The sequence below is a fragment of the Medicago sativa genome, chromosome 2 (assembly GCF_051527215.1).
Source record: "Medicago sativa cultivar Bolivia chromosome 2, Bolivia_mono, whole genome shotgun sequence".
NCBI lineage: Eukaryota > Viridiplantae > Streptophyta > Magnoliopsida > Fabales > Fabaceae > Medicago > Medicago sativa.
The window spans coordinates 46,947,805-47,019,893 of record NC_140750.1 but is presented as its reverse complement, the minus strand read 5'-3'; the positions used below and the strand labels follow the sequence as shown (position 1 = coordinate 47,019,893).

The 72,089-nt window shown below is 35.4% G+C and overlaps 6 protein-coding genes, 2 long non-coding RNA genes and 1 other non-coding gene across 9 annotated transcripts; 4 read left to right on the top strand and 5 right to left on the bottom strand.

Annotated features, from left to right (window-relative positions):
* Positions 1–1,128: 1,128 nt before the first annotated feature.
* Positions 1,129–2,033, top strand: LOC146946955 (uncharacterized). The gene is made up of 4 exons (XM_085748342.1): positions 1,129–1,296; positions 1,407–1,674; positions 1,765–1,861; positions 1,949–2,033. The coding sequence occupies exons 1-4, from the start codon at positions 1,129–1,131 to the stop codon at positions 2,031–2,033; spliced, it is 618 nt and encodes a 205-aa protein (XP_085604468.1).
* Positions 2,034–21,070: 19,037 nt separating this feature from the next.
* Positions 21,071–21,177, top strand: LOC146946954 (small nucleolar RNA R71). Its single transcript, XR_015029416.1, has one exon. It is a non-coding gene; the product is annotated as a small nucleolar RNA R71 (small nucleolar RNA).
* A 9,468-nt stretch (positions 21,178–30,645) lies between these two features.
* LOC146946953 (uncharacterized) lies at positions 30,646–31,494 on the bottom strand. Its single transcript, XM_085748939.1, has one exon. The coding sequence runs from the start codon at positions 31,492–31,494 to the stop codon at positions 30,688–30,690; it is 807 nt and encodes a 268-aa protein (XP_085605065.1). The 3' UTR covers positions 30,646–30,687.
* A 4,055-nt stretch (positions 31,495–35,549) lies between these two features.
* Positions 35,550–36,400, bottom strand: LOC146946952 (uncharacterized). The gene has a single exon (XM_085748938.1). It carries the CDS (start codon positions 36,398–36,400, stop codon positions 35,594–35,596), a length of 807 nt encoding a protein of 268 aa, XP_085605064.1. The 3' UTR covers positions 35,550–35,593.
* A 2,881-nt stretch (positions 36,401–39,281) lies between these two features.
* LOC146946951 (uncharacterized) lies at positions 39,282–40,292 on the bottom strand. The gene has a single exon (XM_085748341.1). The coding sequence runs from the start codon at positions 40,290–40,292 to the stop codon at positions 39,282–39,284; it is 1,011 nt and encodes a 336-aa protein (XP_085604467.1).
* A 7,254-nt stretch (positions 40,293–47,546) lies between these two features.
* LOC146946950 (uncharacterized) lies at positions 47,547–47,954 on the top strand. The gene has a single exon (XM_085748340.1). The coding sequence runs from the start codon at positions 47,547–47,549 to the stop codon at positions 47,952–47,954; it is 408 nt and encodes a 135-aa protein (XP_085604466.1).
* A 5,293-nt stretch (positions 47,955–53,247) lies between these two features.
* HBP5 (SOUL heme-binding family protein) lies at positions 53,248–57,829 on the top strand. Its single transcript, XM_085744736.1, has 8 exons — positions 53,248–53,669; positions 54,546–54,683; positions 54,912–54,980; positions 55,092–55,163; positions 55,478–55,560; positions 55,655–55,786; positions 56,075–56,288; positions 57,419–57,829. Exons 1-8 carry the CDS (start codon positions 53,274–53,276, stop codon positions 57,461–57,463), a joined length of 1,149 nt encoding a protein of 382 aa, XP_085600862.1. The 5' UTR covers positions 53,248–53,273; the 3' UTR covers positions 57,464–57,829.
* Positions 57,830–62,345: 4,516 nt separating this feature from the next.
* Positions 62,346–62,829, bottom strand: LOC146946948 (uncharacterized). The gene is made up of 2 exons (XR_015026869.1): positions 62,692–62,829; positions 62,346–62,586 (listed from the first exon to the last, which is right to left on the bottom strand). It is a non-coding gene; the product is annotated as an uncharacterized LOC146946948 (long non-coding RNA).
* Positions 62,830–68,600: 5,771 nt separating this feature from the next.
* LOC146946947 (uncharacterized) lies at positions 68,601–69,083 on the bottom strand. The gene is made up of 2 exons (XR_015026868.1): positions 68,948–69,083; positions 68,601–68,822 (listed from the first exon to the last, which is right to left on the bottom strand). It is a non-coding gene; the product is annotated as an uncharacterized LOC146946947 (long non-coding RNA).
* Positions 69,084–72,089: the final 3,006 nt, after the last annotated feature.

The window sequence follows — 72,089 nt, the reverse complement described above, 5'->3', positions numbered from 1 at the left end:
TTTTTTATATGATTTACTATGTTATCCTTTGAAATTGTAATTAGTAGAGTGGTTAAATTTAAAAGTTTCTAATATATAAGGGGGTAGTTGTGTTGACATGTGGCAAATGTTTAATTGATATTGTAGAGTTACGTTGTTTTGATAAAAAAGAAAAAATTAAAGAGACATTTTGTATAATGTTTAGATTTGATTTTTGTCGATGCATTGAACGCATCAAAGTCATTGCAATTCAACCTTAAAGAAGTATTTCTATTTTTTTCTACTCCCTCTGTTCCAAGATGATTGAGCTAATTGCAAAAATATCTGATACCAAAAAATTCGATGTGTTTCACTTTATAATGCATTGATAATTTAAATTTTTCCAATTACAACTCTAATTAATACAACTTTTCCTCTGCCATAAAAATACACCTTTTCCTGATTTGAGTTCAATTTGTTCTACTTTGCAGATATAATAAGAAATAATGTACCAATATTCAATAAGAGACCCAAAACTATTTTTTCCACCTCCTCACTTTCACATTTTTTTTATATGTTAAATAAAAAATAAAATCAGTTAAAGTGGGATCCAGGGAATGTTGTTTTTTCCTTGGGGAATTAGTCACTTTAGTCCCTGAATAGGAAAGGAGTCGTCAATTTAGTCCTTGAATGTAGATAAATTGCAAAATAGTCCCTGAATGTAGACTCTTTTAGTCAATTTAGTCCCTGAATGCAGACTCGTTAGTCAATTTAGTCCCTGAATGTAGACTCCGTTAGTCACTTTAGTCCATGAAATTGACCAACAAAGTCTATATTTAGGGACTATTTTGCAATTTCTCTGCATTCAGGGACTAAAGTGACTACTCATTTCCTATTCAGGGACTACAGTTACTAATTTCCCTTTTTTCTTTTTTATAGAAATTAAAGGTCTCTTTTGTTTGGACGTGGTGGTGTTATATTATATGTCTTGGATATAATAAAGTACCATGAGTTTGGTTAACATAATCTATAATAAAATAGTCTATAATGATGTATTAAAGTATTTATATATATATATATATATGCTCTAAGACCATATCTAAGTTATCTCTGAGTTTTTTTTGTGTGTGTTGGTCGTTGGGTTTCTTATACCCTCTTCATTCTTCAGCGATGTCTTTGTCTTTGAATGGGACGTCGTCGCTTGACTGTGTTTCTGCCATTAGGTCTGGGAGGTTTGATTGGAAGCTCCGGGTAAGGGTTGTCAGGATCTGGGAGGTGACTGGTCATGGTGTTTCTGATGACGTTTCTTCCCTTGAAATTACTTTGGTTGATGAATTTGTAAGTTCTCCTGACTGTACTTTTTTGAATCATCATTTGTTCTTGGATATTTGTTTGTTTTTGTGTTTGGTTATAGATTTTATTTGATCGAATGTGATTTCCATAGTTAGAGGGATCGGATTCAGGCAACGGTTTTGAGGAGGTTGGTGTCTTTGTTTAGGGATAGATTGGTTGAAGGCAAGGTGTATCAGATGTCTTTTTTCTCTGTGTTGCCTAACGTTGGATCACTGTTGTGCACTTCCCATCGTTATAAATTGCTCTTCGATTTAAGAACCGTTGTCTGTCCTGCTATTGAGTTTTCCATACCCACCTATGATTTATCTATTGCTTCTGGTCATGATATTTCCAGCATTAGTGGTCAATACCCTTATTTGATTGGTAAGTGTCGCTTGTATGTCATGTTTTTGTTAGACATTTTTTTTTGTGCTTTGTTTGGGCTTTGATTAATTAAAACTGTTAAAATTATAGATGTTTACGGTCTCGTGGTTGGCGTATCCGCGGGGGAAAATATAGATCTGGATGGAGTCATGACTAAAATGGTTCTTGTTGATTTGGTTGATGAAAGGTCCTTGTTTTTTGTTTTTTGTTCTTTGACTTGGTCTTGTGTGGTTCTATTTTGCTTATTTTTTGTGTCTTGTTTCATTTAAAATAGCTACAAGTTTCGGTGTGTTCTTTTTGGGCTGCACGCTGATGAATTTCAAGGGTTGCTTCGTTCTGCTGGGAGGGACTGCCCATAGTTATCTTGCAGTTCGTTCGTGTCTCAAATAGTGTTGGTAATTGCCTTTGTTCATTTGTTTAATGGTTTTGTTTTGTTTTATAGTTGATTCTTGATTGTTTCATGCTTGATTTATTTACCTTAGGGATTCGTACTTTGCGGCTTGTTGATGGTGTGAGCCGGATTTTTTTAAATCCTGCAGTAGCGGAGTTTGTTCAGATGAAAGTCAGGTATTTTCTTTTCGTTTTCATCCCTGATTGTTTTCTCCCTAAAATTCTTTATGGGTCTTTTGTTGTGCCTTGGTCTGTTTTTTTGTCTTATTGTGATCGTTGTTTGTTTAGGTTATCTTGTGATGGTGGCAATATCAAGGATTTTAGCTGGGGAAAAAATTACATGGGAGGATATTCGAGTTGTGCTGATGTGGTTAGGAAATATCCAAGGAAGACTTTGTTTCAGTTGAGTACATGTGTGGAGACTGGTGTTTTCCTTGTGGTTGGAAAGATTGTTCAGGTTCTTGAAAGTGAGGCATGGTGGTTTCCTGTTTGTAAGTGTGGACGGGTTATGCATCTCTTCGATGGATCATACTACTGTTATCAATGTTGTCTCAGGATATTTGATGTTGTCCCAAAGTATGTTTTGTTGTCTTTTATGTGTTGTTCCGTTGTGTGGCTCAATTTTTTTATCGTGTTGTTTATCTTTTTTGTTGTTTATTTGGGTTAGGGTGAAGGGAAGGGTTGTTGTTGACGATGGAACTAGGGTTGCTAATTTTTTGTTGTTCGAGGATGCTATGTCTAACATGGTTGTGAGGTTGCCCGGTCATGTTGTTGATGGTTCGAAGATTGGGATTCCTCTCCTTTGTTGCTGTTTCGTTCTGTCTGGATTTTTCCTATTGTTATGACGTTTTTTGTTCTTTTGCTTTGAAGAGGATCAAGGTTCACATAAATCCTTACCTTTTGCTGCCTTCTAAGGATGATGTTGCTTTTAAGGTGCGAGTCCCTTCCCATCAACAGGGGTCTAGCTGCCGGGTTTATGATGGAGAACGTATATTTTTATCTAGTGTTTCAATGGATGACATAATTTCTCTTGGTTTCAATTACACTCCATCTAAGGTATTGTTCTGTTGATTTTTGATTGTTGTTGTATACCGTTGTGTATCGTGTTTTTCTCGTGGGTGTGTTTAGTGTTGCCATGTTTTTTGTTTCCTTGCAAGCAGTGCCTTTTCCGACCCATGTTTTCCCCCTGGTCTCCGCTTGAAATTGGTGAAGTTTCTACTTTGGATGGTGTTGATGATTGCTTGTACATTGATGACGAGGTGTTGAACCACTGCGCTGCAGCTTTGCCCCTCTTCTGAACTCTGGTATTTTGGCTGGCAGGAGAAGGCTGTATTTCGGTTGAAGTGCCTCAGAGTCCTGTTCGTTGTGCCTTTTTTTGTTGGTTGATGGAGGCTTTGTTTGGATATTGGTGTTTTGAGGAAGTTTTTTTTTCTCGTGTGTTATAACATTTTATATACTCTTCGTCCTGTTCTTCTAGATACAATCTACGTTGGATGTGTTCGATTGTCCTTGGTCATCTGTAATCTTCAGTTTTTTCTATTGGGCATGTTTTTGTGTAATATCCATCCATGAGATTTTTTTAAGCAAGGGGTAGAATTGTAATCTTGCTATTCAAGATTTTTCTTTTTTAAAAAAAAAGTGACAAATATTCATTCCTTCTCCATTCTTCTACACTTTTCTGACTACAAAAAATTTTCTCCTTCTCCCTCCACTCTCTAGCTACACGCCCTCACCCCCACTTCTTCCAATCCTCACAAATTAATCCAAACAAGAGTAAGCAATCCAACATGCCATGGTTCTAAGTTGATCCTTACCATGATTAAAATCTAATTCAAGCTTGATTTCTCCTACCTTTCTCCCTATAGTCAACCAAACCTCATTCTTCTTGTAAGGAAATTGGGAGTCTTGCAAGGATAGGATGATTTAAGCTTTGTATGCAAGGGTAAGTGAAGTTGATGATAGTTTTCTATTTTGGTTGATATGATCAAAGTTTGAACTAAAAGCTCAAGTTGGGAAAGCTTATACTAGTAAGAGTTATTTTAAAGAAGGTGAGAATCCTAAATTTAAGCTTGAATTGAATTATTATAGTATGAATTGTTGATTAAGCTTTATGGGTATGTGAATTGTGTGTGAAAGATATGATTTCTATGATAATTTCATTTTAGAGTAGCTTGGTTCATGAAAGGAGTTAATTAGAGAATTTTGTTTGATGATCATTGTTGATGGTTTATTGCTAATGTGAGTGAGATGAGTTGGTGATCAAAATTGGAGTATTATTGTTAAAAGTGGTTGTACTTGAACCTTATGAAAATTGGGTAGATTTAGAAATTAGTAGTATAGTTATTATTATGTTTTTCATGATAGACTATTTATATCTGTTATGTAAGAAGAGAATTAGTTGTTATTAGATAAACTATGTGTTTGATTTAGGATCAATGGAGGGGATAAATTAATTTAAATTAGAAAGATGGAGAAAAAGAACTTGAATATGCAGAGCGGTACCTTAATATTGTGATTATGGTAGTATTGTTAAATGTTAAGAATCACTTTATTATAGTTGTATATGTTTTTCTTTGGTTGTTCCAATTCCCTGTTTAAATTTTCGGAAAAGTCCTTTTGTTTTGTGACATTCATTGAGTATGGTTGAATCCTTGTTTAACCTTCCATGTAATTAACTCTTTTGGGTCACTTTTGTACTCAAAGTGCTTGTGTTCAATGAGAAGTAGCCCATTCAGAAGAAAATTGTGATATAAAAGCAATAGAAATAGAATTCTTTAGAAATAATATTTTAATGTACTTGTAGCTTGAAAGTAACCATTTGATCATTGATTGCATATTTTTCTTTTACTGCTGTGAAGTGTTTTTGAGTAAGTGTTTGTGTGGTTGACTAACAGAGGTTAGTTTTAGTTTAACCTAACTACAAGTTACTAGCATGTCATCACTCCATTAACACATGAATCTTCCTATATTTGTGGGCGAGTTTAATTTACAAAAGGGGTATGTTAATTTTTAATCTTTTGTGCAAGCATGACTACCATGCCATATGAATGGTATATTTGAAATAGAATAAATATAAGATAGTAGAATGATTATTTTTGAATTCGGTATCCTTATTAGTTTATTCTAAAATCTCTCTTATGTTAATAAGTATGTTTATGCTAGTATAAATGTTGGAGGGAAATTCTATCAACGCGATTGAGGTATATAATTATAGTAAAGAATTGAAAGAAAATTTGAAATGAATCCTATGAGTAATATGCTCACAGCGAATTATAGAAAATCACAGAAAAATGGAAATGAGGAGAAAAATTGAAATGAGAAACATGCTCATAGAAAAAGAAAGAAAGAAATAAGAAAATTGAGAAAAAACTCTGTTTGCTACAACGAGAGATAATGTAGCCTATGACATACGGGTCATAGTAATGAATTTTTATCCGTTTGCTACAACGAGAGATAATGTAGCCTATGACGTACAGGTCATAGTAATGAACTTTTTATCCGTTTGCTACAACGAGAGATAATGTAGCCTATGACGTACGGGTCATAGTAACGAATATGAAAACTATGTTTGCTACAACGAGAGATAATGTAGCCTATGAGGTACGGCTCATAGTAACGAATGAAATGTATAATTAATGATATGAAATTTTAAGTCAAGAATTATTCGAATAATATTTGAAAGAGAACAAAAAATAAAATTATGGAACCAAGGAAAAATTCTAAGGACCCTCCAACATGAATACTAACATAGCATACGCATATTCACATGAAAGTTATGTTTAGAATGAATTAGCTATGAAACAATAGTTCATTCCTTCTCCATTCTTCTACACTTTTCTGACTACAAAAATTTTTCTCCTTCTCCCTCCACTCTCTAGCTACACGCCCTCACCCCCACTTCTTCCAATCCTCACAAATTAATCCAAACAAGAGTAAGCAATCCAACATGCCATGGTTCTAAGTTGATCCTTACCATGATTAAAATCTAATTCAAGCTTGATTTCTCCTACCTTTCTCCCTATAGTCAACCAAACCTCATTCTTCTTGTAAGGAAATTGGGAGTCTTGCAAGGATAGGATGATTTAAGCTTTGTATGCAAGGGTAAGTGAAGTTGATGATAGTTTTCTATTTTGGTTGCTAAGATCAAAGTTTGAACTAAAAGCTAAAGTTGGGAAAGCTTATACTAGTAAGAGTTATTTTAAAGGTGAGAATCCTAAATTTAAGCTTGAATTGAATTGTTATAGTATGAATTGTTGATTAAGCTTTATGGGTATGTGAATTGTGTGTTAAAGATATGATTTCTATGATAATTTCATTTTAGAGTAGCTTGGTTCATGAAAGGAGTTAATTAGAGAATTTTGTTTGATGATCATTGTTGATGGTTTATTGCTAATGTGAGTGAGATGAGTTGGTGATCAAAATTGGAGTATTATTGTTAAAAGTGGTTGTACTTGAACCTTATGAAAATTGAGTAGATTTAGAAATTAGTATGTTTTTCATGATAGACTATTTATATCTATTATGTAAGAAGAGAATTAGTTGTTATTAGATAAACTATGTGTTTGATTTAGGATCAATGGAGGGGATAAATTAATTTAAATAAGAAAGATGGAGAAAAAGAACTTGAATATGCAGAGCGGTACCTTAATATTGTGATTATGGTAGTATTGTTAAAAGAAGAATAACTTGATTATAGTAGTATATGTTTTTCTTTGGTTGTTCCAATTCCCTGTTTAAATTTTCGGAAAAGTCCTTTTGTTTTGTGACATTCATTGAGTATGGTTGAATCCTTGTTTAACCTTCCATGTAATTAACTCTTTTGGGTCACTTTTGTACTCAAAGTGCTTGTGTTCAATGAGAAGTAGCCCATTCAGAAGAAAATTGTGATATAAAAGCAATAGAAATAGAATTCTTTAGAAATAATATTTTAATGTACTTGTAGCTTGAAAGTAACCATTTGATCATTGATTGCATATTTTTCTTTTACTGCTGTGAAGTGTTTTTGAGTAAGTGTCTGTGTGGTTGACTAACAGAGGTTAGTTTTAGTTTAACCTAACTACAAGTTACTAGCATGTCATCACTCCATTAACAGATGAATCTTCCTATATTTGTGGGCGAGTTTAATTTACAAAAGGGGTATGTTAATTTTTAATCTTTTGTGCAAGCATGACTACTATGCCATATGAATGGTATATTTGAAATAGAATAAATATAAGATAGTAGAATGATTATTTTTGAATTCGGTATCCTTATTAGTTTATTCTAAATCTCTCTTATGTTAATAAGTATGTTTATGCTAGTATAAATGTTGGAGGGAAATTCTATCAACGCGATTGAGGTATATAATTATAGTAAAGAATTGAAAGAAAATTTGAAATGAATCCTATGAGTAATATGCTCACAGCGAATTATAGAAAATCACAGAAAAATGGAAATGAGGAGAAAAATTGAAATGAGAAACATGCTCATAGAAAAAGAAAGAAATAAGAAAATTGAGAAAAAACTCTGTTTGCTACAACGAGAGATAATGTAGCCTATGACATACGGGTCATAGTAATGAATTTTTATCCGTTTGCTACAACGAGAGATAATGTAGCCTATGACGTACGGGTCATAGTAATGAACTTTTTATCCGTTTGCTACAACGAGAGATAATGTAGCCTATGACGTACGGGTCATAGTAACGAATATGAAAACTCTGTTTGCTACAACGAGAGATAATGTAGCCTATGAGGTACGGCTCATAGTAACGAATGAAATGTATAATTAATGATATGAAATTTTAAGTCAAGAATTATTCGAATAATATTTGAAAGAGAACAAAAAATAAAATTATGGAACCAAGGAAAAATTCTAAGGACCCTCCAACATGAATACTAACATAGCATACGCATATTCACATGAAAGTTATGTTTAGAATGAATTAGCTATGAAACAATAGTTCATTCCTTCTCCATTCTTCTACACTTTTCTGACTACAAAATTTTTTCTCCTTCTCCCTCCACTCTCTAGCTACACGCCCTCACCCCCACATCTTCCAATCCTCACAAATTAATCCAAACAAGAGTAAGCAATCCAACATGCCATGGTTCTAAGTTGATCCTTACCATGATTAAAATCTAATTCAAGCTTCATTTCTCCTACCTTTCTCCCTATAGTCAACCAAACCTCATTCTTCTTGTAAGGAAATTGGGAGTCTTGCAAGGATAGGATGATTTAAGCTTTGTATGCAAGGGTAAGTGAAGTTGATGATAGTTTTCTATTTTGGTTGCTAAGATCAAAGTTTGAACTAAAAGCTAAAGCTGGGAAAGCTTATACTAGTAAGAGTTATTTTAAAGAAGGTGAGAATCCTAAATTTAAGCTTGAATTGAATTGTTATAGTATGAATTGTTGATTAAGCTTTATGGGTATGTGAATTGTGTGTTAAAGATATGATTTCTATGATAATTTCATTTTAGAGTAGCTTGGTTCATGAAAGGAGTTAATTAGAGAATTTTGTTTGATGATCATTGTTGATGGTTTATTGCTAATGTGAGTGAGATGAGTTGGTGATCAAAATTGGAGTATTATTGTTAAAAGTGGTTGTACTTGAACCTTATGAAAATTGGGTAGATTTAGAAATTAGTATGTTTTTCATGATAGACTATTTATATCTATTATGTAAGAAGAGAATTAGTTGTTATTAGATAAACTATGTGTTTGATTTAGGATCAATGGAGGGGATAAATTAATTTAAATAAGAAAGATGGAGAAAAAGAACTTGAATATGCAGAGCGGTACCTTAATATTGTGATTATGGTAGTATTGTTAAAAGAAGAATAACTTGATTATAGTAGTATATGTTTTTCTTTGGTTGTTCCAATTCCCTGTTTAAATTTTCGGAAAAGTCCTTTTGTTTTGTGACATTCATTGAGTATGGTTGAATCCTTGTTTAACCTTCCATGTAATTAACTCTTTTGGGTCACTTTTGTACTCAAAGTGCTTGTGTTCAATGAGAAGTAGCCCATTCAGAAGAAAATTGTGATATAAAAGCAATAGAAATAGAATTCTTTAGAAATAATATTTTAATGTACTTGTAGCTTGAAAGTAACCATTTGATCATTGATTGCATATTTTTCTTTTACTGCTGTGAAGTGTTTTTGAGTAAGTGTTTGTGTGGTTGACTAACAGAGGTTAGTTTTAGTTTAACCTAACTACAAGTTACTAGCATGTCATCACTCCATTAACAGATGAATCTTCCTATATTTGTGGGCTAGTTTAATTTACAAAAGGGGTATGTTAATTTTTAATCTTTTGTGCAAGCATGACTACTATGCCATATGAATGGTATATTTGAAATAGAATAAATATAAGATAGTAGAATGATTATTTCTGAATTCGGTATCCTTATTAGTTTATTCTAAAATCTCTTTTATGTTAATAAGTATGTTTATGCTAGTATAAATGTTCGAGGGAAATTCTATTGACGCGATTGAGGTATATAATTATAGTAAAGAATTGAAAGAAAATTTGAAATGAATCCTATGAGTAATATGCTCACAGCGAATTATAGAAAATCACAGAAAAATGGAAATGAGGAGAAAAATTGAAATGAGAAACATGCTCATAGAAAAAGAAAGAAAGAAATAAGAAAATTGAGAAAAAAACTCCGTTTGCTACAACGAGAGATAATGTAGCCAATGACGTACGGGTCATAGTAATGAATTTTTATCTGTTTGCTACAATGAGAGATAATGTAGCCTATGACGTACGGGTCATAGTAATGAACTTTTTATCCGTTTGCTACAACGAGAGATAATGTAGCCTATGACGTATGGGTCATAGTAACGAATATGAAAACTCCGTTTGCTACAACAAGAGATAATGTAGCCTATGAGGCACGGCTCATAGTAACGAATGAAATGTATAATTAATGATATGAAATTTTAAGTCAAGAATTATTCAAATAATATTTGAAAGAGAACAAAAAATAAAATTATGGAACCAAGGAAAAATTCTAAGGACCCTCCAACATGAATACTAACATAGCATACACATATTAACATGAAAGTTATGTTTAGAATGAATTAGCTACAAAACAATAGTTCATGGGCATTTTTACCAATAGTTGGAAATGTGAAATTTTAGTTATGGAACTTCGGCTTAGTTAGCCGAAACTAGTTGTTATCGGAAAAGAATCAGAGACATACTCAAATAAGTATGTTAAAGTATAAGCTATACCAGAATACGATAGATTGGATATATGTTTATGATTAGTATTATGTTTATGATTAAAGTTATGAGTATGACTATATTTATTATATGATTTGTTCATAGAATATTTATTTATTTTATAATTTCAATATATCCGACGCCAAGTTTACCACACATGCTAGATATCGTAGGTGATTTCTAGTAGGGGTGTTTCGTCTTTGATGGCCGACTTTTTATTTAGGTATATTCTAGTATCAATTGATGTATCTGCAGCTATTTGGATGTCTAGGATGTTTTATTTTGAGTTGTACAAGTAGTATGGAAATAAAGATGTTATTTGGAGATTTTGGCTGATAGAACAGGTTTTTAAAACAGGATTTACATCTTGGAAATGTTGAAAATACAGAGGAAACTCTGTCAAAAATTCAGTGAATATTTTTTTAAATGAAATTCAAATTGAAATTTTTATTTACTTATTATAGTTGTCAAGTTTGATTAATAGGCTTGCCGGGCTAGAATGATCTAGTTCGTGCGCCGGTCACGATGATTGTTTTTGGGTCGTGACATTTTGGTTATCTTGTTATATGTACCACCGCTATAATAGATCGAAGAAGATATTGATGTATATATTGGTTGTTGCTCTGTAGTCATTTGATTTCGGTCTTGTGAAATTGGTTTTTTGGTTGGAATGAGTTTGTCTATTGCTCCACTGTGCGTGTGCTGAGTTAGAGGATGTGTGGCTTTAGTCTTTTATGACTGAAATTCGTTTTCCCTTCTGATCCCTTTTCTTTTAGATTTTTGGTTTGATTTTTGAAAACTGGTTTATTTTAGATTTATCGTGGATGAATTGTGCGATGATTTTGGTTTTTTTTATTAAATAGGAAAATATTTAATTTATTGACAAAGAAGCTAAGGCAATCTACCAACTTAAATTGAGTGCTTTGATGGGTGCAAATTAATGAAGTTTCATTGAGTTGCGTAACGAGTTATGTCAGTACTTGTCGAACTAAGTAGTAAAAATTAGTTTAAAATCCAAGAAACAGTTGTATCATAATTGTTAAACCTACCTTATAAGGAAAAAAAAATATTGCGACAGCGTACTAAGGGCATCTCCAATGGGAGAACTAATTTTGGTTCCTTAAGCTATTTTTTGTGGCTCCAAATTGCCACATTACACCCAAGCAACCACTAAGCAATTTTAACCAATTTTACTCCAATACTGAATAAAATAGGCAACCTGTAATTGATTCCAGTAATTATATTTTTTTATTCTCACTTAAGTTTGATACACCTAAACATACCTTAATTTTTTTTATTTTCTCCAATACTGAATAAAATAAGCAACCTGTAATTGATTCCACCAATTGTATTTTTTTATTCTCACTTAAGTTTGATACACCCAAACATTCCTTAATTTTTTTTATTTTCGTTGGACATCCTCCGCTTTCTATCCACCCAACCTTTATTTCTCTCTAGAACTATCCCCCCTTCATTTTTCTTTCCCCATCACCATGGAACACCATGTTTCAAACCCACCCATGTTTTCCTTTTCGTTCTGTTAAACAATCCCCGCCCACTCTCAATCAAAACCAAAATAATTTATCCCAAAATCAATTTATTTCCCCACTTCAATGCAAAAACCCTCGCACAAAGCTTGTTCTCATTGTCCTTCAATGCTAAATTTGTTTGTGTGGTTGGTTGTTTATTGAAATTTTATATGTTTTTATATCCCTGAACTATGGTTTTGAAAGGAATTATGTTTTCATGTAGCTGGGCCAGTCTAATGTGATTTTTAATCATGAAAGGGTGAGTTCATTCGTGCGTTGGCTGATAGGATAGTTTGCTGTCTTATTTCATAGTAGGTTCTATTCTATATTTGCAGAGCTAGGTGGCTATATGTTGAGATATGTGCCAAACGATATGCTCTATCTAACATCCCATGTAAAAAATATGTATAAGTATAAGTGGTTCACTTCTATCAGTGTAGTGTGTTGTGTTGCATTCTTTGCTGGGTTATACATGTTTGGGTTTCTATCGTATTCATGGACCATGTTCAAGTTGAAGTACGTAGGGCTTACTCTAAAATTAGAAGTACCGAACGTATCGAGAAATTGCGTTTGAAGAGGAAGCATGCTTTGGATGGATACAACGGTTTGATATATCATATCTTCCACTGTTTTTTTTATGTTCATTTGAAATGGGTTTTTCAACACGTCTGCCTTTCATGTTGAAGAATTATCATTTTATTGTGTGATTTTAAATTTTAATTGAACAAGTGATTGTTTTTTATTTTATAGAGGTTGCTGGGCTGGTTCCTCCCCAGACTGATGCTCGGAGAGTCAGGCGTGGGTGTAAGTTTTGTATATTTTATGTTCAATTGTCAATCTTTCGGTTTTTTTTTGGCTTATTTTGAATGCTCTATAGTATTTTCTGAATTTGATTTTTTGTGATTTATTTAATGGCGTTTGTCAGTGAGGACTGTTGGGGGAGACGCTGTTAGTGGTGGTGAGTTTGTCGGTTCTTGTTATGCATACACTCGCCTTCAAACAGGTTTCAATTTTTTTTTGTCTTTTTATTTACTCTTTGATCACTGAACCTTCGTGTTTTGTAATTTTATTGTTGTGGTTTATGCTTATTATTCAGTTGTTTTAATATAAATTGTTTTTTTTCCTTAGTTGTTACTGCTCATAATGATCCGTACATCTTATCGCATGTTCGATTTGATCCTCAGCTATTTGGAATATTTTACAATGCTGAAAACCACGATGAATATATCCTGTTTCAAATTTTTTGTTGTTGCTGTTGCGTTTAGTTTTCTTGAATGCGGTTTTTAACCGTTGTTATGTTTTGTTTAGAAGTTTTGGATGTTGGGGATATGACAACTGTTTGCAAGTCTTGTGGTGCTTTGGTGTGGTTTGGAGAACGATCTTCAAAGGGGGATACCGATGTTTCTCCCGATGTATCTATTTGTTGTATGAAAGGCAATGTTTCTCTTTCTTTGATGGAAACACCTCCACAATTACTTTTGGATTTGTTCGCGGGTGTTGATCCTAGAAGCAGGAATTTTTTATCTCATATGAGGCTTTACAACAATATGTTTTCGTTCACGTCTCTTGGGGGTGATGTGCGGTCTAATATGCAAATTGGACGTGGTCCACCGCATTTTGTGATGGCTGGACAAAATTATCATCGTAATGGAAGTTTGTTGTCTAAAGTTTGCTCAGCTTTATATTTATGACACTGAGAATGAGGTTTCTAATCGTTTGTCACACTTAAGGTTTGTTGTTTCTGATTTTATAGTTTTTTATATTTTAATTGTTTGTTCGTGTTTGACTTGTATTTATTATTATCTTGCATGTTAATGATGGCTTTGCCTTTTCCAGTTTTTCTGTTTTTATTGTCTTTTAGGAAGTTTTTCTGCTCATTTTATATCTAATTTTGAATTATTTTATTGATTCTTTGGTGTTTTTACTATATTATTATTTCATTTTTTTTCGTACATTATGGTGTGCCCTGTGGTTTCTTCCTGCTTTTTGTGTTTACCATATCACTAATGTTATTTATTAAACCTGGTGTTTTTATTTTCCCAGTGGTACCTCTTCCGGTGATTCTTTGGATCCATCGTTGGTTTTGGATTTGGGTAGGATGCTTGATCAATGTAATGAGTTAGTGAAGACATTTCGCATGGCCAGGGATTTTATATAGACCAATCAGGGTGTTCCTGTTAGGTTGCGTTTGTTTCGTAATAAGAATTACGATGCTAGAACTTATAACATGCCAGTGTTGACGAGGTTGCTGCTTTGATTGTTGCTGATTTTGATAGTTCAGAGGAGGGTAGGAATATTGTTGTTCACGATAGGGGTGAAGGTTTGAGGAGAATCCATGAAACTCACAAGAAATATATTCCTCTTCAGTATCCATTATTATTTCCTTATGGTGAGGATTAGTATGATGAAAATATTCCTTTGCAAAGACATACCTCTTCTAGAAGTGTAAAGAAACGTGTGCGCGTGTCATTGAGGGAATTCATTGCCTATAGGTTACAGGAGAGGGTGGAAGAGACTTCTATTCTATTTGATGGGAAGAAGCTTTTTCAACAATTTGCTGTTGACTTGTATTCAACGATTGAGAATCAGAGGCTTTCATTTGTTAGGCAGAATCAAGGTACTATACGATCTGATTTCTTAAGAGGTATTGAAGAAGCTATTGATCGTGGGGATGTCGAAGGGTCTTCTATTGGTTCTCGTATAGTCTTGCCTTCTTCTTTCATTGGCGGTAGGAGGTACATGTTTGATAATTGTCAGGATGCCATGGCGATTTGCAAAAGGTGTGGATATCCAGATTTATTTTTGACGGTTACCTGTAATCCAAAGTGGTTGGAGATTGAGTGCCACTTGGCAAAGTCTGGAAATTCTGCGCATTATAGACCGGATATCAGCTGTAGAGTGTTTAGGTTGAAGTTGGATGAAATGATGAATGATTTTAAAGCTGGTGTTTTCTTTGGGAAGGTTATTGCAGGTTGGTTCATGTTCATTTGTATTTATATTTTTATTATGTTTCTTGTTTGGGGTGTTGTTAGGATTAACTTATGTCCTTATTGTTAGGTACTTACACTATAGAGTTTCAGAAGCGTGGTTTGCCACACGCACATATCTTGTTGTGGTTGGATGCTGCGAATAAATTGACATCACCTTCGATGATTGATTCGGTTATATGTGCAGAGTTGCCAGATAAGAACTTGTTTCCTAAACTTTATTCTATTGTTACTAATTTCATGGTTCATGGTCCTTGTGGTGATAGGATGAAGGGATGTCCTTGCATGAAAAATGAGATTTTCTCTAAGTTTTATGATAGGGCCAAACCGCAAGTGCACGGCCTATCGAAGTAATAGTAGTAAGTAGAGTTATCGTTCCGCTAGGGAGTTGGTCAATCCAATTAGCTTTTAGAAATTGATTAGAAGAGGAAGAAATAAGAAGTTGGAGAGTGCAGTTTTTGAAGGTAAATAACAATAATATTAAAAAGCCTTGGGATCATTGGTTTCATCATAATAACGAATCTTTTCACAAGCAAGCCCTAAACTTATAATTAAACGTTAATCCTAATTACTAAGGACAAGTTTCTCTTTAGCATATCACAGCTCCTCTCGAAGTCAGTGAGTGTATCCCTCCAACAACCACACCTATTCTCATGGGTGATTGCCTTTGGGACCCTTGAAGATCGAAACTTTATGTGTCCCAAGGTTTGCTAGACTATTCTCATGTTTCGCAAACCTTGTCTAAATTCACTTGTTCGGATATCAAAGCTCTGCGTTCGCTTTATGAATTGATATCTGTGATGATGAATTAACCATTATCAAACCCTCCGCGTTCGCTTCCACAGTTTGATAATAATTAATTCATGTTAAAACGGTGAATTTAGATTAGGAATTAGGGTAACAATTAATTAGGGTTTAAGACTTGGCTTGATCCGGATTACGTCATTAGACTTATCCAACGATCCCAAGACAAAGAAGTCTACTCACTCATGTTCATCGTAGACATGGGGGAAGAAGAGAAAATGCGATAAAAGTAAATTGCAAAGAAGAAAGTAAAAACGAAATCAAGATTTTATTGAAATAGCAATTGAAATAAACAAAGTAAAGATGATCTGTTTATGGTGGAGAGCTACTCTATTTATAGCTTTACAATCGACTTAGAAACTAAGCAACTAAAAGGATAAAACGGTAAAGCTGCAACAGGGTAACTTGGGCCCGAAGAAAAGCAGCAAAACAGGTCCTGGAGACGGGCACGGCCGTGCCACATGTTGGCACGGGCCGTGCCAAGCTTCTGGTAAGGGGAATTGTATTTTTGCCCCGTATCTTCGTATTCTTGCGCTGTATTTTGCTCCAGTCCTCTTTCTTTTGCTCCAAGGCACCTTCCACCATATATTTATTCCTAAAATAAAATAAAAGACAATTTGAAGTAAAATATTCTAAACTAAAATAAAATGCAATAAAATAAAATCAAATCTAAGATAAAACTAAACTAAATAAGGCAATAATTAATACTATCTATGACTCATCAAACTCCCCCACACTTGAATCTTTGCTTGTCCTCAAGCAAAAGGCAGCAAACATAGCAGCAACAAAAGATTTTGATTATGGCAATATTAAGAACAAATGTCTCTAGAGAAAGGCTTTGCCTCAAGTACACTAATTACAAATTCAAATACTTCTCATGAACCTATTCTACCCAACATCAAGTCTCAAGTGAGTGTGTGTGTGCAGTCCAACCCTTTTCTTGCTCCTGTATAAGACAGATATTATGAGAAATAGGTTCTATCCTTAGTGCTAAAGTAACCGAGAAAAGTCCTTTCTTCATTTCATATAAGAGTGATGGGAATTTGAGTTAAAAATTAAATTAGATATAACAATTAAGCACAAGGGGCTGCAGATGCTTAGGGGCTATCTATCCTCGTAGGAAGTCTTCTCGGATGTAATTGTCCTTTCCCCCTAGATTCAAAATCACCCTAAGCAGTGCTGCAAAATTATTATTTGTTTCATCTCCGCGTAGGAAGTCTTTTTGGATGTAATTGTCCTTTCCCCCTAGCATTGATGAATTTGTTTCATTTAAGTTCAAATTAAGGAGTCACCACCACAATTAGGAAGTTAGGATGTAATTGTCCTTTCCCCCACATGTTGGTGTCATTCTCCCACCCCATTTAACATTAACAAATTAAAAAGAATATAACAATTAAGAACAATTTGATTAATTTTCCCACACAAACTTATACTACTTTTACTCTTAAGACTTTAAAGGGTCTAAGTTAACACTAAAGATAGAACGTGTTCCTCAAAATACCTATTCATACATTTGCTCAAGGATTGCAACCGGGTGCTTTTCTCATTGGAGAATTTTTCACAATAAAACAAGACATGGGTATAGCAAGAATATAAGAAACACAAGAAACTACTTTTATGTACAAGAAGCAACCTTTAAATAAGAGACAAAAAAAAATTTTCATGCCATATTTACATTAAAAACAAGCTACTTAGTCATGCCTCTCACTATAAAAACAAAACAAAAGAATAAAGTTCAAGGGAGTTTGGGAACACTACGACTCTAGACACTTTATTAGGCCCCCCCCCCCCCCCCCACACTTAGGGGAAGCATTGTCCTCAATGATTCAAAAGAAAAAGAAATTAAAAGAGAAGAAGTAGAAGAAGAAGAAAGAAGGAGTAGAAGAAGAGTGGTAGAGAGAGAGAAGAAGGGAAGAGAGGAAGAGGAAAGCTCACAATTTATTGAGGTCCATATGGAGGACCTTGAAGTTGGAGGTGTTGCATCATCCGACGGAGCATCTCATTATTTTCATCATTGACACGGTTGCCCCTTTGAACGTCATTGCGAAGGCCGGAGATCTCAACACCTTGCCTTTGTTGCTCGGTGCTCATCCTCTCAATTTCATTGTGAATCCATGTCCATCTTTGATTTTCATTAAGTTCACCGGCTTCATGGCCATGGTGCCCCTCTTGGTGCAAGTTAGCACCTTCTCCTTCATCATGGTGCAAGCTAGCACCCTCTCCTTCATCATCTTGTTGTTCTAGAACCTGCACATCATCAACATACAACCAATTTTCTTCCACCTCGGTGGTAGTCCGAGATGGGTTAGGCAATAAAAACACGATTGGCACATTTAGCTTAAGTTGGTAATGGAGTGGTGGACGATGTTTAATGAAATTCATAGCAATGAGGGTTTCCCGGTTAAGCTTATTGTTTCCCTCAATTGGTTTGATCCCCTCATCCTCACTCACACCAAAACACTTAGCTATGTATGTAATGATGCCACCCACCACTATGTCTCCCCTACCGGCTGGTCTAGTAGCTACAAAGTCTAGGTAATCAATCAAGTAAAAGCCAGTGTTGACGGGGTGGTTGTAGAGCATTGCCCATAACATGAACAACTCATCGGTTCTAGTGTTTCCTAGATCGGTTCTTCCCCAAATGGTGCAAGCCATGACCCTCTGAAGGTACCTAAGTACGGGGTTGTGAATGTTGCTAGCTTTGTTGGCTCTAGGGACATAGTTATCAAGGCCGGTGATACGGTTCCAAAAGGCAGCTGGGTCATAGTTATCCGGTTTTAGACTATCATCCCAATGATCATGAATATACCCCTCATTGACAAAACCTAAGGCTTCACAAAAGTGCTGAAGAGACATATTATAATCAATGTTCAATAACCGGAAAACAACTCTATGATTAGGGTTATCAAAATTCAACTTATCTTTGGTGAAAACAAGTGAGCTTAAAAATTCATAAGTAAAATTCTCATAACCCCTCATAGATGTTAGCATATCAGTCCAACCTAGCCTACCCATCAACCTAAAAACATCATCTCTAAGCCCTAGCACTTGCAAATCATAGGAATCAGGATATCTAGAGGGATGTAAGGTTTTAGAAGTAAGAATTTTGTACCTGTCCCTTTGTTTGTTGTCTTTGAACTGAATTCCATGATTCTTGACTTGTGTTTGCTTCTTTGGGGGAGGACCGGAAGAACTTGCTGGTTCCTTTCCACTTCTTCTTCTTGAAGCCATTTGACCTTGGTTATGGTTGGTATGAAAGTTTGGGGTTTGGGAAGATTTTTGGTGGAAAGGATTGGTTAAGGGTTGGGGTTGATGTTTAAGGAAGGTTTGTTGGTTTGGATGTGGAGATTGGTTAAGGTTTTGTGGTTTTTGGGTTAGGTTTTGAAAGATTAGGGTTTTGGTGAATTATGGGTTTGAATGGGTGAAGGGTGTTTTTGATTGGTGGTTTTTGTTTTGGATGAAGTTTGTGGTTGATTGGTGAAAGAATTGAGTGATTTGGTTAAGAATTGAGGGAGATATGAAGGTTTGAAGGTTTGAAGGTTATGGAGGTTTAGAGAGAAGTTTGAAAGATGAAAGAGGGTTGTGGTTTGTGAATGAGGAAGAAGGAAGAAAAATTTGATGTTATAGGGTGTGCAGAGATCGGGCACGGCCGTGCCACCCTTGGCACGGGCCGTGCCAACCTTCTGGTAAGGAGGGCTTCAAAAATTTTCAATTTCTTGATTTTTTTTTTTCGAATCACACTTGGACAATTACCTGCAAAACAACTTAAAACAAAACAAAAGCAGTAAAATGCGTGGGTTGCCTCCCACGAAGCGCTCTTTTAATGTCATTAGCTTGACGGTTAGAAAGAGTCCTTAGAATGGATCAAAGATATCATATTGTGCAGATGACGTTATAAAACGTTCTTTCACAACATGATCGTTAAGCATGCAACAAGAGTAAAGAGCGGGACCTTTCATAACGTTTTCCAACTCAAATCCTACCATCTTATCACTCACTTGAAAGACTATCCTACCAAGTTTAACATCAATGAGAGCTCCCGTAGTTGCAAGGAAGGGTCTACCTAGGATTATAGGGACATCATCGTCCTCTTCAATGTCAACGACTACAAAATCAGTGGGGATGTATATCCCCTCTATCTTAACAGGTATGTCCTCGACAAATCCTACAAGTTTCATGGTAGAACGATCAGCAATTTTTAATTCCATCTCGGTAGGTTTTAACTCTCCTATCCCTATCCTTTTAAGAAGAGACAAAGGCAGCAAACTAACACTAGCTCCTAAGTCACATAAGGCTTTGTTTATGGTTTCATTCCCCATTTCACATGGTATGGCAAAGCTACCTGGATCTCTAAGCTTAGGGGGTGCTTCTTGGATGATTGCACTAGTTTCCTTAGCCAAGGCTATTGTCTCATTATGCTCTATAACCCTTTTCTTTGAAAAAATTTCCTTTAAAAACTTGGCATATAGAGGCATCCTAGACAAAGCTTCAGCAAAGGGAAGTTTAATGTAAATCTTCCTAAGTATGTTAACAAATTTTTCAAATTTACCCTCTAGTTTAAGCTTATCAGGATTTAAGGGGGATGGAGTTTTGTTTTCTTCAAGTGGTTTAGCTTCTTCTATCACAATTTTATCACCTAAAGGCTTGACATTTTCTTTCCCAACGTTTTTAACCTTAGCAAAAGTTTCGCCTAACTTACTACCCCCAAAAGATATGACATTAACTTGGGCTTTGGGATTGGCTTCGGTTTGACCAGGAAAGACTCCCGGTGTTTGGGAAGATGTAGCCACTTGTTGGGCTATTTGGGCGATTTGTGTTTCAAGCATTTTAGAGTGAGTAGCAATAGAATCAACCTTGGTATTGAGCTTGGAAAGAGAATCATTCAGAAATCCAGTTTGGTTTTTGAGTTCTTGAAGTTGTTTGTTTTGGTTGGCAATAGAGTTTTCCAACAAAATTTCCAAATTGGATTTTTGAGTGAATCTTTGGTTGTTTGCGTAACCGAGTGGTGCTACTTGTCCATAGGGATTTTGGTTTTTATAAAAATTTTGATTTTGTCGCATCCCTTGGTTGTATTGAGCATAATTCATTTGCTCAACACCATTAATAGCACTACCTAGTTGGCAATCAACACCAGCATGACCAGCTATACCACATATTTCACAAGAAGGAGTAGATGCAGAATTGATAGCACTAACATTGAATTTTTCAAGTTTTTCAGTTAGTGTATCAATTTTAGAAGCAAGGTGATCATAGTTAGAGACTTCGTGTATACCTGCCTCCTTTTTGGAGGGTGAAGAACTAGAGATGGCTCTCTCGTCGGTCCATTTGTAATGATTCTGAGCCATGTCTTCAATTAGGGCATACGCTTCCGTGTAGTTCTTGTTCATAAGTGCCCCACCTGCAGCTGCATCAACAGACATCTTAGTGGTATAAGACAAGCCATTATAAAAAGTGTGGACTATAAGCCACTTCTCTAGGCCATGGTGGGGACAAAGTCTTAGCATTTCTTTGAAACGCTCCCACGCCTCATAGAGAGATTCCCCATCTTTTTGGTTGAACCGCGTGATTTGGTCTCTAAGTTTAGCGGTTTTAGATGGTGGAAAGAAACGGGCAAGGAATGCTTGCCTCATCTGATCCCATGAAGTAATGGAACCGACTTCGAGGGAATGGAACCAAGCGCTAGCTCTATCCCTTAAGGAAAAGGGAAAGAGATGAAGTCTTACGGCTTCTTGGTTCTCCTTCATGGTTCCACTAATTCGTAGGAAAACAGAGATGTGAAGATTGGGATCCTCAGTGGGGGATCCCGAGAATTGGTTTTGCTGCACCAAGTTAAGTAGGGCAGGCTTGATTTCAAAGTTGTCATCCTCAACCGTTGGGTACACGATAACAGCTTGTGGCTCAGCTGTAGACGGCGTTGCATACTCTTTGAGAGTGCGATTGGCCATGGCGTTTTCTTTGGGAAGGTTATTGCAGGTTGGTTCATGTTCATTTGTATTTATATTTTTATTATGTTTCTTGTTTGGGGTGTTGTTAGGATTAACTTATGTCCTTATTGTTAGGTACTTACACTATAGAGTTTCAGAAGCGTGGTTTGCCACACGCACATATCTTGTTGTGGTTGGATGCTGCGAATAAATTGACATCACCTTCGATGATTGATTCGGTTATATGTGCAGAGTTGCCAGATAAGAACTTGTTTCCTAAACTTTATTCTATTGTTACTAATTTCATGGTTCATGGTCCTTGTGGTGATAGGATGAAGGGATGTCCTTGCATGAAAAATGAGATTTTCTCTAAGTTTTATGATAGGGCCAAACCGCAAGTGCACGGCCTATCGAAGTAATAGTAGTAAGTAGAGTTATCGTTCCGCTAGGGAGTTGGTCAATCCAATTAGCTTTTAGAAATTGATTAGAAGAGGAAGAAATAAGAAGTTGGAGAGTGCAGTTTTTGAAGGTAAATAACAATAATATTAAAAAGCCTTGGGATCATTGGTTTCATCATAATAACGAATCTTTTCACAAGCAAGCCCTAAACTTATAATTAAACGTTAATCCTAATTACTAAGGACAAGTTTCTCTTTAGCATATCACAGCTCCTCTCGAAGTCAGTGAGTGTATCCCTCCAACAACCACACCTATTCTCATGGGTGATTGCCTTTGGGACCCTTGAAGATCGAAACTTTATGTGTCCCAAGGTTTGCTAGACTATTCTCATGTTTCGCAAACCTTGTCTAAATTCACTTGTTCGGATATCAAAGCTCTGCGTTCGCTTTATGAATTGATATCTGTGATGATGAATTAACCATTATCAAACCCTCCGCGTTCGCTTCCACAGTTTGATAATAATTAATTCATGTTAAAACGGTGAATTTAGATTAGGAATTAGGGTAACAATTAATTAGGGTTTAAGACTTGGCTTGATCCGGATTACGTCATTAGACTTATCCAACGATCCCAAGACAAAGAAGTCTACTCACTCATGTTCATCGTAGACATGGGGGAAGAAGAGAAAATGCGATAAAAGTAAATTGCAAAGAAGAAAGTAAAAACGAAATAAAGATTTTATTGAAATAGCAATTGAAATAAACAAAGTAAAGATGATCTGTTTATGGTGGAGAGCTACTCTATTTATAGCTTTACAATCGACTTAGAAACTAAGCAACTAAAAGGATAAAACGGTAAAGCTGCAACAGGGTAACTTGGGCCCGAAGAAAAGCAGCAAAACAGGTCCTGGAGACGGGCACGGCCGTGCCACATGTTGGCACGGGCCGTGCCAAGCTTCTGGTAAGGGGAATTGTATTTTTGCCCCGTATCTTCGTATTCTTGCGCTGTATTTTGCTCCAGTCCTCTTTCTTTTGCTCCAAGGCACCTTCCACCATATATTTATTCCTAAAATAAAATAAAAGACAATTTGAAGTAAAATATTCTAAACTAAAATAAAATGCAATAAAATAAAATCAAATCTAAGATAAAACTAAACTAAATAAGGCAATAATTAATACTATCTATGACTCATCATTTTACCCAAAGAAGTTTTCATCGAAGACGTATTTTGATGAAAATGGATACCCAATATATAAACGTAGGGATACCGGTGCAGTTGTTGAAAAGAAAGGAATAGAGTTGGATAATCGAAGCGTTGTTCCGTACAATCCTGTTTTGATAATGAAGTACCAAGCTCATGTGAATATTGAGTTTTGCAATAAGGGAAACTGCATTAAGTACCTTTTCAAGTATATAAATAAAGGGTGTTGACCGGGTGACTGCTATGTTGCGTCTTGGTAGTCATGATTGTATTGATGAGATAAAGCAGTCTTATGATTGTCGGTACTTATCACCTTCAGAGTCTATATGGCGGATCTATGGATTTGATATTCATCATGGATGGCCACCAGTTCAACGTTTGACCTTTCATCTTGATGGCCAACAGTCTGTTGTTTTCAATGATAAAGAGAAATTGGATAGTGTTCATGATGATAGGGCCAAACCGCAAGTGCACGGCCTATCGAAGTAATAGTAGTAAGTAGAGTATCGTTCCGCTAGGGAGTTGGTCAATCTAATTAACTTTTAGAAAATGATTAGAGGAGAAATAAATAAGAAGTTGGAGAGTGCAGTTTTTGAAAGTAAATAACAATAATATTAAAAAGCCTCGGGATCATTGGTTCATCATAATAACGAATCTTTTCACAAGCAAGCCTTAAACTTATAATTATACGTTAATCTTAATTACTAAGGACAAGTTTCTCTTTAGTATATCACAGCTCCTCTCGAAGTCAGTGAGTGTATCTCTCCAACAACCACACCTATTCTCATGGGTGATCGCCTTTGGGACCCTTGAAGATCGAAACTTTATGTGTCCCAAGGTTTGCTAGACTATTCTCATGTTTCGCAAACCTTGTCTAAATTCACTTGTTCGGATATCAAAGCTCCGCGTTCGCTTTATGAATTGATATCTGTGATGATGAATTAACCATTATCAAACCCTCCGCGTTCGCTTCCACAGTTTGATAATAATTAATTCATGTTAAAACGGTGAATTTAGATTAGGAATTAAGGTAACAAATAATTAGGGTTTAAGGCTTGGCTTGATCCGGATTACGTCATTAGACTTATCCAACGATCCCAAGACAAAGAATTCTACTCACTCATGTTCATCGTAGACATGGGGGAAGAAGAGAGAATGCGATAAAAGTAAATTGCAAAGAAGAAAGTAAATAAAGTAAAGAACTTTTATTGAAATAAAGACTTGAAATATTCAAAGTAAAGGTGAATGTTTATGGTGGAGAGCTACTCTATTTATAGCTTTACAATTGACTTAAAAACTAAGCAACTAAAAGGACAAAACGGTAAAGCTGCAACAGGGTAACTTGGGCCCGAAGAAAAAGCAGCAAAAGTGAATCTGGGGACGGGCATGGCCGTGCCACATGTTGGCACGGGCCGTGCCAAGCTTCTGAGTATGGGGGAACATATTTTTGTCCCGTATCTTCGTATTCTTGCGCTGTATTTGCTCCAGTCCTCTTTCTTTTGCTCCAAGGCACCTTCCACCATATATTCGTTCCTAAAATAAAATAAAAAGCAATTTAAAGTAAAATATTCTAAAAGGAAATAAAATGCAATAAAATCAAATCAAATCTTAAATAAAACTAAACTAAATAATGCATTAAATTAGACTATTCTATGACTCATTAAACTCCCCCACACTTGAATCTTTGCTTGTCCTCAAGCAAAAGGCAACAGACATAGTAGCAACAAAAGATTTATTCATGGCAATATTAAGAACACATGTCTCAAAAGAAAGGCCTTGCTTCAAGTACACTAATTACAATTTCAAATACTTCTCATGAACCTATTCTACCCAACATCAAGTCTTAAGTGAGTGTGTGTGTGTAGTCCAACCCTTTTCTTGCTCCTGTATAAGACATATATTATGAGGAATAGGTTCTATCCTTAGTGCTAAAGTAACCGAGAAAAGTCCTTTCTTCATTTCATATAAGAGTGATGGGAATTTAAGTTAAAATTAGATTAGATTAGCAATTAAGCACAAGGGGCTGCAGATGCTTAGGGGCTATCTATCCTCGTAGGAAGTCTTCTCGGATGTAATTGTCCTTTCCCCCTAGATTCAAAATCACCCTAAGCAGTGCTGCAAAATTATTATTTGTTTCATCTCCGCGTAGGAAGTCTTTTTGGATGTAATTGTCCTTTCCCCCTAGCATTGATGAATTTGTTTCACTTTAAGTTCAAATTAGGGAGTCACCACCACAATTAGGAAGTTAGGGATTGTCCTTTCCCCCACATGTTGGTGCCATTCTCCCGCCCCATTATAACTTTAACAATTTAAGAATATAATAATTAAGAACATTGATTTTTCCCACACAAACTTACTACTTTTACTCTTAAGACTTTAAAGGGTCTAAGTTAACACTAAAGATAGAACGTGTTCCTTAAAATACCTATTCATACATTTGCTCAAAGATTGCAACCGGGTGCTTTTCTCATTGGAGAATTTCACAATAAAACAAGACATGGGTATAGCAAGAACATAAGAAACACAAGAAACTACTTTCATGTACAAGAAGCAACCTTTAAAGAAGAGACAAAACAAAAATTTTCATGCCAATTTTTACATTAAAAGCAAGCTACTAGTCACGCCTCTTGCTATAAAAGCAAAACAAAAGAATAAAGTTTAAGGGAGTTTGGACACTACGACTCTAGACACTTTATTAGCCCCCCCCCCCCCCCCCCCCCCACCCCCCCCCCCACACACACACACACACTTAGGGGAAGGATTGTCCTCAATGATTCAAAAGAAAAAGAAATTTAAAAAAAGAAGAAGAAGAAGAAGAAGAAGAAGAAGAATGAAAGGAGGAGTAGAAGAAGAAGAATTAAGGAGAGAAGGAGAAGAAGAAGGGAAGAGAGGAAGAGGAAAGCTCACATTTTTTTATTGAGGTCCGTAAGGAGGACCTTGAAGTTGGAGGTGTTGCATCATCCGACGGAGCATCGCATTATTTTCATCATTGACATGGTTGCCCCTTTGAACTTCATTGCGAAGGCCGGAGATTTCAACTCCTTGCCTTTGTTGCTCGGTGCTCATCCTCTCGATCTCATTATGAATCCATGTCCATCTTTGGTCTTCATTAAGCTCACCGGCTTCATGGCCATGGTGTTCTCCCTCATGGTGCAAGTTAGCACCTTCTCCTTCATCATGGTGCAAGTTAGCACCTTCTCCTTCATCAACCTCTTGCTCTTCAACAACCTGCACATCATCAACATACAACCAATTCTCTTCCACCTCGGTGGTAGTCCGAGATGGGTTAGGCAATAAAAACATGATTGGCACATTAAGCTTAAGTTGGTAGTGGAGTGGCGGACGTCGTTTAATGAAATTCATGGCAATGAGGGTTTCCCTATTGAGTTTATTGTTACCCTCGATTGGTTTGATCCCTTCATCCTCACTCACACCAAAACACCTAGATATGTATGTAATGATCCCACCCACCACTATGTCTCCCCTACCGGCTGGTCAAGTAGCTACAGAGTCTAGGTAGTCAATCAAATAAAAGCAAGTGTTAACCGGGTGGTTGTAGAGCATTGCCCATAACATGAACAACTCATCGGTTCTAGTGTTTCCTAGCTCGGTTCTACCCCAAATAGTGCAAGACATGACCCTCTGAAGGTACCTAAGTACGGGGTTGTGGATGTTGCTAGCTTTGTTGGCTCTAGGGACATAGTTATCAAGGCCGGTGATACGGTTCCAAAAGGCAGCTGGGTCATAGTTATCCGGTTTTAGACTATCATCCCAATGATCATGAATATACCCCTCATTGGCAAAACCTAAGGCTTCGCAAAAGTGTTGTAGAGACATATTATAATCAATATTCAATAACCAGAAAACAACTCTATGATTTGGGTTATCAAAATTCAACTTATCTTTGGTAAAAACAAGTGAGCTTAAAAATTCATAAGTAAAATTCTCATAACCCCTCATAGGTGTTAGCATATCAGTCCAACCTAGCCTACCCATCAGCCTAAAAACATCATCTCTAAGCCCTAGCACTTTCAAATCATAGGAATCAGGATATCTAGAGGGATGTAAGGTTTTAGAAACCGCAAGTGCACGGCCTATCGAAGTAATAGTAGTAAGTAGATTATCGTTCCGCTAGGGAGTTGGTCAATCTAATTAACTTTTAGAAAATGATTAGAGGAGAAAGAAATAAGAAGTTGGAGAGTGCAGTTTTTGAAAGTAAATAACAATAATATTAAAAAGCCTTGGGATCATTGGTTCATCATAATAACGAATCTTTTCACAAGCAAGCCTTAAACTTATAATTATACGTGAATCTTAATTACTAAGGACAAGTTTCTCTTTAGCATATCACAGCTCCTCTCGAAGTCAGTGAGTGTATCCCTCCAACAACCACACCTATTCTCATGGGTGATCGCCTTTGGGACCCTTGAAGATCAAAACTTTATGTGTCCCAAGGTTTGCTAGACTATTCTCATGTTTCGCAAACCTTGTCTAAATTCACTTGTTCGGATATCAAAGCTCCGCGTTCGCTTTATGAATTGATATCTGTGATGATGAATTAACCATTATCAAACCCTCCGCGTTCGCTTCCACAGTTTGATAATAATTAATTCATGTTAAAACGGTGAATTTAGATTAGGAATTAAGGTAACAAATAATTAGGGTTTAAGGCTTGGCTTGATCCGGATTACGTCATTAGACTTATCCAACGATCCCAAGACAAAGAAGTCTACTCACTCATGTTCATCGTAGACATGGGGGAAGAAGAGAGAATGCGATAAAAGTAAATTGCAAAGAAGAAAGTAAATAAAGTAAAGAACTTTTATTGAAATAAAGACTTGAAATATTCAAAGTAAAGGTGAATGTTTATGGTGGAGAGCTACTCTATTTATAGCTTTGCAATTGACTTAAAAACTAAGCAACTAAAAGGACAAAACGGTAAAGCTGCAACAGGGTAACTTGGGCCCGAAGAAAAAGCAGCAAAAGTGAATCTGGGGACCGACCTGCTCTGATACCAATTGTAACACCCCGTTTTCCCAACATAAAAATTTCATAATAAAATCAGAGTTTCTCAATCATAACGGAATGTCACATTCTTTTCTTAAAATCATAAACTGAATAAATAAATATTTATCCTTCAAAATCCAACAACGTAATTATTCGCAGAGGAATAGTTTCAACAACTTAAACATAATCTTTGGCACAAGGGCCTCAACATAAAATCTCATAATATATTGGTTCAACAATGGCTCTTGGAACATTCATAAGGTAATAACAAAGGAACAAAAAACAATGACAAAATTCCCATCCTGTTACGTATAAGAGCACCTAAGACACACACTTGTGAGGAGTCCACTCACGACCGCAACTAGTCTTGTTTACCTGCAAGTTACCCATACGAAGAGCAACATTTTCAAGCAGAACGGGTGAGATTTCACAAACAACAATATTAAGCATATAATCCATCAATTACATTTAACAACATAAACATCATCAACATATCATAATAATAATCATGTAACATCATATCATCAGCATAAACAACTTCATACTAATCATCGACATCAACTTCATAATCAATCATCAACATCAATGTCATAATCAACTTTGTAAATTAATCTTTAACAACTTGACGACTTCGACTCGACTATGCAACTTCAACTCGATTATGCAACTCTTAACATCTTAAATAATCTTGACAATGCAAATGCATGTGGTACCAATCAGGGCATCAATCCCCCAACATATTTGAGCAAAAGCTCCAGGGCATCAAGCCCCCAACATATTTGAGCGTAAAAAGGCTCCAGGGCATCAAGCCCCCAACGTATTTGAGCAAAAGCTCCAGGGCATCAAGCCCTCAACTTTGAATGAGTATGCATGGACTCAACATCTTACATCTTAAACATCTTGAACATCATAAACATCTTATATGACTCCAATAATTTGGACGACATCTTACAACTTTACAACTTAGACCGACATTTACAACTTTATGACATTAATGGTCAACAACAGCAAAACAGCAACATATGCAGCAAATAATAGCTCTTATACATCATATAATCATTAAAGAATGAATCGCATCAACATAATCATCATAAGTAATGCTTAAGGTGCATATTTAACAACATCACATTACTATTAATATTAATCATCTTAATTCAAGTCTTCTGGACAGCTTCTAACATCATCAATAACTCTCATTTCGTACCCCAAGGTCATCTCAAGACTACACGTGCGAAAAGGATCGCAAGGCAACAATTCAAGGCAACCTACCACTAGTTAGACTCATCACAGCATAGGTTAAATACTCTTAACACCTTAATTAAACTCATAGTACACAAGCTTTGAAGTTTGGAGACAATCCATAAGTTTTGGTTTAACTTAGAAATAGTTATGCTGAATTTTCATAAAGTTTTACTAAGACCCACTTGGAGTATTTTCATCATAACTTAAAATCTAAAAATCATTTTTGAGCCAAACCAAGACCATTAGAAAGCTAACACAATTATCTAAAACTTTCATGTTTACACCTAAGACCAATTCAAAACAGAAATGTGTGAAAAGACACAAGAACGCAAAAATCGAAGTCCTGACAGCACGCAAATGAAGGCACAACAAAGCAGTCACCCATGAGGGGCTGCCTTGCTGCGCTCAGGCACTGGCAAGCTGCGCCCAGGCGTGGGCAGGCAGTAGCCAGTGACCTGCGCTGCCGCTCTGTGCAGTCCTGGTTTTTCCCTGGTTTTACCGTTTCGTCCGTAAAAACCTAACCGTTACCCCGATTCCAATTCCGTTTTCGCCTACGCGTTCTATTCGACAAATCCTATCATATTTTACTGAAAAATCATATTTTCAAATTTCCAAAACAGCTTATCCCAGAATCACTTATTTCCCAAAAATACTTAAAATCACTTTTTCTCAAAATCTCAATATTCATCAACTCAACCCCAAAACTGGTTCTAATCATTGTACTATGAAAGTTCTAAGGTCTGAACACTGTTTTCCTACATCAATTCAACAGGTTTCCATCATCTAATCAACAATTTACAACTTCTAACCCTAATTCCCAAATTCTCACAAACTAAACCTACAACATGTTAGATGCAATTTCAGAATCACAGACTTAATATTACTGAAAGATCGTCTCACCCTTACCTTAGAAAGTAGAAATCGCAGCACTTCTTGGTCTTCTCCTCTTCTCTTGACTTTTTCTCCCTTTTTCACCAAAAACTGATCGTACGCGTTCTATGTCTTTCTAACCTAACTTCTCTTATTTATAACCCCTCATCTAATTTATCTTATTCCTCTTTCTACCACTAAAATTTCTAAATTCACAAAATAACCCCACAACTTAATATTTATTTTATTTTCGAATCTTATTTTATTAAACAATAAAATAAGTCACAACGTCTCATAAATTTCTCTAAAATCATATAAATCACATAAATCTCATATAAATCATGCCAATCATATAAATATGATATAAAACTCATTAAAATAATTAAATAATCGAAACGGGCGTTACAACTCTCCCCAACTTATAGAATTTTCGTCCTCGAAAATTTACCTCAGATCAGACGATCCTCATCCTCTGTCTGAGTACCAGATAAAGCAAACACCTTCCCACTAGCCTGAGCCTTCTTAGGTTTCTTGCATTGTGAACTCATGTGTCCTTCTTCATTGCAATTAAAACACACCACATCATCATGCTTACATTCCGTAATAGTATGTCCCTTCTTACCACAACGGAAACACCGTTTCACCTCTTCAGTACAAGCATTACTCTTATGACCTTTCTCACCACAAGTGTAGCAAACAACCTCAGTAGTAGTATCTTTCTTTCCAGGTCTCCTCTCATCATTCCCTCTTTGACTACCTTGATCAGCAGGGGCACTGTAAGGCTTATGACGATTCTGTTGGTTCTTACTCTTCCGCTCATTCCTGATCTTGTAATGGGCTTTAGTATCTTCTTCATAAATTCTGCAACTGCTCACTAGCTCGGAAAAGTTACGGATCTTCTGATATCCAATGGCTCGTTTGATCTCAGGACGCAACCCATTCTCAAACTTAATACACTTAGAAAATTCAACAGTCTCAGCAGTGTAGTGTGGATAAAACTTAGTCAATTCCACAAACTTCGCAGCATACTCAGTCACCGACATTTCACCTTGCTTCAACTCAAGAAACTCAATCTCTTTCTTCCCGCAAACATCTTCCGGAAAGTATCTGTTCAGGAACTCCCTCCTAAACACAGCCCAAGTAATAGCTCCATCTCCGTTCTCTAGGATTGGTTGAACACTCAACCACCAATCATCAGCTTCCTCAGCTAACATGTGTGTGCCAAAGCGCACCATCTGAACTTCACTGCATTGCATAACCCAAAAAATTCTTTCAACTTCTTTGAGCCACGTCAGAGCTCCATCAGGATCATACCTTCCCTTAAAAGTAGGTGGACGATTCCTCAGAAAAGTTTCCAGCATCCTAACTCCATCATTAGCACCATCATTAGGCTGATGTCCCACAACTTGAGCTACAGCTTCCAACGCAGCAGCAATAACAACATCATTTCTTCCAGCCATCTTAGTTCTCTACACAACACACAACAATCAGAATAACATAATAATGGTATTCCAACCGTTAAACGACACTACTCGACTCAACTACTTGGCCGGATGGACCGACCTGCTCTGATACCAATTGTAACACCCCGTTTTTCCAACATAAAAATTTCATAATAAAAATCAGAGTTTCTCAATCATAACGGAATGTCACATTCTTTTCTTAAAATCATAAACTGAATAAATAAATATTTATCCTTCAAAATCCAACAATGTAATTATTTTAAACTTCGCGGCGGAATAGTTTCAACAACTTAAACATAATCTTTGGCACAAGGGCCTCAACATAAAATCTCATAATATCTTGGTTCAATAATGGCTCTTGGAAAATTCATAAGGTAATAACAAAGGAACAAAAAACAATGACAAAATTCCCATCCTGTTACGTATAAGAGCACCTAAGACACACACTTGTGAGGAGTCCACTCACGACCGCAACTAGTCTTGTTTACCTGCAAGTTACCCATACGAAGAGCAACATTTTCAAGCAGAACGGGTGAGATTTCATAAACAACAATATTAAGCATATAATCCATCAATTACACTTAACAACATAAACATCATCAACATATCATAATAATAATCATGTAACATCATATCATCATCATAAACAACTTCATATTAATCATCGACATCAATGATGAGTCATAGATTAGTATATTTTAATGCTTTATTTAGTTTAGTTTTAAATAAGATTTGATTTAATTATATTGCATTTTATTTCCTTTTAGAATATTTTACTTTAAATTGTCTTTTATTTTATTTTAGGAACAAATATATGGTGGAAGGTGTCTTGGAGCAAAAGAAAGAGGACTGGAGCAAATTAAGTGCGAAAATACGAAGATACGGAACAAAAATATGTTCCCACCAAGTCAGAAGCTTGGCACGGCCAGTGCCAACATGTGGCACGGCCGTGCCACCTCCAGAAGCCCCTTTTGCTGCTTTTTCTTCGGGCCCAAGTTACCCTGTTGCAGCTTTACTGTTTTACCCTTTTAGTTGCTTAGTTTCTAAGTCGATTGTAAAGCTATAAATAGAGTAGCTCTCCACCATAAACATTCACCTTTTACTTTGTTTATTTCAAGCATTATTTCAATAAAAAGTCTTTATTTCCTTTTACTTCCTTTGCAATTTATTTTACTGTTTTTTCTCTCTTCTTCCCCCATGTCTACGATGAACATGAGTGAGTAGACTTCTTTGTCTTGGGATCGTTGGATAAGTCTAATGACGTAATCCGGATCAAGCCAAGCCTTAAACCCTAATTATTTGTAACCTTAATTCCTAATCTAAATTCACCGTTTTAACATGAATTAATTATTATCAAACTGTGGAAGCGAACGCGGAGGGTTTGATAATGGTTAATTCATCATCACAGATATCAATTCATAAAGCGAATGCGGAGCTTTGATATCCGAGCAAGTGAATTTAGACAAGGTTTGCGAAACATGAGAATAGTCTAGCAAACCTTGGGACACATAAAGTTTCGATCTTCAAGGGTCCCAAAGGCAATCACCCATGAGAATAGGTGTGGTTGTTGGAGGGATACACTCACTGACTTCGAGAGGAGCTGTGATATGCTAAAGAGAAACTTGTCCTTAGTAATTAAGATTAACGTATAATTATAAGTTTAAGGCTTGCTTGTGAAAAGATTCGTTATTATGATGAACCAATGATCCCGAGGCTTTTTAATATTATTGTTTTTTACTTTCAAAAACTGCACTCTCCAACTTCTTATTTCTTTCTCCTCTAATCATTTTCTAAAAGCTAATTAGATTGACCAACTCCCTAGCGGAACGATAACTCTACTTACAACTATTACTTCGATAGGCCGTGCACTTGCGGTTTGGCCCTATCAATCAACTTCATAATTAATCATCAACATCAACTTCATAATCAACTTCGTAAATTAATCTTTAACAACTTGACGACTTCGACTCGACTATGGAACTTCAACTCGATTATGCAACTCTTAACATCTTAAATCATCTTGACAATGCAAATGCATGTGGTACCAATCAGGGCATCAAGCTCCAACATATTTGAGCAAAAGCTCCAGGGCATCAAGCCCCCAACATATTTGAGCGTAAAAAGGCTCCAGGGAATCAAGCCCCCAACATATTTGAGCAAAAGCTCCAGGGCATCAAGCCCTCAACTTTGAATGAGTATGCATGGACTCAACATCTTACATCTTAAACATCTTGAACATCATAAACATCTTATATGACTCCAATAATTTGGACGACATCTTACAACTTTACAACTTAGACCGACATTTACAACTTTGTGACATTAATGGTCAACAACAGCAAAACAGCAACATATGCAGCAAATAATAGCTCTTATACATCATATAATCATTAAAGAATGAATCGCATCAACATAATCATCATAAGTAATGCTTAAGGTGCATATTTAACAACATCACATTACTATTAATATTAATCATCTTAATTCAAGTCTTCTGGACAGCTTCTAACATCATCAATAACTCTCATTTCGTACCCCAAGGTCATCTCAAGACTACACGTGCGAAAAGGATCGCAAGGCAACAATTCAAGGCAACCTACCACTAGTTAGACTCATCACAGCATAGGTTAAATACTCTTAACACCTTAATTAAACTCATAGTACACAAGCTTTGAAGTTTGGAGACAATCCATAAGTTTTGGTTTAACTTAGAAATAGTTATGCTGAATTTTCATAAAGTTTTACTAAGACCCACTTGGAGTATTTTCATCATAACTTAAAATCTAAAAATCATTTTTGAGACAAACCAAGACCATTAGAAAGCTAACACAATTATCTAAAACTTTCATGTTTACACCTAAGACCAATTCAAAACAGAAATGTGTGAAAAGACACAAGAACGCAGAAATCGAAGTCCTGACAGCACGCAAATGAAGGCACAACAAAGCAGTCACCCATGAGGGGCTGCCTTGCTGCGCTCAGGCGCTGGCAAGCTGCGCCCAGGCGTGGGCAGGCAGTAGCCAGTGACCTGCGCTGCAGCTCTGTGCAGTCCTGGTTTTTCCCTGGTTTTACCGTTTCGTCCGTAAAAACCTAACCGTTACCCCGATTCCAATTCCGTTTTCGCCTACGCGTTCTATTCGACAAATCCTATCATATTTTACTGAAAAATCATATTTTCAAATTTCCAAAACAGCTTATCCCAGAATCACTTATTTCTCAAAAACACTTAAAATCACTTTTTCTCAAAATCTCAATATTCATCAACTCAACCCCAAAACTGGTTCTAATCATTGTACTATGAAAGTTCTAAGGTCAGAACACTGTTTTCCTACATCAATTCAACAGGTTTCCATCATCTAATCAACAATTTACAACTTCTAACCCTAATTCCCAAATTCTCACAAACTAAACCTACAACATGTTAGATGCAATTTCAGAATCACAGACTTAATATTACTGAAAGATTGTCTCACCCTTACCTTAGAAAGTAGAAATCGCAGCACTTCTTGGTCTTCTCCTCTTCTCTTGACTTTTTCTCCCTTTTTCACCAAAAACTGATCGTACGCGTTCTATGTCTTTCTAACCTAACTTCTCTTATTTATAACCCCTCATCTAATTTATCTTATTCCTCTTTCTACCACTAAAATTTCTAAATTCACAAAATAACCCCACAACTTAATATTTATTTTATTTTCGAATCTTATTTTATTAAACAATAAAATAAGTCACAACGTCTCATAAATTTCTCTAAAATCATATAAATCACATAAATCTCGTATAAATCATGCCAATCATATAAATATGATATAAAACTCATTAAAATAATTAAATAATCGAAACGGGCGTTACAACTCTCCCCAACTTATAGAATTTTCGTCCTCGAAAATTTACCTCAGATCAGACGATCCTCATCCTCTGTCTGAGTACCAGATAAAGCAAACACCTTCCCACTAGCCTGAGCCTTCTTAGGTTTCTTGCATTGTGAACCCATGTGTCCTTCTTCATTGCAATTAAAACACACCACATCATCATGCTTACATTCCGTAATAGTATGTCCATTCTTACCACAACGGAAACACCGTTTCACCTCTTCAGTACAAGCATTACTCTTATGACCTTTCTCACCACAAGTGTAGCAAACAACCTCAGCAGTAGTATCTTTCTTTCCAGGTCTCCTCTCATCATTCCCTCTTTGACTACCTTGATCAGCAGGGGCACTGTAAGGCTTATGACGATTCTGTTGGTTCTTACTCTTCCGCTCATTCCTGATCTTGTAATGGGCTTTAGTATCTTCTTCATAAATTCTGCAACTGCTCACTAGCTCGGAAAAGTTACGGATCTTCTGATATCCAATGGCTCGTTTGATCTCAGGACGCAACCCATTCTCAAACTTAATACACTTAGAAAATTCAGCAGTCTCAGCAGTGTAGTGTGGATAAAACTTAGCCAATTCCACAAACTTAGCAGCATACTCAGTCACCGACATTTCACCTTGCTTCAACTCAAGAAACTCAATCTCTTTCTTCCCGCAAACATCTTCCGGAAAGTATCTGTTCAGGAACTCCCTCCTAAACACAGCCCATGTAATAGCTCCATCTCCGTTCTCTAGGATTGGTTGAACACTCAGCCACCAATCATCAGCTTCCTCAGCTAACATGTGTGTGCCAAAGCGCACCATCTGAACTTCACTGCATTGCATAACCCAAAAAATTCTTTCATCTTCTTTGAGCCACGTCAGAGCTCCATCAGGATCATACCTTCCCTTAAAAGTAGGTGGACGATTCCTCAGAAAAGTTTCCAGCATCCTAACTCCATCATTAACACCATCATTAGGCTGATGTCCCACAACTTGAGCTACAGCTTCCAACGCAGCAGCAATAACAACATCATTTCTTCCAGCCATCTTAGTTCTCTACACAACACACAACAATCAGAATAACATAATAATGGTATTCCAACCGTTAAACGACACTACTCGACTCAACTACTTGGCCGGATGGACCGACCTGCTCTGATACCAATTGTAACATCCCGTTTTCCCAACATAAAAATTTCATGATAAAAATCAGAGTTTCTCAATCATAACGGAATGTCACATTCTTTTCTTAAAATCATAAACTGAATAAATAAATATTTATCCTTCAAAATCCAACAACGTAATTATTTTAAACTTCGCTGCGGAATAGTTTCAACAACTTAAACATAATCTTTGGCACAAGGGCCTCAACATAAAATCTCATAATATCTTGGTTCAACAATGGCTCTTGGAAAATTCATAAGGTAATAACAAAGGAACAAAAAACAATGACAAAATTCCCATCCTGTTACGTATAAGAGCACCTAAGACACACACTTGTGAGGAGTCCACTCACGACCGCAACTAGTCTTGTTTACCTGCAAGTTACCCATACGAAGAGCAACATTTTCAAGCAGAACGGGTGAGATTTCATAAACAACAATATTAAGCATATAATCCATCAATTACACTTAACAACATAAACTTCATCAACATATCATAATAATAATCATGTAACATCATATCATCAGCATAAACAACTTCATACTAATCATCGACATCAACTTCATAATCAATCATCAACATCAACTTCATAATCAACTTCGTAAATTAATCTTTAACAACTTGACGACTTCGACTCGACTATGCAACTTCAACTCGATTATGCAACTCTTAACATCTTAAATCATCTTGACAATGCAAATGCATGTGGTACCAATCAGGGCATCAAGCCCCTAACATATTTGAGCAAAAGCTCCAGGGCATCAAGCCCCCAACATATTTGAGCGTAAAAAGGCTCCAGGGCATCAAGCCCCCAACGTATTTGAGCAAAAGCTCCTGGGCATCAAGCCCTCAACTTTGAATGAGTATGCATGGACTCAACATCTTACATCTTAAACATCTTGAACATCATAAACATCTTATATGACTCCAATAATTTGGACGACATCTTACAACCTTACAACTTAGACCGACATTTACAACTTTATGACATTAATGGTCAACAACAGCAAAACAGCAACATATGCAGCAAATAACAGCTCTTATACATCATATAATCATTAAAGAATGAATCGCATCAACATAATCATCATAAGTAATGCTTAAGGTGCATATTTAACAACATCACATTACTATTAATATTAATCATCTTAATTCAAGTCTTCTGGACAGCTTCTAACATCATCAATAACTCTCATTTCGTACCCCAAGGTCATCTCAAGACTACACGTGCGAAAAGGATCGCAAGGCAGCAATTCAAGGCAACCTACCACTAGTTAGACTCATCACAGCATCGGTTAAATACTCTTAACACATTAATTAAACTCATAGTACACAAGCTTTGAAGTTTGGAGACAATCCATAAGTTTTGGTTTAACTTAGAAATAGTTATGCTGAATTTTCATAAAGTTTTACTAAGACCCACTTGGAGTATTTTCATCATAACTTAAAATCTAAAAATCACTTTTGAGCCAAACCAAGACCATTAGAAAGCTAACACAATTATCTAAAACTTTCATGTTTACACCTAAGGCCAATTCAAAACAGAAATGTGTGAAAAGACACAAGAACGCAAAAATCGAAGTCCTGACAGCACGCAAATGAAGGCACAACAAAGCAGTCACCCATGAGGGGCTACCTTGCTGCGCTCAGGCGCTGGCAAGCTGCGCCCAGGCGTGGGCAGGCAGTAGCCAGTGACCTGCGCTGCAGCTCTGTGCAGTCCTGGTTTTTCCCTGGTTTTACCGTTTCGTCCGTAAAAACCTAACCGTTACCCCGATTCCAATTCCGTTTTCGCCTACGCGTTCTATTCGACAAATCCTATGATATTTTACTGAAAAATCATATTTTCAAATTTCCAAAACAGCTTATCCCGGAATCACTTATTTCCCAAAAACACTTAAAATCATTTTTTCTCAAAATCTCAATATTCATCAACTCAACCCCAAAACTGGTTCTAATCATTGTACTATGAAAGTCCTAAGGTCTGAACACTGTTTTCCTACATCAATTCAACATGTTTCCATCATCTAATCAACAATTTACAACTTCTAACCCTAATTCCCAAATTCTCACAAACTAAACCTACAACATGTTAGATGCAATTTCAGAATCACAGACTTAATATTACTGAAAGATCGTCTCACCCTTACCTTAGAAAGTAGAAATCGCAGCACTTCTAGGTCTTCTCCTCTTCTCTTGACTTCTTCTCCCTTTTTCACCAAAAACTGATCGTACGCGTTCTATGTCTTTCTAACCTAACTTCTCTTATTTATAATCCCTCATCTAATTTATCTTATTCCTCTTTCTACCACTAAACTTTCTAAATTCACAAAATAACCCCACAACTTAATATTTATTTTATTTTCGAATCTTATTTTATTAAACAATAAAATAAGTCACAACGTCTCATAAATTTCTCTAAAATCATATAAATCACATAAATCTCATATAAATCACGCCAATCATATAAATATGATCTAAAACTTATTAAAATAATTAAATAATCGAAACGGGCGTTACAACTCTCCCCAACTTATAGAATTTTCGTCCTCAAAAATTTACCTCAGATCAGACGATCCTCATCCTCTGTCTGAGTGCCAGTTAAAGCAAACACCTTCCCACTAGCCTGAGCCTTCTTAGGTTTCTTGCATTGTGAACCCATGTGTCCTTCTTCATTACAATTAAAACACACCACATCATCATGCTTACATTCCGTAATAGTATGTCCTTTCTTACCACAACGGAAACACTGTTTCACCTCTTCAGTACAAGCATTACTCTTATGGCCTTTCTCACCACAAGTGTAGCAAATAACCTCAGCAGTAGTATCTTTCTTTCCAGGTCTCCTCTCATCATTCCCTCTTTGACTACCTTGATCAGCAGGGGCATTGTAAGGCTTATGACGATTCTGTTGGTTCTTACTCTTCCGCTCATTCCTGATCTTGTAATGGGCTTTAGTATCTTCTTCATAAATTCTGCAATTGCTCACCAACTCGAAAAAGTTACGGATCTTCTGATATCCAATGGCCCGTTTGATCTCAGGACGCAAGCCATTCTCAAACTTAATACACTTAGAAAATTCAGCAGTCTCAGCAGTGTAGTGTGGATAAAACTTAGCCAATTCCACAAACTTAGCAGCATACTCAGTCACCGACATTTCACCTTGCTTCAACTCAAGAAACTCAATCTTTTTCTTCCCGTGAACATCTTCCAGAAAGTATCTGTTCAGGAACTCCCTCCTAAACACATCCCAAGTAATAGCTCCATCTCCGTTCTCTAGGATTGGTTGAACACTCAACCACCAATCATCAGCTTCCTCAGCTAACATGTGCGTGCCAAAGCGCACCATCTGAACTTCACTGCATTGCATAACCCGAAAAATTCTTTCAACTTCTTTGAGCCACGGCTGAGCTCCATCAGGATCATACCTTCCCTTAAAAGTAGGTGGACGATTCCTCAAAAAAGTTTCCAGCATCCTAACTCCATCATTAGCACCAGCATTAGGCTGATGTCCCACAACTTGAGCTACAACTTCCAATGCAGCAGCAATAACAGCATCATTTCTTCCAGCCATCTTAGTTCTCTACACAACACACAACAATCAGAATAACATAATAATGGTATTCCAACCGTTAAACGACACTACTCGACTCAACTACTTGGCCGGATGGACCGACCTGCTCTGATACCAATTGTAACACCCCGTTTTCCCAACATAAAAATTTCATAATAAAAATCAGAGTTTCTCAATCATAACGGAATGTCACATTCTTTTCTTAAAATCATAAACTGAATAAATAAATATTTATCCTTCAAAATCCAACAACGTAATTATTTTAAACTTCGCAGCGGAATAGTTTCAACAACTTAAACATAATCTTTGGCACAAGGGCCTCAACATAAAATCTCATAATATCTTGGTTCAACAATAGCTCTTGGAAAATTCATAAGGTAATACGTAAGGAACAAAAAACAATGACAAAATTCCCATCTCGTTACGTATCAGAGCACCTAAGACACACACTTGTGAGGAGTCCACTCACGACCGCAACTAGTCTTGGTTACCTGCAAGTTACCCATACGAAGAGGAACATTTTCAAGCAGAACGGGTGAGATTTCACAAACAACAATATTAAGCATATAATCCATCAATTACATTTAACAACATAAACATCATCAACATATCATAATAATAATCATGTAACATCATATCATCATCATAAACAACTTCATATTAATCATCGACATCAACTTCATAATCAATCATCAACATCAACTTCATAATCAACTTCGTAAATTAATCTTTAACAACTTGACGACTTCGACTCGACTATGCAACTTCAACTCGATTATGCAACTCTTAACATCTTAAATCATCTTGACAATGCAAATGCATGTGGTACCAATCAGGGCATCAAGCCCCCAACATATTTGAGCAAAAGCTCCAGGGCATCAAGCCCCCAACATATTTGAGCGTAAAAAGGCTCCAGGGCATCAAGCCCCCAACATATTTGAGCAAAAGCTTCAGGGCATCAAACCCTCAACTTTGAATGAGTATGCATGGACTCAACATCTTAAACATCTTGAACATCTTATATGACTCCAATAATTTGAACGACATCTTACAACTTTACAACTTAGACCGACATTTACAACTTTATGACATTAATGGTCAACAACAGCAAAACAGCAACTTATGCAGCAAATAACAGCTCTTATACATCATATAATCATTAAAGAATGAATCGCATCAACATAATCATCATAAGTAATGCTTAAGGTGCATATTTAACAACATCACATTACTATTAATATTAATCATCTTAATTCAAGTCTTCTGGACAGCTTCTAACATCATCAATAACTCTCATTTCGTACCCCAAGGTCATCTCAAGACTACACGTGCGAAAAGGATCGCAAGGCAACAATTCAAGGCAACCTACCACTAGTTAGACTCATCACAGCATAGGTTAAATACTCTTAACACCTTAATTAAAATCATAGTACACAAGCTTTGAAATTCGGAGACAATCCATAAGTTTTGGTTTAACTTAGAAATAGTTATGCTGAATTTTCATAAAGTTTTACTAAGACCCACTTGGAGTATTTTCATCATAACTCAAAATCTAAAAATCATTTTTGAGCCAAACCAAGATGTTATACCCTAATTTTGGACCTAAAAATACTTGTTCAAAATTTTCTTTCATCTTTGATATATGTCTATTATTCTTGAACATTTGCCAATTTGTTATTGTTTACACTGACATTTCACTCTGCTTTATCTCTCAACTTAGTTTTACAAATCTTTTCAACTGTGTATTTGTCCATGTTACCTTGCATTCCAAGTCATTCAAAATACTTTTCTTGCATTTCAAGTCATTTGAATTTGTCTCTGATCAATTGCATCTTTCTCTGCATCTTATTTCAATATTGTTTGCAAAATTCATGAAAAAGGGTATTTTAGTCATTTCCTGTATCCAGGCTCATTTTAGTCCTTAAAAAATTGTTTGAATCTTTTCAATTGGTTTGAATAAGTCTTTATTTCAATTCCATGTGAAAAATCATTTTAAAATTGCATCTGAGTCATTTTAAGTCAGTTTAGCCCCTAGGGGCATTTCAGTCATTTCATGTGTTAAAACCCTGTGTAATTTCTAAAATTTGTCTCTGAGTCTTTTAATTTTGCTTGCATAAACTCTTGCTTTAATTCCATGTCAAAAAAAAAAAACCATTTTAAAATTGCATTTGAGTTGTTTTGAGTCGTTTTAGTCCCTAGGGGCATTTTGGTCATTTCACACAAAATTTCGACAGAGAGAGGTTACTTTGAAGTACCTCATTTAAGTAATTGGTTCATTTTAGTCCGTTTTGTTATTTTTAATCGTTTCACTTTACGTTTAGTCAAATTTACCAATTTTTAGTCCAATTTTATTTTTAATTTTTTTTTCAAAGTCCTCAAATTTCTTATAATTGCATCCAAGTCCTTTTTGTTTCGAATTTATTTTTAAGTCCTTTTCTTTTACATAATTGCAGAACAGTCCATATTTTGTCCCATTTTATCTTTAGTTTTTTTATTATTATTTGCAAGATAGTCCTTTTAAATTTTCCAGAATTGCAGAATGGTCCTTTCGTCCAAGTCATTGTCCAAGTCATCAGTCCAGTCCACGTGGCAGTCACACACAGGTCCACAGGTCCAAGTGTCAGTCTATAAAAGGGGAGCAGTTATTGCACAGTGCCAACACGAATCATTACGTGCCAAATCACCAAAAACAATTCCCAATTTCTCTCTCTGATCATCAAAGATCAAACACCAGAAAATTCCAGAAATCACATGAACACCATGAATGTTCATCCCCTTTCAAACCCTAACTGAATTTCCCGAACACAAATCCACGGCAATTCATCACAAATTCTCATCAATTTCATCACACAAGACTCAATCCAACAATTACGTAACAAAATCAGTTCGAATTAAAACAATTTAGTTCAAAGTTCTCAGAGATTCGAAGTGAATCTTCATCATCGAACCAAAGCCTCTGCAATTCCAACACCGAATCATCCAAAGGACGAACCACAGAGACGGAGAGGTGAGAAGAAGAGGAATCGAAGGGAAAAAAACTAGTTCGACGAAATCACAGAGACGAAGAGTGAGAAGACGAAGAAACTTCGACTTATCTTCGAAGTTCGAATCAAGAAGTTCACCAGAGGCAAGAAGAAAGCATCAGGACGTTTTCTAACCGTTCCTTTGCCCAAATCTCCGATTTCCAGCAGGTAAACCCTCAGATCCTTCTTCTTATTTCAAAGTCCTATGCTCTGCCGTTTACTAGTGCCTTTCATGCCTAAATCAATGTAGATCGGAAGCTTTCATGAAGTTTCTTTCAGAAGTTTCAGAAAACATAAAAAGATTGCAAAACCGTAAAGATTCAGTTCCGATCTACATAGATCTAGGTTTTTTTTTGTGATTTCTGTTGATTGATTCATGCTTAGAACGAAAAATAAACGGTGAAAAGCTTTAGATCGTAGAGTTTTAGTGAGTTTGAGTGACGGTTAGGTCTCCGGCGGCGGTGAAACCCGCCGGAGAAGACGACGGAAACCTAGAGAGAAGGGAGAGAAATCTGAGAGAAGAGAGAGAAACGAATGGTGATAATGACTTGGACCGGTCCATCAGCCTTTGTATAAGTGACTGAACCGGTCTGATTCAGTCTTGGCCCACTGGTTTTGCGCCCTGGCCGTCAGATCTAGGGTTTGATCCAATTGGATCAATCCAACGGCCTTCTTTGATTCCTGGAGGATCCAGGATCCACTTCCCCTTGGGCCTGGGTTTGGGCTTAGATTTCCTGCGTGGTTTCTTTGTTTTTTGCTATTTTTGTCACTGCTTCTTGCTATTTGCACACCTATATGCTCAAATACTTTGGTAAAAAAATTACTAAAAATTTCTATATGTTCTTGATCATTTTCTTGATATTTTTGTGATGTTATTATGTGTTAAATCTTGATTAAAAAATGTGTGGTATTTTCTTGTTAATTGTTTACTATTTTTTTTAAAAAAAATTGTGAAGTTTTATATGTTCTTAAGTCTAAAAATCTTTTAAAAAAAAAAAAACTCTAAAAATTTTCATGTATATTTCTTGTTAATTTTGTGGTATTTTTGTGATGTTTTGTGTTAAAAGACTTGTGAAAGGTATATGTTCTTGATCCCTAATCATGATACATGATGTTTGATTTGTGGAATATGAATTTGCAATGGATTTTCTTGCTGTTTTGAAGTGTTCTAATGCATGTGAATATATTGTGTGACTTTACTTGTCTTACAAGTTATGTGAATATCGTTTGTGAAAATTAAATGCCAAATATGCCTAAAATATAGCATGATTCTTTGACTTGAATGTGTTCTTGTAATTCTCATTTTGTTGATTGTGATAAGAATCTTTGAACATTGTCATGATATGGGAATTATAGGTCATATACTTGTCTTGTTACCATGATAAACTTTAGGCATACTTTGCTAAAAGTTTAGTCACTTTTTTAGTTTTTTTGCCACTTTGTTTAATGTCCCTTTTGCTTATAATTTTCATGCTATTATACCTTATCCTACTAACCATTTCATTTCATGTTTCATTCATTCATAAGCATTCCTCATCTCACTTCATTTCTATAGCTTTAAAGACTTAGTATGTAAAACTTAGGGATTTTGTAATATTTTTCTTATGCTTTTAAATTCTTACAAGACCATAGCATGTATCTAGGACAATGATGTAAAGGACAATGGACTCTAATGATGTACACCGACACAAGCACCGACACATGCACACACACATCACATGGTTACTTTAGATGTATGCTTAGGGAATGTATGTTTAGATGTATGCTTAGGAGTCGCGATACTTAGAAAAATTCTTTTTTCCAAAAATATGAACAATATCACTCAAATCATTTTCTAAATAAACTTTGGGACCAAAATCCCATTGATTTTCCTTTTATTTTCTTAAACAAAAAATCTTAACAAATTCTTAATCATACTTAGACTTTTTCGCAAAATAACTAATTCAACCTCACAATTTCACAATCTTATGCCCTTGAGGCCTCTCCCTCTCATTCTTCAAAATTCCAATTTTCAAACTTAAAATCAACCAACAAAAACAAAAACATTTTTTGGAAGAGAACTACGGTGGATTTGATCCCTTAAAAGGGTACGTAGGCAAGGAATCAAAATTCCTTCAATTCAAATAAAATAAAAATTCAAACACTTTCTTCTCCCTCCAATTCTTGACTTAGTAAACTCTTAGGTGTAAATATCATTTTCAAATAGCATTTAAAAATAAAGCGCGCGCGTAGAAATTAAAGACGGTTCCTATAGGATACTATAGTCGTTATGGGTGCCTAACTCCTTCCCATAGCGAAAACAACTCCCGGACCTCGATTCTCAAGGGTTTTGCTTATTTTTTCCCTTCCCAAGAAAAAATGAGATATCAAAGGTAAAAAAGGTTCAAACTTAATCAATGTTTGACACCCGAAAACCAAGATAAAACACAAGACCATTAGAAAGCTAACACAATTATCTAAAACTTTCATGTTTACACCTAAGGCCAATTCAAAACAGAAATGTGTGAAAAGACACAAGAACGCAAAAATCAAAGTCCTGACAGCACGCAAATGAAGGCACAACAAAGCAGTCACCCATGAGGGGCTGCCTTGCTGCGCTCAGGCGCTGGCAAGCTGCGCCCAGGCATGGGCAGGCAGTAGCTAGTGACCTGCGCTGCAGCTCTGTGCAGTCCTGGTTTTTCCCCGGTTTTACCATTTCGTCCGTAAAAACCTAACTGTTACCCCGATTCCAATTCCGTTTTTGCCTACGCATACTATTCGACAAATCCTATCATATTTTACTGAAAAATCATATTTTCAAATTTCCAAAACTGCTTATCCCAGAATCACTTATTTCCCAAAAACACTTAAAATCACTTTTTCTCAAAATCTCAATTTTCATCAACTCAACCCCAAAACTGGTTCTAATCATTGTACTATGAAAGTTCTAAGGTCTGAACACTGTTTTCCTACATCAATTCAACAGGTTTCCATCATCTAATCAACAATTTACAACTTCTAACCCTAATTCCCAAATTCTCACAAACTAAACCTACAACATGTAAGATGCAATTTCAGAATCACAGACTTAATATTACTGAAAGATCGTCTCACCCTTATCTTAGAAAGTAGAAATCGCAGCACTTGTAGGTCTTCTCCTCTTCTTTTGACTTTTTCTCCCTTTTTCACCAAAAACTGATCGTACGCGTTCTATGTCTTTCTAACCTAACTTCTCTTATTTATAACCCCTCATCTAATTTATCTTATTCCTCTTTCTACCACTAAACTTTCTAAATTCACAAAATAACCCCACAACTTAATATTTATTTTATTTTCGAATCTTATTTTATTAAACAATAAAATAAGTCACAACTTCTCATAAATTTCTCTAAAATCATATAAATCACATAAATCTCATATAAATCACGCCAATCATATAAATATGATCTAAAACTCATTAAAGTAATTAATTAATCAAAACGGGCGTTACAACTAAGCCTTTAATTGTGGAAAGATTTGATTTTATAAAGAAAAATTTGAACATGCACTTTGTGTCTGACTAAAATTTGCTTGCTCCTGAATAGAAATTTAGGTCCTGAAGTTGTTCAGAAGCTATGGTCCATCAGAAGCTCTTTATTGAGGTTCTGAGGAAAATGTGCTTCTGAAGATGACATCAGCATCTGAACTCCAGAAGCTGGGTTTTGTGCTCCTGAATAGTAGAGTTAGTGGAAACGCTGGAAGTTACTTTTTAGTAACACCTGTCTCACTAACTTGGCAGGTACTCTGAAAAACTCTAACGTGGCTTATGTGTACTGGTGTATAACGTAAGAGGGCAATGATGATTTTTAGCTTTGAATATACTATCACGCGCCCCCTATGTCATTAATGCTGTGTTTGTTTGTCCCCTACTGAATTGCAATCGTTTTTACTAAACACACTTAGACAAAAACACACACTACTCACTTCACTACCTACACTTTCCCTTTTCACTCTGTTCTCTGCGAAGCAAGTTCACCTTCCTCAATCAAAAACCCTAGAACCCTAAAAACCTTCTTCAACATCAATGGCATCCTTTAGTTTAGTTCAAGAAACATCTTCAAGTATGCAAGAAGCACCGGCCTATAAGATTAAAGGAAGAACCATATCTTTGGAAGAATGGGATCTTAAGATTCAAACAGAGAATCCGGTGGACTTCATCTCTCTTGCACATCATGGGTGAGACATCAGAAGCTATTTCGAAGCACAAGGTCTAATGGAATACTTCAATATGTTGAATGGCCCAACATACAAGGCATTAGTCAGGCACTTCTGGGTAAGAGCGCAAGTCTATGATAGAAATGCTGCTAAGATGGAAGAAACAGAGAAGGTGTTGATTGACCCTACTCTACAAGGAAAATCAAGGGAAGAAATGGGTCAGGAACCATTCAGATGCACTAAAATCAGGTCAAGCATCATGGGCATCCCAGTTTTCATCTCAGAAGAGATTATAGCCTTTGTCCTCAGAAGAGATTCAACAGGAAGCTTCAAAGGTGGGATAACCAACCCGAAGACCAGCCCTTGGAATGAAATTGTTAATCAATCCTTGTTCAACAGCACAAAGAAAGGTGCTTACAGTGATTTAAGCATGGAGAAAAAAAATGCTTCTGAAGATTCAGGATGAAAACTTGCTACCAAAAAGTGGTGGTAGTGATCAACCATCCTTGGAGCACAGGATTTTCCTTCACTACCTCATCACGAAGGAAAAAGCTAATGTGCCCAAGTACATTTTCAAGCATATGATTAAGGAACTAAGGGAAAGCCAGGAGAACAGAAGATGCTAGGTTCCCTATGGTAGGCTCATCTCAGAGATCCTTCATCAAGGATGGATCCTGAAAGCTCTCAGCATTGTCAACTTCTTCACTGATGAGCAACTGGATACTGAAACTAGCAAGGTCATCAATGGAAGAACACTCAAGAACATGAAACTGATTGAGGCCTTTACAAAGCTCAGCACAGACTTGAGTGAATCTGATGCAGTATCAAAATTGATGGAAGACTTTCCTCATATCTACAAGAAGGATCCTCTTGAAGTTCTGATGAACTATATCAAAGACCATTTTGCAACAACTGGCAAGAGGATCAGGCTTGAAGATGTGCCTGAAAACATGTATGGTCGTGCTCTGCCAGTAGCAAAGAGCAGAAAGTCAAAGAGGAAAGCAATCACTAAGGAAGAATATCTGAAAGATACTTCTGAAGAGCCTAAGCAGAAGAAGGCCAAGAAAGCTCAGAAGGAGAAGGCTTCTAATAAGGTGAATGTTGGTGGTTCTGGTGTGCCAACCATTCAGGAAGAGGTTCAGGAACTGGATGCTAATATAGTCCTAAACAAGAGAACCAGAAGTGGCAAAGCTGTTGCTTCTTCCCAAACTGCTCCTGATCAACTTTCAATCCCCAAGAAGAAAAGAAAGCAAGCCATCTGGAAGCTGAAATTGGCAGCACATGTGGAAGAAGAAGAAGAAGAGCAGATTGCAGCTGCAACTGAGTTGGTTACAAGGGAGGTGAAGAGAAAGAAGGCTGCAAATGATGCTACACTTCAGAAAGTGTTGGAGTTAGCAAAAGAGATTGAGGTTCCTGCATCCAGCTTTGCTAGAGAAGATGCAGTTACAGATGGTCAGGAGATTATAAAGGCTACTGAATATGTACAAGAGCTGGTAACTTCAGAAGCTGGAGGTTTGCTGATGGTAGCTGCAGAGGGAGTCCAGGAGGACAATGCTGATGCATCAGAAGCTGCTGTTCCTGAAGCTTCAAGAGGTAATCCTGATTCTCCACACACTTCTAATGTTATAGTAGTAGAATCAGTTTCATTTGTATCTTCCTCAGACTTAGATGATATGCCCATAGGCCAAGTTTACTCAACCATTCACAAAGGCCTTTCACCATCAACCAAACTCCATAAAAAGCCTGCTAAACACATCCCCTTTGAGCCTATGATCCCCAGTGTTGATGAAAGAATAGGCAATATGTCTGAAATGAGAAATAAGGTTTGTGAAAGACTACCCCCTAATCATCCTTTCCAACCACCTATGATTCAACCTTTAAATTTTATTCCTGCTGATGCAGATGTCATTGGTGAACATATAGGTTCTGAGTTTTCCAACCTTAATGCTGAATCATCATCACATCCCACTTCAACCAACCAACTCTCTAAAACATCAGTGTTAGAAACTCTGGTCAGTCACTATTCTGGTGAACTGCCAGGTGTTGAGACTAACCTACAGAGAGCCTCTGAAGTAGCTTCCATGGAAGTTGCTTTGGAAAGCCCCCAACAACAAGCACCAAATGCACAAATGGCCTCAATCACCCACTCTGATGTCCCTGTTCCTGAACAAGTTGGTTCTAAACATACTGGTTCTGAACAAATTGTTCCTGAACAAACTGTATCACTTTCTATCCCTTAAACCGTCAGTAAACCTGACTTTATGATCACATCAGAAGCTTCTGATGTTGAGGATGAGCAGTTAAACTCTTCCTCCACTGTGATTGTAAAGTCTGTTTCTGATCAACCCTCAACCAGCAATCAAACTTCAACTTCTACATTTGACCAACCTTCATCATCAAGCCTAGCTATCCAACCTATAACTCCTGCCAAACCAAATACCCAATCTCCACCCACATTGTTTCTTGATTCTACTATATTAGCAGATGTGTGTGAGAATATTGGTCAGGAGCTAATCAGTCTTATTCAAGCAAATGACTTGATTCACAATGACAGCTATGATAAGTTTTGGAAGAGGCTAAAAGAAAGAGTTGATTTTGTCATGAGTGAGCTCCAAAGGACTTGTATGGATGATCAAGACTCAGCTCAAAAAAAGTTTCAAGATTGGCTAAAGGGAGTTGATAGCAATCTGCAATAAGTTAAGATTTTAAGAACTTGGGTGCAAAATCCTCCATGCTTAAGAGGAAGGAATCCTACGGACTTCATTCCTACTGGTGTGCATCCCAAAGACTTGGACTTAACCTTCCTGAACAAGATTAATTTCAAATCAACATCTACTAGCCTGGACTTGTTACAAAGGAATGCTGACTTGGAAACAGAGAATAAGAAGCTGAAGAAAGAGCTCAGGGAACAGAAGCTGCTTCTACTGGAATACAAGTCATCTACAGAAGCAAAGTTAGAAGAAGCAAGAGAAGCAATGAGAGAAGCAAGAGTAAGAGAAGAGAAGAGAATCTGATCAGAAGTAATAAGGACTTCAAGAATGAAATGAAGCAACAACAAGAAGAGACAAACAAGATGCTTAAGCAGATGATGGAAATGTTTAACAAACAAGCCAACCAAGCCAACCCTTAGTTGCACACATTTTTTCTTGTTTAGTTTTAGTCTTAAGTTTCTTTGTTCAAATTTCTTGTGCTTCTGGCTTCAAATTTTTGCATATAATCATATTCTGCTTCTGAACAAGTTTTTGCGCTACTGATTAATGTTATGCTTCTGAACTCATTTGTTTTTGCTCTGATATATTTATTATGTTTTTAAAAAAAAAATTCTCACTATCTTTTTCCTATCTCTTTCTTTTTGTCTTTAGTTTTTATACTTTTTGTTGATGACAAAAGGGGGAGTAAATGTATAGTATTTATAGGCTCTGAGCCCCATTAATTTAATTTTAATCAAGTTAAATTAATAGGACTTTTTCTTATCTCCTAGTCTATTAATGTGAGATTATTCTGAGTGTTATTTCGTTCTTAAATAATGAATTTAATTAACATGAATAGAACTCAGGGGAGCTTACAAACCTCACCTTAAAGTACTATTAGACTCAGGGGGAGCTTACAAACCTCAAACCCTTATAGTCAACTTGTTAATTAGATTTACAACAATTGCACATTTTAAATACTAATGTTTGTCATCATCAAAAAGGGGGAGATTGTTTGAACAAAATGTGTTTAACGTTACCCTTTGAGAGTTTTGATGATAAGAAGGTATTAAAAATTGTCAATTGGATAAGCTAATATTTGTTCAAGTGTACAGGACCATAGACAAAAATTTGACATCTTAAATAGGTTCTGGAAGAACAAAAGAGAGCTAAGGAATCAACAAAAAGGAAGCTTGAAGCATCTGAAGAGAAGTGCTCCTGAAGTCAAAGTGCTCCTGAAGTGATGACGTCATCAGAAGCAAGTTCATCAGAAGCATCTCATCAGAAGCAAGATCACTAGAAGCTGAAGTTCATCAAGAGATGCAAGACTTAAAGCTTCAAAGGTTGTTCAATGGATTTAATCTCGTGTAAGCATTGCAGAAGACTGAAAGAGTGAAGCAACGGTCATTTTGAAAGGATTTGAAGGCATTGTATGCTTGTTCTTTAAAGAGCGTTGACAAAGTACAATTGTACGAAGTGTACAACCACTACCTCCACTACTCTGTTTTTGTCTCTGCTACAAGACAAGAAAAACAGCTCTGCCTGCAACGATGTTCCTTCACAATTGGAATGGATTTGAAATTGATCCTTCATAGGACAATAACCATATCAGGCAAAAGATTATTGGTGATTGATCAAAGCTTCAAACGACTCTATTTTGATGTGTTGGCAAATCACAACGTCTCTTTCACACCTCTATATAAAGGAGTGAAGACTTAGAGATTGGCAAGGACTTAACAACAATTTACAAGTGCCAAAACTCTGCTGAAATTGTTCTGCATTCAAAGTTCACTTAGAATTTCTTTTTCAAAGTTCATATCTTAGAAATTCTAGAGTCTTAAGAGTCTGTATCTGATTTGTATTGTGAACACCACTGATTGTATATCAAGTGTTCAACCTCAAACATTTTCTTTGTAATTCTGTTTGAATAGAAGTTTATTGCAGTTGTGCTTGAGCATTAGAAGTCTCTTGATTGTGTTCAGGAGCATAGGAAGTCTCTTGCAGTTGTGCTTGAGCAGTTTGAAGTCTTTTGCTAAGTTTAGTAGTGAGCAGTTGTAATCAGATATTACATTTTAGTGAACTCTCCTTGGAAGTGCAAGGGGGACAAGACTACTTCCGGTTTGTGGAAGGAACCTGTATAATTGCTTTGTGTCTTTCTTCTTTCTCTCTCTGTTTTTATCCGCTGCAAGTTAGTCCTGAACTTTACTTCAGAAGCAGAACTCTATCTACTCCTGATCAGTGTTTTCAGCTTAGGAGAAAACGAAGAAAAAGCAAACACAATTCAACCTCCCTTCTTGTGTTTTTCTCACCTTTATAGTAAAGACTGATAAATTATTGTGTTCTACATGATTTTTTTTAGGCTTAAATATGAAAATAATCCCTGCAAATATCTGACATTTTGGTTTTAGTTCCTGTAAAAATATTTTTTTGGTTTTAGTCCCTGCAAATATAAAAAATTTGGTTTTGGTCCTTGGTATTTTGTTTTAGTCCTTGTAAAATTGATTCATATTGGATTTGGTCTTTGTAATATATAGAATATTTGATTTTAGTCCCTCAAAACGAGGACTAAAATGAATATTATAGGGACCAATTTCAATATGAAATGATTTTACAAGGATTAAAACAAAATACCAAGGACTAAAACCAAATATTCTATATTTGCAGGGACTAAAACCAAAAAAATATTTTTATAGGGATTAAAACCAAAACGCCAGATATTTGCAAGGACCATTTCCATATTTAAGCCTTTTTTTAACCATGTTCTACATTATTTTTAATAGTCTCATTTCAAACATAAATGTCATTTTTTTAGAGGGAAAACATAAATGTCATTATATAGCTAAGATATTAATAACAAATTCTATTGATAAAAAAGGCTGTGTCAAAAAAATAAATATTATTGAAAAAAGATTTATTTCTTAAAAGACATTACAATCTTCAATTCTAAAAGATCACAACTCTAATGTTCAAAAAAACAAAAAAGATCACAACACTAGTTTGTTGTGTAATAGAAAAGAAAGAAAAAGAAAAAGAAAATAGAAAAAAAGAAATCCAATTATTTGTTACGTTGCCAGGATTCACTATCTTCCGTTTCCATGGCCACTTTCATTCTCTCCCACCCATTTCCTACAACTTGCACCACTTTCCGGCGACCAACCTCCGCCTTCAACATCCACAACTACTCTCCACTTCTTCTCCAGCCACCACGGAGACACCGTAAAAAAAATAACATTAAATGGGCCATTAATCTGAGCTTAGTTGAACAGAGTACACAAAAATCGAGTTTTGATTTGCAGCAACTTGTTGCGTTTCTTTACGACGATCTTCCTCACCTCTTTGATGATAAGGGTATTGATAAAAATGCTTATGATGAACGTGTCTTCTTTCGTGACCCAATTACTAAGCATGATGATTTGAGTGGTTATCTTTTCAACATTGCTCTTCTTAAGACAATCTTTAAGCCTCAGTTTCAGCTGCATTGGGCTAAACCGGTCTGTTTCTCTCTTTCCATCTTACGGTTTTTTTTATCGACTTATTTGAACTTATCTATTGACATAAATTAGAATAACTTTATAGAGACAACTTAGGACATATGTCCATGTTTTCAGCTTATTTGTATATAGGGTCTGTTTGGAAAGCACAATAAATAAATTAGTTTACATGGCACTAGTTAACATGATCCTAGTTTATAAGCTAGTTCAACCGTTATGTGTGCAAATCATTACAAATTCAATCAACTAGCTTATCTGCTATAAGCTCACCATTTTGTTACAAAAATAGCTTATACATAAGAATGTTAACCCGTTAATACTAGAAGTGGTTAATTATGTTGCTTATCCAAAACAAGTTTCAGCCTATTAACGTGTGTTGGACAGTGGGACACACTTAATGCTAGTGGTGTCCGTGCTTCAGAGATCATAAGTCTATATAATCTTATTTTAACAAGCTCCTATGATATTTTATAAAATCAACTTTGGACTTTTATGTAAAGATAGTTAAGTCATATTCATTTTTTCGGTTAGAGAAATAAATTTACCTATGCAGCACAAGCACTTCATATCAATGACATGTCCGGTGTACGACACGTGGACGTGGTAATGTTCGAAATCTACACGACACCAACATATGTGATTATTACATTCAATTACCTTGATCTTCATACAATATTTTAGGTGTCTATGTGTCACTGTCGTATTCGGTGTCCGTGTCTATATCTCATAGTAACTTAAACATAAAAATTTATTGTATAATTTTTTTTTAGTAGAACAAACGCTTATTTGATAAGCATTTAATTACATTGTTTAATAAAATTCACCGTAACTTTTTTATGTCTTGTTTGTTCAATTGGACTGATTGAGTTGCTATAGACAGGACCTTATGAAATAACTACAAGATGGACCATGGTTATGAAATTCATGCTGCTTCCATGGAAACCAGAATTGGTCTTTACAGGAACATCTGTTATGGGTGTTAACCCAGAAAATGGCAAGTTTTGTAGCCATGTGGTAAGTTCCAACTATCCAGTACTGGTGTTATCTATGGTTTTAAATTTTGGTTGCAGTCGGGTCATGATTTTTTCTATCATAGAAAAATGCAGTCAAATGCTGCTGATGCGACCTTAATTGCAGTAGGGTCAGATTGCAGACATATTAAAAACCTCGATGACTAGTGTTATCAATTAAATGAAGTGGTATTATGTCGGTAATTTAACTTCGTATTCCTCAATTTCCCAGGACTTTTGGGATTCACTAAAGAAAAATGACTATTTTTCATTTGAAGGTTTATTGGAAGTATTCAAACAGGTATCATTCTATTTTACTCTTGATGTATGCCTTTGGCATTTTTTTTCTTCTTTTGTAAGTCTTCCAAAATTTGCTGTGAGTTGTTACTATGAAGATTTGACATTTTTGCAGTTGAGGATTTACAAGACACCAGATTTGGAATCACCCAAATATCAAATATTAAAACGGACAGCAAATTATGAGGTCAACCTTCTCATTCATGAACATAGTGTTTTTTGTATTGATATAATTAAAATTTATCTTTGTTCTGCTATTCTGTTATGCAATGAAATTTTGCATGAATGCTCATATCAAAAGGTAAACTCTACCTTTGGTGATTGTGCCTTTATGAAAACTGCACCACAAACATATCAAAAGTTAACACAAAAGGATTAAAATCATTCTTTTAGCCACCATTATAAAACTACTTCAAGTCAAAAACAAAAGGATGTATCTTATATGGCTGAGTACGAGATTGAATTTTTAATGAATTCATTGTTTTTTTGATGGTATAACAGGTTAGACAGTATGATCCATTCGTAGTAGTAGAAACAAATGGAGACAAGCTATCTGGGAATACCGGCTTTAATGATGTTGCTGGGTAGGACTTTATACATCAAATAAATCTTTTGTTTATTTAATTTGTCGCTCTCTATTTCAGGTAATGCATACATGTTAAAAATGTTCATTCGCAGGTATATATTTGGAAAGAATTCCACAGCAGAGAAGATACCGATGACTACTCCTGTATTCACTCAAGCCATCGATATTGACTTGTCCAAAGTCTCAATCCAAATAGTTCTTCCATCAGACAAAGAAACAAAGAGGTATGTTTCTGAATTTCGCATGTTTTAAAAATTTGAACAACTTTGTTCCAAGAGATACATGTCTTGGCTTAGGACCTGTTTGTTTTCCATGTTTGTGCCTTGCACCTGCCTATATTTCTGATTTCCCGCTTCAGACAAATAAAGGGTTAGTTGCCTAGGGATGCAAGAATGAACAGTGTACTATGTTACCAAACATATGCTTAGTAAAGAAAGGAAGTTTTGTGGAAGAATTAGGGCATATCTTTAGTTGAATTAAGATCTGTGCTTACTGTGTAATCTTTTTGACAGTTTACCAAATCCTAATCAAGAAACAGTTAGCTTGAGAAAGGTAGAAGGAGGCATTGCTGCAGTAATAAAGTTTAGTGGAAAACCCATGGAGGATATTGTTCGCGAAAAGGAGAAAATTTTACGCTCCAATATCATTAAAGATGGTCTGAAACCTCAGCCTGGTTGTTTGCTTGCCCGTTACAATGATCCAGGTCGAACATGGTCCTTCATAATGGTATGCTGCGAAACCTTCTTGATTGTTGCCATTTGATTTTGAATATGCATGGTGCTTGCTCTATTTCTATAACAAAAAGAAAATGCTCGGCCAGAGCCTTGTTTTCTAAGGGGAGTGACTTGTGTTCTTGATGTGTTCTCAATTTTGTGCAATAAGCCAAGATCTTACAGTATGTTGTTCCTTAGAGACTAATAAAAAAAAGGGCAGCCCGGGTCCTGGAAAGGCTCCCACCAATTGGTGTATTGTACGCAGCCTTACACTGTTTTTTGCAACAAGCCAAGATCTTACAGTATGTTGTTCCTTAGAGACTAGTAAAAAAAAGGGCAGCCCGGGTCCTGGAAAGGCTCCCACCAATTGGTGTATTGTACGCAGCCTTACACTTACACAATAGTCTGTTTTCAAGACTTTCAAGACTTGAACCCGTGACCTTTCAGTCACTTGACAACAACTTTACCGTTACGCCAAGGCTCCCCATTAGAGATTAGTATTCATGTTTAAAGTATTTTATAGTACTTTTAAGTTTAGTAGAAGTGATTCCCTGATAGATGGGTTAGAGCAGAAAATTAGTTTGCCAAGATTAATTTGCAGTAGTTTATAAATATGAAATTAAAATAATGTAAAACACTAGCCTAATTATTTTATATGGTTAAAGGGTTATTCTCCAGACAGACCACTTGTGATCAGTCCTACTTGTTGAACCTAACCTAACAATTCTAGACAAGATGGATCTCTGTCCAAACTACTTCTTACATGCATGCCTCTTGATGGATTTGAAGTTCCATTATGGTTTAGTTTTTCTACTATATGCATTGTTCAATTTATATTCGTCAGCTATTAGTTCCCTCTTAATTCTTTAATGTAATGCTGCCTATGGATTTTCTTAGAATTTGGGTTGGGCCTGACTCAGCTCCTATAAAATCGGCTTGTAGAGTGAGGGATGTCTCCAGCTTATATAGTAATTTTAAGGTCTTCATCAAATGTTAGACTCTTGACAGATTTTAATCCCCAATTATAATTGTCCCACGGGAGATATGGATATTTATTTGATGAGTTTTGTTGCCTCAATTTGATATTTGTCTGCTTAAGCACTGACATTTGCTTCATTTGTCTTGTGGTTTATGACATTGAAGAGGAATGAAGTGCTCATTTGGCTAGATGACTTCTCATTGGATTAGCATTAACAATGAAGTACTCATTGCTGCTCTTTTTCAACACTCCAGTCAGTAAAAAAATTCATCTTAAAAGTCATTTTCCCACACACCAAGTTTATCCATATTGATGTCATTCTCTGTTGTCTGACTGATCATATAAAATGTAATATTATAAATTATCTTCAGATACAAGGAGTGATGTTTGGAGCCAAAAATAGTAGGCATGTAAAAAGACATATTAGCAAATAAGGTGCATGGTCATTAGGTGCCACTCATCAAATTGTAAAAAAATAATAGTGTACACTGTACAGTAGGCTTTCACTTATTCTTTAGCATTAGCAGTTCATATATGACATATTCATACAAGGACAGAATAATTGTCTGCCTCCACATTATATTTTTGCAGTGTATACAATTTTAAGGACAAAATAAGTCTTTAAATGAGCATATCCGGCCAAAAAGCTTATTGACCATCAAAAGTGTAAACTGATTCATTCAAAAATCAAATCTGAAGCTTCTGCAAAATCACAAGAAGCTTAAAATGATCATGTCTGAAGTTAGCAATGGCACATAAAAAGTTATCTAACTTTGCAACAACTTTTGTCAAAATAAAAGAATGTGTATTACATTCCTAAATTTGCAACCGCTATCAAAGGCTTAATTTTGTGAAGGACCAAGAATCCAATTAATGAACACGTTGAGTTCAGAGTCCTGCACTTGATGAGATATGACCTAAAAATGACCTAAAAATAAGTTGAGCTAATTGCAATGTGGCTGCACAATATTCAATTACACATTGAGCGATGCTCACACCATAAGCCTAAATCCATAACCCCATTGTAGATTTGCTTGTGGCAGAACGGCTCCAACAACTTCTCTTCTTGTTATATAAACATCAACTCTCTAATCTCAACTCAGACATAACACAAACAATAAAACAGGTTGTTAGTTGACTAAGATTAATTAATCAAATGTCTGCTCCAAATCTTTGTTTAGTTTGAGCCTCTCAATCAAAGAGATGACTTCGTAGTTAGTAAGCAAAGGATAATTATCACTGGCGGAGTCAAAAGATAAAGTTCGGGTGCACCGCTAAAATAAACTATAGTATATAATTCTAAAATTAAAATTGTAATGAACATTAAGCATGAAGTTGAAGTGGCGGAGTTTGACTAAAGAGTTCGAGTAGGTACTTTAAAAAAAATGAATTACATATTTTACCACAGTTATAAATTATGAAACTGTTATGTTTTTTTATAGTACACCTGTTAATTAGGGGGATTTTCAGTTGACAGGACAATATAAGGGAGGTTTGAAACCACCGCAAATTAGAAAGGTATCCGCTAACTAGTCAAGTATAAGCATGACAAAAATTAAGTATGCCACTTTTGGAACCGTTGCAAACTAAAACCGTTGAAAATTTGTTTAAAATCTCGCAAAATAAACCTATGAATTTTAATTTTTCCAAGTAGGCCACTACATCACTCTGCGGGAATTTGGATCAGCCGAAAACTACAATTGTTACAAAATTGTTTAAAATCTCACAAAATAGACATATGATTATTAGTTTTTTTAATTTGCATAAGCATTATGGTAATGAGAAGTGTGGTTGACTGTTAATTTATATAAGAACCTATGTACTTTTGGAAATTGAGAAGTGCCACATCATCTTCACCATTGTATACTTTGTTCTTCATATGTTCATCATCTTCAATCATCATCATCATTTTTTTTCATCAAACCCATCAAATTCAAATTAAAGCACTAAGTCTTAGTGTCTCAAATCAAAACCTAGAAATCACCAACCCTATAGAAAAATTGGGAAAGGTATTTATACCTAAAAGGCGCATTTCAAATGCCCTAGGCGCATTCTGTCTCTCTTCCGGGCTCAATCTCTGATTTTATGTCGTTTTTAGGTCTTCGTCTTCAAATAACTTGTCTCGGTACTTTGGGAACAGAATTCCTCCCACTTGTAAGTCTTCTGAGGCCTCTTGAATCTTTATTCTTTGCTCTTGAATCTTCACAATTCTTCAGTTGTTCTTGATTTGTCGATTTGCATGATTTCTTCATGAATTACTTCAAAAACCCCCCTTAAATTGCTATGTTTCGGGAAAACTAGAATTAAAGACTCAAATATAGAAAACATTACAAAAGTCCCGAAATCATAGGCAATCGTTCTAATACTCCTCCTTTATGCTGCTATTTCCTACTAAAAAATACTTAAAAACATGCTAAGAATAATGTAAGATGACCTGTCATCAACAGTCAACATTAGTCGAGTCGCGCTCCTATACGATGAAGTGCAGAGGAAATACCTTGTCTTTCCTTGAAGGCGAGGATAATTGGTTAATAAGTCGTCCTGCATTGGGTCGTTGATATGGGTTGAGGCCTAGTTCGAAACAAAATTCGAGTTTTATTTTTTTATAAAACTTATTTTTTAAACATAGCTCAAATTACATGAACGATTTGAGGTATTATCCCTTTCTTTAATTTATATTTTGCAATGGAAACGAAAATTAATCATACACTAAAATAAAGGTAAGGAATCATACACCATTGTGCAAATTTATAACGATACCGAAAGCCCTAATTATCGTGAGAGATGAGAGGAGTGATTAATAGTTGTTAGATTGAAATTAACATCTAGTTCAATTTTAAAAGTTGCGCTGCACGTGAACCTCTTTCTTCAACGCATGCCGCATTCCTTTTTTCATCTATCATGCTACAATCAACCTATCACCTGACATACACACATTGTACATCTTCCTCATGCTCACCGTTAGTATGCAGATTTTTCTTAAAAGGTATTGAAATATAACCAAAGCTTGATGCATAAACCAGAAATTGATTGAATTGATTTTAGATGAAAAATAATAATCAGAAGTTAAAAGCTAAACTCAATGATTTAAAAGCTTTAAAAGCTAAACTCAATGAGAGTTGTTGATTTTAAACTAACGGTTATAAATACTCATCTCTTATGATAACTAATGCTCTCATTTGATAAACCATCATATATATATATATATATATATATATATATATATATATATATATATATATATATGTATATATATATATATATAGGGATTTGCTAAAACACACCCACTAGTTTTTATGTGGGAGTGTTTTAGCAAGCTACACCTTAAGGTGTATTTAACTACTTTTTAGTTATAACTTGCTAAAACACACCTTCTAAAAAATAAGTGGGTGTATTCTAGCAAATGCCTATAGGAGTTGCTAACATACACCCACTTATTTTTTAGAAGGAGTGTTTTAGCAACATTCACCTTAAGGTGTATTTAACAACTTTTTAGTTATATCTTTGCTAAAACACACCTTAATAAAAATTAGTGGGTGTATCCTAGCAAACCCCATATATATATATATATATGTATGTATATATATATATGTATATGTATATATATATATATGTATATGTATATATATATATATATATATATATATATATATATATATATATATATGTGTGTTTTTTTTTTTACGGCTAAACTAGTCCATTCAAATTGGCATCAAGAATAATTGAACTTGAGACCTTAAAGAAGAACACACTCCATAATCTCAAATCAACATCACACGGGTTTATATATATAGGTTGTTAAAAAAATTAAAGGACAACTAATCATGGGTCACCACTCCTTCTCTCCGCATGTGCATTTATTTGAGTATTATTGACCAATAACAAAATACTACCTCCGTCCCTAATTATAAGACCCTTTTGAAAAAATAATTTGTCCTTTTTTATAAGATCCCTTTGATATTTCCAAGTATATTAATTATTTCTTTACCAACATACCCTTATTTATTTTGCATTTTTTCTTGAATCAACAATAAATACTCCCTCCGTTTCACAATACTTGTCCATTTTGGAGAATTATTTTGTTTCATTTTACTTGTCCCTTTCAAGTTTCACTGCAACATTAATTATTGGTTTATCAATAATACCCTTACTTATTTATTGTAGAGAGAGAAATAATAGAATGAAATAATAAATGAGTAAGGGTATTATAGAAAAAACACAAAGAATTTCATCAAAAATGACAACATTTATTTGATTCCTTGGTATGTGTAATTTCTTCAAAATGGACAAGTGTTGTGAAACGGAGGGAGTATTATATTGAAAACATAAATTAACTCTCTCTCTCTCTTAAGGATAAAATTGTAAAAACAATAGTAATTATATACAAATTTAATACTACGCCCAACTTTCTTAATCTCCGCAATTTTGGCAAAAGGCTCCTATATTTAGGGACGGAGGTAGTATAAATAATAATTTTGCAATGCCGTTCTAGTTTTTCATATCTATTCAAGGTAAACAAAATGTCGTATCCAAACCTATCTCTTAAATACACTAAATTCATCAAAATAATCAAATAATAAATATAGAGAATCCATTTCCCAAAGCATAAGATGTTGTTAAGAAAATTAAAAGGTAAGAAAAATGTAAATTGAAGCCTGAAATAAATCATATGAGTAACAATATAATGAAATAAAAATATAATTATAGGTATTCACCAAAAAAATAAAAATAATTATAGGCTTCAAAGTAACAATTATTTGTGATATGCCTATATCATGTTAGGGAATAACTTCAAAATTACGGGTTTGGAGGAAAATGTGATATGCCTAAATTGGAGGTTAGGGAATAACTTCAAAGTTAAGAGAATAAGACATTCTAAATAAAATTATTTGTTCTCTTATGTCCTCCCATTAATACCAAAAGTTATAACTGCAACGTTTATGAAATTAGAAAAAGAAAAATAAATAATAAAATCAAGGAAAAAGCTATGTATAGCGAAAAAATATCTCACGACGGCATCCCGACATGTATTAAATTTGTGTTCGCTTTATATAGCAAAGCTCTAAAATCAATTATTAGGTGCGACCACAATGATTAAACATTAAAGCATTGAATATACCAGTAGCATATGCCATATTACATGTATCATTTGCTAGTGAAATAACTCATTCTTCCATTCAAAGCGTTTGTGCATTATCTCTGATCCAATACTCATACAATCAGTTGCGTGATTTGAAACATTTACAATAGCGGTGGATACACTGAACAACATAAGGATACTCGCACTCATCATCGCTTGCACAAACAAAATCTTTATTACACTCAAAAAGTGCTGTAATGGAAACAAAGATAAAATAATATTGTTAAAATGAGACAAATGATTGTGTATGAACTACAAAGTAAAGAAGAAAATTGGAAAAACATAAAAACATATTACCTTCAACATTCCTTGTAGTAACAAATAGGAAAAGAAATAGAAACATTGCATAAATAAACTTTAGAATTGCAGCCATGTTTTCCCCTCTTTATAGGTAGCAAATAGAATAAAATTTTATCACTTTATAGTGTGTAAACCTCATACTTTCCTAAAAACAATTAAATTTTTCCACATGTATGGAGTAGTAAAAAACCCTTCCTATAATAATAAAAATTGTTATTAAATGTCTCTTTAATAAATCAATGTGTTTTCTTTGTCCTGTTAGCACCTTCGTAAGGTAACTAAAAAAAATGGTCTAATCACAAGAAATCATAATTTTTAACCAACTTTTCATAGTATTTTTTAACATTTAAAGATAGGAAAGGGAAAAAAATGTGAAAACAAACTTATTGGACCACAACAAAGTTATATGTCTGAATAATGCACCAGTGGGATTAAAACATATTTATTGAGAAAGTTGAATATGTATTGTAGGATCAATTTTTTTTTCTTCCATATATTTGTTGGATCCGAAGAGTCAACGTGTACAAGATTTTATAATTGCATATGCTTTATTTTAGTTTCTCATTCGCTTAAATTCTATGATTGGGGACGAAAATAATAAAAAGAGAAAAATGGAAAACACACTATGCAGGGTTTCCTAGATTGAGCGTCGTATCATTGCAATTCCATTAATTTCAATTTGTCGTAACAATTCAACATCAGTGTTGTTCAATTTGCCACGATCAGATTTCTTTCTATTTCAGTGGTTGATACATTTCTTGGATTTAATAACGTGGTTGCCTTTTTAAAAAAGTGATCACCTAAAAGTCTTTGAACACCAAATAGCTATTACCTTGTACGTATCAAACACAACCAATTGGGTTTGAGATTGGTATTAGCCACATTGTCTACTCCTTGTGATCATCAATTTGTAAAATTTGTGTAGTGTTCAGTGCAATCATATTGGTGTACCATTCGGTGTTTTTGTGCCGGTAGCTTCAGTGTTTTTTCACGGTCCATGCATGGCGTTCACATGACCTTGACCATGCGTGGCTGCTAATCTGTCACAATCGCCACAACAACAACAACAACTCTATTTTCTTAGGCCCTAACAGTCACAAATTCCACAACTACTTCGGATCCTCTTCCGCAACCAGTCATTCGAGGTGAATCTTAGGTACCAAAATAACACAGGCTGCATATGTCAAAGGTGTTAGTCTTTCAAATTGTATTTGCTCAGACAACTTGTTATAAACAGGAGGGATAAGCCTTACACCACAAAGGATCTCATTGCAAATATTATGAAACAACGGAAAATGACGTGCAATGGAAAATATTATCGCTCAACAGGGGATACTAAGAGTTCTCGTTTGCATCATTTGAGGATTTACGTTCAGTTTGGGCATTGGAAACGATTAACTTGAAACCGGGAATTCTTCGTCTATTTGAGTGGATAAGGATTTTAATGTTTCTATGCAGTGTCAGACACTTGCTCAAGTATGGATATGGTTAATGGAGTTGCCCCAATAATATTGGATGGATCGAACATTGTGCGAAATTGTGGGTGCAATCGAAACTCCCTTGATCATTGATAACGTCAAAAAAACTGAGTGTTTGGACATTATTTACATTTTTTTAGTGGATATGGACCTTTCCGTAATATTTTTTTAAGAAATTATGGTGGAGAGAGAAGATTTTTCTTTTCATGTGGAGGTAGTTTATGGGTGGCTTCATGACTTCTGTTTGAAATGCAAAAATATTAGACATAATGTTACTGCTTGTTGTTGGTTGCACCTTCAGCAAACGGACAAGGCTGATAGAGATAGAACTGACAATAGTTACAAAGGAAAGAAACCGAAGAAGAATATGAAGCAATCATCCCAGGCATAGAAAGAAAAAAGATAAACCTCCGTCTAGTATTGGTTCTTCCAAAGCATTTGAGATCGGTTTATGAAAATTGAGTTCAGCAAGTCGAAAGGGATATTATAACTGAAACTAATGATGCACAACCTCCTACAGATGATGCTCAACCATCTTTAGTAAATGAGGAACAAGGTAGCGAGGCCGCTCAACAAGGTTTAGATGAAACACATCGTTTCATTTAGAGTTACATTATATCACATATGAGATCATTACAACAAAAATAACGAGCATATTTCAATTTTTTAATGGGTACCTGTACAAATTTAGATACAACAAATATTGTCCCAAATGCTACTTTAGAAGCCTCGGTTGAAGCTCCTATTGATCATTCATCATCGACTGCAGCTACAATTCTTATTATCCTGGCTCCATTGAAGGGACTTGATCTTGTTCATAAGTATTTAATTCAAGGTAAAGATGATGAGGTCTTTTTTACGTCATACCTAACAAAGTGTCAGAGGACGAAAACCACAAAGAATGCCTATAAAACCTGGTCTAGGGGTCCTTCTCCAGACCCGACGGGTTTCTGAGCTACACCTTTTTCCTTTAAGGCCACTTATATTTTTCTTTTCTTTTTTTCTTTTTTTCTTATTTTGTCTTGTTTTTGTTCTTTAAGGGTTTTGGTTCTGCTCTCCCTCTTGTATATATTTTTCTCTATGTTTTGATATATTTATGAGTAGTGGCAGTGTAAGGGTTTCTCGAGAAGGCCAACGGTGTTGGGATTTCCCAGACTCTCCTTGCTGTTTAAACTCGCTCTTGGCTTATCGGAAAAAAAAAATGTTAATTTTTAGGATCAAAATTAGAGTGCAAAGTCATCATATGCTACCTAAGATGGCTCAACTATGTCGGCACCCCTTGTGTATCACCTATCATCTACAATACTTGAATCATTTTTAGTCATGAAATTAGGAAAAAAACAAGATCCTTGTGGACTAGGTCAATACCCATGTGAACATATCCTTCTTATACCTCTCTATCAGGGGAACAACATTAGTTTGAGTTCGATGAGCCTCATTGAGAATTGATGAAGGGTTCCTTCAATATAAAGCTCTGTGTTCTTCTCATATTGATTTTTGACTTCATTCTGAAGAGCCTTACATTTTGCCTCCAGCTTACTACTCCGCTCCTCTAGAAACTCCTTCTTGCTTTCAAGGGTGTAAACCTTTTCTGCAAGGTTTTCTTTTGCCTTTGTCAACATGTCCTTCTCGATGATAAGGTCCCTAACGCATTTCTCAGAACCTATTAAGAGATCCCCCAAATACTAGGAGCGACCCTCAAACTCAACCAATTATGCATTCAACCTCTTCGCTTTGGCCTCAGCCTCATCCTGGGCCAATTTTGCATTCTTCTTCTTGCCCTCAACTGAAGACTTGACTTCTTCCAGAGCTTTCTTATGGGATCCATCGATGTCCTCCATAGCTTAATTGTTTTTTTTTCCTTATCTTCTTAAATTTAGCATTATTTGAAGAAGCCACAATCAAAAAGCCGATCACCTGAAACACCTTGTTCAAGACTTTGGCAATCATTTGGCATTTGGCGACAATCTCAACCTTGGAAACTAAAATTTTCGTTCACGCATGACAGATGTTAGACACAATGTCCAAGACAAAGTGTATAACGTACAAATAATAGTTTATACTTTTAAGCTCATATGAGAAAGAAAAAAGAATGTGCTTGGTAAGAATATAGGGCCTAAAAACATCTTTAACCCTAAAACAAGCGCCTGGATATGGAGCGGGTGGGGGAGAAATATAAAGTCACTTGAAGCTTTAAAAGTTAAACTCAATGAGAGTTGTTGATTTTAATCTAACGGTTATTAAATACTCAGCTCATCTCTCATGATAACTAATGCTCGCATTTGATAAATCATATATATATATATATATATATATATATATATATATATATAGGTTTTTTTTTGTTTCTTTATGGCTAAATTAGTCCATTCAAATTAGCATCAAAAATAATTGAACTTAAGACCTTAAAGAAGAACACACTCCATGGTCTCAAACCAACACCACAGACCAACCCAAGTGAATTTATATATAGGTTGTTAAAAAAATTAAAGGACAACTAATTGTGGGTCACCATTCTTTCTCTCCGCGTGTGCATTTTTTTTGGTTACAAGAAAGTTTAGGTGGGTTCGGCTCCGGTCACCACCAGGGTCAGGGCACGCCTCCGGGTCCAAAGGGCACTTATAGAGGTACTTACAGATCACCCACCAACACTGCCCTCACATCGGCAGAGGGAATCGAACACACAACCTTCTGCAAGGAAGTGACCCGTTCCTTACCAACTGAGCCAACGTGTGTTGGTGCGTGTGCATTTATTTGAGTATTATTGATGAATAACAAAATATAAATAATAATTTTGCAACGCCGTTCTAGTTTTTCACATCTTTTAAAGGGTAAACAAAATGTTGGATGCAAACCTATCCCTTAAGGTGGCGGATCACATGGGAAGGGACAATCCCTTCCCACCATGGGAAAGTTTTTTTTTGTGGTTAGATTAAAGAGGAACATAGATTTTATGATGGTCTGCTCACACTATATCATCCACCACCATTCTCTCCCCTACACTCACCACCACCACCACCGTATTCCTTCATCTCTCCATCAATGGTTCCGGTGCGGCGAAGAAAGCCACCTCAAGAAGCAGCAAAGCCGGACTTCAATTCGACGTTGGCCGTATGGCTCGTTCATGAATATCTCATCGCCGAGGTTCCATTCCATTCATCTAAAATCTCAGATCTATTATTTTTTTTGTATACAAAGTTTTTTCTCTTGTTTGCTTGCTGTCACCGTCTTTGATGCCATGGACAATCTCTTCTTCATGTTCAGTTGGCAATTGAATATTAATGGTATCATTTAATTAATTAAGTAATTAGAGGAAACATATGAAATAAATCAAAAAAGAGGGGATATGCAGAGAGCCATAGACACATGTTTAAGCAAGAGGAGAGATCCAAAATGTGACAGATGCAGCGAGGCTGCGAGCATAACAAGATAGGAACGGTGTAAATTGTGTTTTTGCGGCTAAATAGCCTCACAAAAGCTATGGAGATCGCAGAGTAGCAGAAGAAGCTTAACGCACACCCGTTTCTCATTTTTTTGTGATTAGTGGCTGGAAATGCTGCAAGAAGACAAGAATTGTGCCAAGGCATATTCAATTGACTGTCAGAAACGATGAAGAATTGAGCAAGCTTCTTGGTGATGTTACTATTGCTAATGGTGGTGTTATGCCCAATATTCACAACCTGTTGCTTCTTGAAACAGTATTGTTGTTGTGTTTAGATTGAATATGAGATTGAAATAGAATTTGTGTTTTGTTTTGGATCTATGAACACAATTTTTTCTGAACAAAAGATGCAATTGGGAAGGGAAGAAGGAGATTTGGGACGGTGGATTATATGTGTTGCTGGTGGGGAATGAGTGAGGATGGAGGAAAGAGAAGAATGGTGAAAGATATTGTGTTGAGTGTCTAAAATAAAACTATGTACTTCATTTAATCTAACCACAAAAAAAAACTTTCCCATGGTGGGAAGGGATTGTCCCTTCCCATGTGATCCGCCACCATCTCTTAAATACACTAAAGTCATCAAAATAATCAAATAATAAATATAGAGAATCCATTTCCCAAAGCCTAAGATGTTGATAAGAAAATTAAATGGTAAGAAAATGTAAATTGAAGCCTGAAATAAATCATAAAAGTATCAATATAATGAAATAAAAATATAATTATAAGTATTCACGTAAAACAAATATAGTTATAGGCTTCAATGTAACAATTATCTGTTGGGTTGGAGGAAAATGTGATACGCCTAAATTGGAGGTTAGGGAATAACTTCAAAGTTAAGAGAGAAAAATACACTCTAAATAAAATCATTTGTTGTCTTATGTCATCTCATTAATACGATCTTATAGTACAAAAGTTATAACTGCAACATTTATGAAATTAGAAAAAGAAAAACAAATAATAAAATCAATTATTAGGTGCCACCACAATGATAACACAATAGATCTCGGAATATACTAGTAGCAGATGCCATATTGCATGTATCATTTGCTAGTGAAATAAGTCATTCATCCATTAAGTGCATTTGTGCAGTATCTTTGATCAGGTATACTTTGAATAACTTCTGTGATAAGAAATACATTTACAAACGCTGTTGATACACTGAAAAATATCAGGATGCACACACTCATCATCGCTTGCACCAACAAAATCTTTTTTACACCCAAAAAGTGTAGTAGTGAAAAAACAGATAAAATCATATTGTTAAAATGAGACAAAAGATTGTGTACGAAATATAAAGTAAAGAAGAAGATTTGAAAAACGTGAAAATAATTACCTTCAACATTTGTTGTAGTAAGAAATAGGACAAAAAATAGAAACACCGCATTAATAAACTTCTTTAGAATTGCAGTCATGTTTTTCCCACCTTGTATGTAACAAATAGAATAAAATTTGATCACTTTATAGTGTATAAATCTCATTCTCTCTTAAAAACAATTAAATTCTTTCGAACATATGTATAGTGTATAAATCTCATTCTCTCTTAAAAACAATTAAATTCTTTCGAACATATGGAGTGGTAAAAAAACCCTTCCAATAATAAAAAATCAATGTGTTTTGTTTGTCCTTTTAACATCTTGGTAAGGTAACATTAAAAAAAAATGGTCTAATCATACGAAATCATAATTTTTAACCAACGTTTCATTGTATTTTTAACTTGGAAAATGCTAGATATCAAGAATGGATTTTCTTGATGAATTCAAGAATGACATGGCAGAATAATCACCCTTAGATTTTAATCTTATTTATTAAAGTTTCATAAAAAAAATATATATAACACCCACCACCCCATGATTTCCGGGCAGGCTGAGATTTTATTGGCTAACATTAATTTCGGGACAATTTCTTGATAAATAACATTGCTCTTTTAACTTTTAAAGATAGGAAAGGGAAAAAATGTGATTTTTTTTATTGTACCACAACAAAGTTATATGTATGAACAATGCACCAATGGGTTCAAAACATATTTATTCAGTAGTTGAATGTATTGTAGGATCAATGGTTTTCTTCTTCCATATATTTGTTGGATCCGAAAAGTCAATGTGTATCAAATTTCATAATTGCATGATTTATTTTAGTTTCTCATTCACTTCAATTCTATGGTTAGGGACGAAAATAATAGAAAGAGAAAAATGGAAAACACGCTCGCAAGGTTTTTCTAGCTTGAGCGCCACATAGCTCCAATTCTTTCAATTCCAAATCGTCCCAACAATTCAACAACGTGATTGTCTTTTAAAAAGTGACCGCCTAAACAATATTAAAAAGGTATCCACCTATTTAAATTATTTATATTAAATATTCTGAATTAAAAAAAATCAATAAATAAAAAATGTAACTTAAAATTATAATAATAATAATAGTAATAATAATAATGATAATAAAAATAATAATAATAATAATTTTGCATATATTTCCTTCAAAAAATCATTTTTCTTATACGCACACACCAAAATTCAAAATCCAAAAAATCATTTTACTTATATTTCCTTCCATGTATTTTTAATGGGATTTTTTTTTTGTTTATTATGATTTTTTTCCTACCTTTGTTCTCCATTTTCTAGTATTTTTTCTGCTTTTTTCTCCTTCTGGTTTTATAATTTTTGGTTTTATAATTCCTGTTTTTTTTCAGAATTTTTTCTGTATTTTATGGTGTTTGTTTAGTTTTCTTCAAATTTTTTTAAAAAGTTATTTAAAATTTTGTAATTAAAAAATATTAAATATAAAAAATTAATTATTTTTTTACGATAATTTAAATAATTAATTAGGTGGATAATAAGATAATATTTTAAAATCCACACAGTAATGCCACATTAAAATAAATGAGTTTAAATTTGATTAAGGGGGTAAAATCCTGAAAAATGTAAAACTGGGGGGGGGGGGGTTCTGAGTTTTAAACACCCCGTATGGACACACCTTTGGATTTGGTTTGGCATCATCAGGTTCCTCTGAAGGTATCGGTTTTTGCTTGGCAGCACATGCAGGATCATTTACCTACGAAAGCTAACCTGGCAGTTCGTGGGGTTATCCCATCAGCAGCGTCATGTTGTGTTTCAGGGTGTGGCCAGGTTGAAACGGCCGACCACCTATTTCTTACCTGCTCAACTATTGCATCGTTATGGCAGGATGTGTGTGACTGGATTGGTTTTGTTGGGGTCGATTCTAATAATATTTATGATCATATGTTACAATTTATTTTTATGACAGGTCCTGGTAAAGCGAAACGTTCGTTCTTGCAGCTAATTTGGATTTTGTGTTCTTGGGTTGTCTAGAATGAACGAAACAACCGGTTGTTCAATAATGTTGTAACCTTAGTTCCTCGTCTGTTAGACAAGGTTAAATTGCTATCTCTAGGGTGGCTGAAAGCCAAAAATGTCATGTTTGTTTTTGGCACGCAGAGGTGGTGGTTAAGCCATTTAGCTTGTTTGGGCATTGGCTAACTACTATTGTGTTCACCTTCCGTTACTGACATACTTTGTTGTACTGTATTGGTTTCCTAGGCACACCTTGTGCTTGTCTAAAACGGCACTTAAACTTTTTTTTTTCTTTCCAGTTCTCCGTTTTAATTTTTTTTCCAACATGACAGTTTTGATTGGGCCCAAGTTATTATGAATTTGAGGTGGTCTTTCTACCTCCAACCTATTAAATTATATATTTACCAATAAAAACACAATATAATTTATTTTGTCTTATTTTAATTAGAACACTTCTCGTAATTTTTGGCTCATACTTGTTGTATAAAATTGCAAAGCTTTAACAACAAACATTATAATTATTCCTTAAAAAAAATCATTATAAACTTTTTTTCCCCATACTCGTCTTAACAACTTTCATCAACCTAGAAGGGTTGATAAAAAAAGATAATCATTTGAAATTGTATTTTTATAGATCAACCAAGAAGGGTTGATAAAAAAATATAATCATTTGAAGTTGTATTTTTATAGATCAACCTGTAAGGGTTGATAAAAAAGATAATCATTTGAAGTTGTATTTTTATTGTATTATTAGAATATGAATCTTTTTTGTTGAACAAATATGGATCTTTTTTGTTAATTACATAAGTAAATATTTTTTATGATTACGAATGTTATTTTCAATTTAAATAGAAGATTACTCTTAAAAAAATACATTTTTTTATTGGGTCTATTTTTATTATGAGAGTCGGGCCTCCTATTTCATAGGAACGACCCTGACAACCACCACAATAGCAACAACTCTGTTTGCTCATATGCCTTAACAGTCACAAATTCCACCACTACTACGGATCCTCTTCCGCAACCAGTCATTCGAGGTGAATCATTATGTATCAAAATAACAAAAGATGCAAATGTCAAAGGCGTAGAGTCTTGTAAATATAATTTGCGAGGACGAGATCATTGATCGTCGATTACTGATAAGTCTTCCACATCGTTTCATTTTTT

What these genes read in the sequence shown, in the direction of transcription:
- LOC146946955 (XM_085748342.1), top strand. Translation starts at nt 1,129, where the DNA reads ATGTCTTTGTCTTTGAATGGGACGTCGTCGCTTGACTGTGTTTCTGCC. An exon ending in TCAATACCCTTATTTGATTG is followed by an intron (nt 1,675 to 1,764) that starts GTAAGTGTCGCT and finishes TTAAAATTATAG; the next exon opens with ATGTTTACGGTCTCGTGGTT. An exon ending in GTTGATTTGGTTGATGAAAG is followed by an intron (nt 1,862 to 1,948) that starts GTCCTTGTTTTT and finishes CATTTAAAATAG; the next exon opens with CTACAAGTTTCGGTGTGTTC.
- LOC146946953 (XM_085748939.1), bottom strand. Translation starts at nt 31,494, where the DNA reads ATGCAATGCAGTGAAGTTCAGATGGTGCGCTTTGGCACACACATGTTA.
- LOC146946952 (XM_085748938.1), bottom strand. Translation starts at nt 36,400, where the DNA reads ATGCAATGCAGTGAAGTTCAGATGGTGCGCTTTGGCACACACATGTTA.
- LOC146946951 (XM_085748341.1), bottom strand. Translation starts at nt 40,292, where the DNA reads ATGGCTGGAAGAAATGATGCTGTTATTGCTGCTGCATTGGAAGTTGTA.
- LOC146946950 (XM_085748340.1), top strand. Translation starts at nt 47,547, where the DNA reads ATGGAATACTTCAATATGTTGAATGGCCCAACATACAAGGCATTAGTC.
- HBP5 (XM_085744736.1), top strand. Translation starts at nt 53,274, where the DNA reads ATGGCCACTTTCATTCTCTCCCACCCATTTCCTACAACTTGCACCACT. An exon ending in AGCTGCATTGGGCTAAACCG is followed by an intron (nt 53,670 to 54,545) that starts GTCTGTTTCTCT and finishes GAGTTGCTATAG; the next exon opens with ACAGGACCTTATGAAATAAC. An exon ending in AACGGACAGCAAATTATGAG is followed by an intron (nt 55,164 to 55,477) that starts GTCAACCTTCTC and finishes ATGGTATAACAG; the next exon opens with GTTAGACAGTATGATCCATT.